Genomic DNA, 72,089 nt, shown 5'->3' on the forward strand with positions numbered 1-72,089 from the left:
AAAAAATGTGGTACTCAGTAAGGGTAATTTTTTTCAGACCAAGCAGAGGGAAAAAAATATGGAATCACTCAATTCTGAGAAAAAAATTATTGAATCACCCTGTAATTTTCATTTCCAAAACTAAAACCTGCATTAAATTAGATCTGCTCGTTAGTATGCATCTAAAAAGTAGTGATCACACCTTGGAGAGCTGTTGCACCAAGTGGACTGACATGAATCATGGCTCCAACACGAGAGATGTCAATTGAAACAAAGGAGAGGATTATCAAACTCTTAAAAGAAGGTAAATCATCACCAATGTTGCAAAAGATATTGGTTGTTCACAGTCAGCTGTGTCTAAAATCTGGACCAAATACAAACAACATGGGAAGGTTGTTAAAGGCAAACATACTGGTAGACCAAGGAAGACATCAAAGCGTCAAGACTGAAAGCTTAAAGCTATATGTCTCCAAAACAGGAAATGCACAACAAAACAAATGAGGAACGAATGGGAAGAAACTGGAGCCACTGTCTGTGACCGAACTGTAAGAAACCGCCTAAAGTAAATGGAATTTACATACAGAAAAGCTAAACAAAAGCCATCATTAACACCTAAACAGATAAAAACAAGGTTACAATGGGCTAAGGAAAAGCAATCGTGGACTGTGGATGACAGGATGAAAGTCATATTCAGTGATGAATCGCGAATCTGCATTGGGCAAGGTGATGATGCTGGAACTTTTGTTTGGTGCCATTCCAATGAGATTTATAAAGATGACTGCATGAAGAGAACATGCAAATTTCCACAGTAATTGATGATATGGGGCTGCATGTCAGGTAAAGGCACTGGGGAGATGGCTGTCATTACATCTTCAATAAATGCCCAAGTTTACATTGATATTTTGGACAGTTTTCTTATCCCATCAATTGAAAGGATGTTTGGGGATGATGACATCATGTTTCAAGATGATAATGCATCCTGCCATAGAGCAAAAATTGTGAAAACATTCCTTGAAAGAAGACACATAAGGTCAATTTCATAGCCTGCAAATAGTCCGGATCTCAGTCCAATTGAAAATCTTTGATGGAAGTTGAAGAAAATGGTCCATGACAAGGCTCCAACCTGCAAAGCTGATCTGTCAACAGCAATCAGAGAACGTTGGAGCCAGATTGATAAAGTGTACTGTTTGTCACTCATTAAGCCCATGTCTCACAGACTGCAAGCTGTTATTAAAGCCAGAGGTGGTGCAACAAAATACTAGTGATGTATTGGAGTGATCTTTTGTGTGTTTGCTTTTCATGATTCCATAATTTTTTCCTCAGAATTGAGTGATTCCATAATTTTTTCCCTCTGCTTGGTCTGAAAAAAATTACCCTTACTGAGTACCACATTTTTTATCTTGATTTCTTTTAGTGTTTCTTAAAGGCATAAAGTTGCCATTTGAAATGACTTTAGTTTTGTGCCATATCTGTGATCTGCTTTTTTCAACAGCATTAAACAACTGAATGAACATCCTCCGAGCCCGGTGATTCCATAATTTTTGCCAGGGGTTGTAGTAGCAATCAACCTTTGGGTTCAGATTTTAGGAATAAAAAAGCGTGTTTTCATTGCTACAATCTGTCCGTAGTTCATGTGATTAACAAGCATACAGCCAAGTCACCCCATAGTAGTTTATTTGTGCCATTTGGTGTTGCGTTTCCTAATTGAATATGTGTGTCATAGTCAGACATTTGCTAGGGGTGTCCATTGATGTGGCTAACGTATTGTCCTGTTTTTAGTTCGTCAGGTTTCAGAGTCTGGTACTATGAGCGGATGAAGTGAGAATCAAATGCCCCAGCTGGCTGTGGAGTGTGGTAATGATGTAGTTCTTGAAAAAAATAAGATATTTAGTGACTGAGGCTACTTGAAAAGGGTTCATTTAATTACAGGGGTGTGGAAATAGATGTGTACGTGGAGGGAACTTGATTCGTTAGGGGGCTGAGTTACAATAAAAGGAAAGGGGTGGGGAGATTACCTCCTCTTCAAATCTTTGGGTGCAGGTATCCCACCGACACACCCTCTTGTATTTATTAAATAAAATATGAGAAGGAGATAAAATGGCAATTATAGATGGGTTTTGGGAGAAGTATGCTTCCCATTTTCAAAAATGAAAAGGGTTTGTTCCAGCTCCTTATAATAAAATCCAAAATGTATTTAGTCCATATTAAAAATGTAAGAAAACTGCTATGAAAAAACTACCATCGAGGAAAGCTCTTAGTCTGAGACAGTCTCAAGACTAAAATCGCGGAATTGCGATCAAGATGAGTCGCCTTTCTTTATTCGATGGTGATTTTTTTCATAGGAGTTTTCTTACTATTTTAATATGGAGTAAATAAATTTTGGATTTTATTATATGGAGCTGGAACAAATCCTCTTTTTTTTCATTGTCGCTTACATCTAATCAGAACAGAGTTCCATGCTACTTTCACATGTGGATATCCATTTGGTGAGCTGGCTTTTTTTCCTTTTTCATCATGCATTTTATTTTGCCATAATTTTCATGGATAAGCCTGAATTATGGGCTCATTAGTTATGATGTCCTTCACATAGAGGGAAGTGTTGGGGAATAACAGCTTTGGTTACATCCCAATATAACAAGTGGATGTAGGCCCTGCAACATTAGAGGTATTAATTGTGTGATATTAATATCTTAGTCCTTAGGCCAGTGCAATGCGGCCAGGGATAATGTGGTGTTTCAACTCTGACCTAGACCTATTAGCCTTTTATATTTACATATATTTTACATTGCTTTTATTTGGTGTATGATTAAAGTTGAAGGTCTTTGAGTTGGAAAATAATTATAACTGCTGTGGCCATTTTACCCAGGTCGCAAACAGTCATGTGTCTTATTTACATACATTTGATATAGTAGGGTGGATGAGAGGTTAAAATAATTTAAGCGACTAGATCCCTCGTTAGCTCGTCATGCTTTAGAGCCTTTATGCACCACTCTGAGATGGCAGGATCACAAGATCCAGCTTCAGTCTACCAGTGTTTCTCCCATTCTACAAAGACCAAGCTACTTCTGTGAGCAGAATGAAAGGACGCTTAGTTTTGACCAGCGGCGCGATTAAGCCACTTGTCCTTACTATCAGTTTTCAGAAGCAAAGTATCCATGGCAGATTCTGAACCTGTGGAATGCATCTTGTTTCCAGTTTGGGCCTACTTAAAGCCACATGGATCTCTCACTTATTGATTGAGTATTGTGTCTAGCAGTTAGCCTAGTTTCAGTCTCCAGCTTCTGAACATTCTTACCCAGACTGTTCTCATTCATCTACGGATTGTTTCCTACTACTCCTTTGCTTTATCCAAGAACTTCTACTACCGCTTGCTGTTCCTGCTTGTGCTCCTTTGGCCGCTGTTTTCCAACAGTACTATGCCAGCAAAGCATCCCTGGTGACCAGGAAGCTGGGAGACAAAGGAGCAGTACGCTCTTGAAAAAACAGCATGAGAACACTTATCCACAGGATTCTGAAAGTAAAAATGAATGACAAAATTGTCTTTTATACTCAACCAATTTTATTTTTATTTTGTCCACCTTTTTCAGTTTTTGGTAGAATTAGCCTTTAACACCTGCCAGCAAAGATTAAAATAAAATTTTGGGTGAGTAAAGAGTCTATCGGCCTTTTGCTTTCTTTTATTTACCTTTCTTTTTATTTTCGGTTGATGCAAAACTATTGTGAAAACTTTGATTTTTCTGCTAACAGCAAGGGGTTTAGAAAAATGAAAGTAAATCAATATAAATTTGCATTCAAGTATCTGAAAGAAAATAAATAAAACAGGAGATAACAATAGGGCTTGTATAAAAGCAAATAACCACACTGCACGTAAGAGGTGGTTTTCAGGAAAAAGGATAAAAAGCAAGAAAATGTGCATGCATAAATATTGATGCAATCCATAGAGCTACGAATAAAGAACATGTTTCTGCATACAATTTAATGATACAACAGAAGAGAAATGAATAGAAAGTTCATCTATAATAAGCTCCTTTCTGCAAAAGTCAAACCTTTGCATTATTGATCCTTTCAAGAAACTTTATACCTTTCATAGATATTGTAAGATAAATGTACAATGTTCAATTTGTAGGCAGAAAAGGACATTTCTAGATTAAAAAGTAGGACTTTTAACACTACATTCACTCATCTTGTTGTTTCCTAGTTGCTTCTGAATATTTTTCATCCATTTTTTTTACTGAAGCAGGTAGACTGCCTGAACTTTTTTATCCATTGACTCTTAACAATACACCGTATTTTGCGGACTATAAGATGCACCCACATTTTTTGGGAGGAAAATAGGAAACTGTTAGAACCCTCCTGTTTGTTTTTTCCATCGTGTGTCTTGCGGTCACGTGACCATCTGCCTTTATATTCCAGCTCTGCCCTTTTGGCTGTGCTGGACTTAAGTCTTTGACTGTTTCTCTAGCCAGGTGCTTCGGTGCCTTTCTCTGTCAGTTCCTTTGGTCCTTCTGGGGCCTTTAGTACCTTTTTGTCAGTTTGTCTTTTTGTGTTCTGCAACAACTTCTCTGTTTAGGAGGTGTCCCATTTTTGTCCCAGTCCTTAGTTCTTTTAGGGACCCCTCCCCTTATGCTATAGGTCTTCGTTCAGACTAGCCGAGGACTAAGGCGGGTCTGTTTGCTAGGAACAGTCAGCCTGCTACATCGTAGCGATTCAGCTTAGTCTTACTGTAGGGACAGCTTTCCCCTATCTTTCCTTAGTACTTGTTGCAGATCATAACAGTAAGTCCAGCACAAAAAACTAAAAGGAAAGAAATTAGGGGATCAGTATGGTTTCCATCCAGGATTTGGCTCAACGCTTGCAGGGATTGTCTCTGGAGGTGGCCGAGCTACAGCAACACGTGAGTAGCTGTTCTGGAGCGCATTTTGTGGAACCCAAGGTAGGACTGCCTGATGTTTTTTATGGTAAACAGCAAGATTTTTTTTCCTTTAAAAATGCTTGTTTGTTATATTTTCGTTTGAGACCAAGGTCCTCTGGGAATGAATCACAGCGCATTGGTTTTATTATGTCACGTTTGCGCAGTGAACCACAGCTGTGGGCCTTTTCTCTCCAACCTAATGATCCGTGTTTAACCCTAGAACGCATGACCATAAAAATCTACTTTTTCACATACCTGGGGCCTTTTAGGCCCGTGTGCAAATAACATGGAATAACTCAAACAAAAATGACAAACAACTATATACCTGAGAAATACCTAGAGTTTCAAAATTCTAACTGAAGTAATCTTTCAGAAAATAGAAAACAATTAACAGGGCGGGCCTGCGAGGCCCCAGGTAGGGTTAAGGTCTGTAGAAGAATTTTTTTCTGCTATGGGGCTATTATATGACGATCCTTATAGAATCTCATCTGCTGAGGCAGAACTCAGGCGTTTGAATCAGGGGTCAGGTAATGTTGAAAATTATAGCACGCACTTCAGGAGATGGGCTTCAGAAGTCAAATGGAATGATCCTGCACTGAAATGTTTATTTCTTGCTGGTCTGAGTGAAAGGGTTAAGGATCTGCTAATTGCATTCCCCGCACCTGAGACTCTTTAGAATTCCATGCAATTAGCTGTTCGTGTGGACAGGAGACTGAGGTCCAGGGTGAATGAGGTAAAGACTCCTGTAATGTCAGGTCCTAGTCCCCAGAAAAACTGCTCTAACGGCGGAGAACCGATGAAGGTTGGGGCGATGTCACTCCGCTCTCAGGAAAGAGACTGGAGGTTCGCCGAGGGATTGTGTCTTTATTGTGGTAAAGCTGACCATTTAATTAAGTATTGTGAGCTTCGTTTAAGTAAAGAAAAAAAAAAGTCAGTTACACGTTACACTCGTATAGCTTGTTTACGCTCAGCAGGAGTATTTCTTTCTGGGAGTACTACTTTGCAGGAAAATTTGATTGAATTTCTGGTATTTGTGGATGGTGGTTCAACACTTAATGTGATTGATAAAGGGTTTTTGGAAAACCATAAATTGAAATCTAAACCTTTGTCATCACCTATTTCTGTGATTGCAATTGATAACACTCCCTTGAAATGTATTACTGACAAGGTTGCTGCATTTCCCCTCGCTATCAATGGAGTTCACCAAGAAATTTTGGACTTGGTTGTATTAGATCATTTACCCTCTCCAGTCGTTTTAAGTTTGCCTTGGCTAAAACTGCACAATCCTTTGCTGGACTGGTCTACTAATGTGATTAAGTCTTGGAGTCCGAAGTGCTATGATAAATGTTGTAATGGTCGCATTGCGGCTGTGGAAAAAGGGGAATTACCTATACCTAATCAAGATTTTTGGAGGGTTTTTTCAGAGGAGGAGTCGCAAGTTTTACCTCCTCATAGGGATTATGATTGCGCCATTGAGTTTGTTCCTGGAGCTACTCTTCCCAAGAGTCTCTTGTTTAATCTGACTACTCCAGAAAGAAAGGCCTTGGAGGAGTACATACAGATTAGCCTGGCTGCTGGTCACATTAGACCTTCTAAGTTGCCTGTGGCAGTTGGATTTTTCTTTGTTAAAAAAAAGGACGGGGGTTTACGTCCATGTCTGGATTTTTGTGAAATTAATAAGATTACTGTACGCAATTCCTACCCATTGCCGTTAATTCCTGATTTGTTTAACCAGTTGGTGGGGGCCAAGTGGTTCTCTAAAATTGATCTCCGGGGGGCGTCAAATTTGTTACGAGTGAAGGAGGGTGATGAATGGAAAACTGCTTTTAACACTCCGGTAGGTCATTTTGAGAATCTGGTGATGCATTTTGGTCTTACCAATGCACCTGCATTTTTTCAGAACCTTATTAATGACATCCTGAGACCTTTGATTAGTAAGAATGTGGTTGTGTATTTGGATGACATTTTGATTTATTCACCAGATTTAGAGTCCCATTGGCAGAGTGTACGTGAAGTTTTGCAGTTAATGAGGGATAATTCACTCTTTGCTAAGCTGGAGAAATGTGAGTTCGCTGTGCAGAAAATTAGTTTTTTGGGTTACATTGTCTTCAGCGAGGGCTTTGAGATGGATCCAGTAAAGGTTCAGGCTGTGCAGGAATGGCCTAGGCCTATTGGTTTGAAATCTATACAGAGATTTTTGGGTTTTGCCAATTATTACAGGAAATTCATTAAACATTTTTCTATAATTGTTAAGCCTCTGACCGATCTCACCAGGAAAGGTGCGAATACGGTCCAGTGGACTACTAAGGCCATTGAAGTGTTTGAGTATCTCAAAGAGAGGTTCAGTTCTGCCCCTATCCTTATGCAGCCTGATGAGACCAAGCCTTTTTTGGTCGAGGTCGATGCTTCATCGGTAGGGGTCGGAGCAGTTTTGTCTCAGGAGAACAAGGATGGAGTACATCCTTGTGCCTTCTTTTCGAAAAAATTTTCGTAAACCGAACTGAATTATGATGTTGGAAATCGGGAGTTGCTGGCTATTAAACTAGCGTTTGAACATTGGCATCATTTTTTGGAAGGCGCTAGATTTCCTATTCAGGTTTTCACAGATCATAAGAATTTGATCTATCTGGATGCTGCCAAGCGCTTGAATGCCCGTCAAGCTAGGTGGGCACTTTTTACTTCTCGATTTCATTTTTATGTTACCTATATCCCTGGTACTAAGAATGTTAAAGCCGATGCTTTATCTCACAGCTTCTCTCCTACGATCGGTGCCGAGGAGGAGGAGAGCATTTTACAGAAAGGAGTTGTGGTGGCGGCATTGGACTCCGTTTTGGAGAATGGGATTCTGAAAGCTCAAGATGATGCTCCATTTAACACTCCCCATGGGAGGTTGTTCGTGCCTAGAACCTTTAGGAGAGATTTGTTTGTGGAGTATCATGAGTCTCGGTTGGCAGGTCATCCAGGAATTTCGGAGACTAAGAGACTTATCAGTTGCAGTTTTTGGTGGCCTGGATGGCAGAAGGAAGTCATCAAGTGGGTGCGTCAGTGTACTGTGTGTGCTAGGTCAAAGGCTTCACATACTCCTGCTGCAGGGTTGCTTTACCCTCTGGAGGTTTCTAGCGCGCCTTGGACGCATCTCACAATGGATTTTATTACTGATCTTCCTGTGTCCGAGGGTTTCACTGTCATCTGGGTGGTTGTGGACTGTTTTAGTAAGATGTGTCATTTGGTTCCATTCATTAAGTTGCCCTGCGCCAAGACACTCGCTAAGGCGTTTGTTAAGGAGATTGTCAAGCTCCATGGCGTTCCCACGGATATTGTTTCTGATAGAGGACCTCAGTTTGTGGCTCGCTTTTGGCGTGCTTTTTGTGACAGGTTGGTAGTCCATTTGTCATTTTGGTCTGGTTATCATCCTGAGTCTAATGGACAGACTGAAAGAAAGAACCAGGACATTGAACAGTTTTTGCATTGTTTTGTGGCGGACAATCAAGAGGTGTGGTCTGAGTTTCTGCCTCTCGCAGAATTTGCTCTTAACAATCATACATACAACTCTGCTGGGTGTTCTCATTTTTTTTGTTGTACTGGGAGACATCCGTCTTTTGGTTCATTCTCCAAATTGGGGTCGGCGGTGCCGGAGGAGGAGGTGAATTTTTCCGGTGATTTGGAGAGCGTTTGAACTAATGTACGTTGCAACCTTCAAGAGGCTAAGAAGAAGTCTAAGAAGTATTTTGACAGAAAATGTAAGGAGGTTTTGTCTACTGTGGGTGACATGGTTTGGTTGTCCTCAAAGAACCCGCGGTTGAGGATTCCCTCTAAAAAACTGGGTCCTAAGTTTGTGGGTCCATTTAAAGTGCTTCAGGTTGTTAACCTGTCTGCTGTTAGGTTGGATGTCCCTACTTCCTGGAAGATTAATCCTGTGTTTCATGTTTCCTTATTGAAAAAGGCTGATGTATCTGATAGGGACGCCACTGTCACAGTTCCTCCTGTGGTGGAAGACGGCTAATATGAAATTTCTCGTATCTTGAATTCTAGATGGCATAGAGGGAGATTACAGTATCTTGTCTCCTGGAAGGGTTTCGGTCCCGAAGACAACTCCTGGGTAAGGACTGATGATGTCTCTGCTCCTAGGCTTGTTAAAGCTTTCCACAAGAGGTTTCCGGATATGCCTGGGCCTGGAGGATCCGGAGGATCCTCATAAAAGAGGGGGTACTGTTAGAACCCTCCTGTTTGTTTTTTCCATCTTGTGTTTTGCGGTCACGTGACCATCTGCCTTTATATTCCAGCTCCGCCCTTTTGACTTTGCTGGTGTAAGGTGCCCCAGCAAGGTAGTCGTGGGCGAGCTGTAGCCCCCTCTCGCTATGGCACCCTACAGACAATACGTGTCCTCCCTCTGAAGTGTGGCTGTGTATGTAGTGCTCTTCACTTACTTCAAGCCATCCGATCGCGGCTGTCTCCAGGCATTTCTCTTCTGGGACCAGGGCAGCAATAAATTCAGAGGACACGAGGTTCTTCACCAGAACTTGGACTTTACTTGGGGAAGAGGAATATGTACAATATTTACAGGCAGATATAATGGATAAGGCCCGACAGGTTATCATCTCTCTCACAGGCACTGGTAACTCCTTCAGCCCTGGTTCCCTCTTTAAGTGAAGCATCTCTGTGACTCTAATCTCTGGCCCAAGAGACTCTTCTGTAGTACTGACAGTGACCTGGATCCGATATCTCTCCCCCACGTCTTAGCCTGGAGTTCTATTTATCTTCCTCTGCTTCCTGCAGACTAGAAGTGCCCCGGGTCCTCACTACCTTTGATGAGTTTCTCCGGCCGGCTGACAGGACTCGTGCTTTTGTCTGGGGAGACTTGCACACTGGTGATCCCACTGTCTGAGGGTATGGAGCTCCCGTCTACCCTAGCAGCCACTATAGTCAGGCTGCCTGAACGATTTGCTGTCCAATGTCTCACTGAAGAATCACTTCCTAATTCTGGAAAATAAACAAAGATTTTCCTAATGTTCCCACCCTCAGTGAGCTGTCATCACACAGCATTAACTCATCTCTGTCTGTAACACTGCTAGCAGACTCAACCTGACATCTGCACCCAGGACAGTGGCATCTTGTGGCTGTTTACAGGTACTGCAGCCCACAATGAATTATGCCAGGAACAAGCTCTATATCACTCAAGGCTTGATCCGGGCACTAAGTTCCCCCTCTACTCTACAGTCTGGACCACTGAAGCTAACCCCTTAGCTTGGCCTACCACAGTTCAGAGAGAATTAACTAAGGGAACATTTTCCTTAACTACTTCAGTGCCTAGGGAAGGCTACATCCTTCCGCACTATTACATTCCCCAACAATTTAATGTTGGTCGTCCCCGACCACACCAAACAATCAACAAAAATCAGCAGCTATGACATCATATCACATTACTATAGTTACTAAAACACTTTAGATTACGACTGGTCCTGAAGTCATCTTCTTAGATGGGAGACCGGCCCTTCTCGATTAAGGGCCCCGGAACAGCAATTCAGGACAGTCCATTATCAACTTTTCAAAACTTCTCAGAGGTACCGGTCCATCTTGGTAAGGACCCTGGAAACACAGTGTCCATGTCCATATTTTTAAGACAGGTCAACACCTCAATAGCCCCCATTCTCCTTCAAGGTCTGCATTCTGAGGCACACAGTCACAGGTAACACCCATGAGTCTCTTTCTTCTTGGCCCTAGCGGGGGTCACCGGTTCTTCCCACTAGGCCGCAAGTCTCTTAGGTTTGGAGGATATCCATCCTCTAGGTGTGCCTCAGCATTTTAAATTCCAGCAGAAAAAGGTGCAACAAGCGCAACAAAAGAAAAATAGAAAGTAAAAACAAAAAGAGCAGCTCTCCTGGGCACACAACATTGGTGCTGCTAAAGGCCTTCCTGGCCTGGGAGGTAGGGGAACAGTCCTCCATTTTTCTCTCCAACCTAATTCAACATGGGGCCCTCCGCCCCCATTGGGAAACAGTCCCAGAATCAGGACCACAGCTGGTGGGTCCTAGTAGAAGAAAAGGTGAAAGGTCAACGGACCTTTTAGCCAGCTCACTTCTTCCGGGCCTCCTTCCGTTCCATCATGAAGGCGGCCCATGCTGCAGAGGAAGGTGGCTTCTTCCACCTCCAAGGCTGATCGGGGTACTTAGTAGGCCCAGGGTCCTCGTCCGAGGATGTAGCACTGCCACAGCCGACCTGGGTAGGGCCGTAGCTGGTCACTGTAAAGCTGTGGGTGACATTACTGGTGCCAGCTTGAATTTCCCCAACATCTCTCTCAGCCCCTCCTGGGTATTGTGGCGCCGACTCCTCCTCTGGCACCTCACTAGGGAAATCAGCTTCCTTGCCACTTGCGAGATCTTCCTCTTCCTCGCTCACAATCTTCCCCCACTGCCGCCTCTTAGGCTCCTCTGCTGGCGGAGCACTGGCCTTAGGTGGGGGCAGAAAGCCTTTAGGGGCTTCCTTAGCCCAGCACTGCTTTGCCTCCCTCTTGGCCCTCCTTTTGAAGACCTCTTCGTCCTTTTCCAGGACATCTTTCCATTCATAAGGTCGGGTGAGCGCAGCCGCGTACCACCCTCCGGAACACTCGCACTTAACGAAGTGCACTATGTCCCCCACACGCAGATTGTGAAGGCGATCAGGCAGATAATCTCGCTTAATTACCTCGCGAGTAACGAACACCTCGTGCCCGGTCCACTCTACCTCCAGGAATAAGTACCCCTCACGGATGTGGAACTCAAGGACTCGTCCCCGAGTCTGGGAGGCCTCCACCGACTCTCTCCGTGCCGCGTTGGACCCTTACAGCCAGCCTCTGAGGAAGGTGTCGGTCGATCGCTGCTGCTCTCGTGGCGTCATCGGGGGGTTGCGGGTAGTCCACTTCAGACTCCCGAGCTCGGCGTAACGCTTCGCCGAAGGGGTGTTGATTAGAGATGAGCGTTGTACGACTCGAACTGTTCGCCAATCTCAAATTCGAGCTGTTTTGGGAAGTGTTCGAGCCGTTCGGCGAACACGAACGATTTGAGAAAAATTCGGCTGTTCGAGGTTATGTTCGATAACTGTTCGTGCACCAAAATCATAACTGGATTTTTTCTCAGTAATGATGAAAATTAATGTTAATGCGCAGTTTGAGTGTACAGCGGGGTGGGGGGAGGGGCAGGGGATGGATCTCTGCAGGAATAATGAAGATCTCCATTTTTTTTTCTCTTTCCCGCATTTACAGTGGGGAGGTGCAATCTGTCAGCCTATCAGCAGCGCACACACGGAGCGAAGTGCTTTTTTTCACACAAGCAAAGGCATGTGTCATTGGCAGTGTATGTCACATGTCCTTGCCCTATAAGACCAAGCCATTTTCCCCATCGCCACCATTTTCTCACTGCTGCAGCTGCGTGTTAGACGGCACCGCTGTTGCTGTGTGCGCTATACCTTGTTAATTTCAAGCCAATTTTCGCACAAATCTACAGATAGCTTGGGAGTAGGGAATAGTTGTGATTGCAGTCCTTTTAAGGACTAGGTTACAGCATTTCCTACGACTTTTATCAGGCAGGTCTGTGCTCTTAAATAGATAGATTGTGGGAGTAAAGACTAATTGTAATTGCAGTCCTTTTCAGGACTAGGTTACATCAGTTCCTATCAGTTTTTGCCAGGCAGGTCTGTGCCAGTGCTGTGCAAGTTTTTTTCACAGCATTTGGCTGAATCTAGCAAAGCTAATCCTTTTTGGCCTATTGCAGAGTGTGTTAGTCAGTGGAGTAGCCTATCTGTGTTGCAAGATATACACCTGTGTATAGAATACCAATTTTTTTACTGCACCTAGTGAAGTAAAATCTTTTGGGCATAGCATCATTCTATTAGTCCATCTATACTGACCTCCATCAGGTTGCAAATTGAATATAATTTTTTGCTGCATCTAGCTCTGAAAAAATATTTGGGCTTCTAGCAGTGTGTGGGACTTGTTCTATTAGTCCATCTATACTGACCTCCATCAGGTTGCAAACTGAATATAATTTTTTTCTGCATCTAGCTCTGAAAAAATATTTGGCCTTCTAGCAGTGTGTGGGACTTGTTCTATTAGTCCATCTATACTGACCTCCATCACGCTGCAAATTCAAAATATTTTTTTGTCTGCATCTAGCTCAGAAAAAATATTTGGCCTTCTAGCAGTGTGTGGGACTTTCTCTATTAGTCCATCTATACTGACCTCCATCAGGTTGCAAATTAAAAATAATTTTTATCTGCATCTACCTCTAAAAAAATATTTGGGCTTCTAGCTGTGTGTGGCACTTGTTCTATTAGTCCATCTATACTGACCTCCATCAGGTTGCAAACTGAATATAATTTTTTTCTGCATCTAGCTCTGAAAAAATATTTGGCCTTCTAGCAGTGTGTGGGACTTTCTCTATTAGTCCATCTATACTGACCTCCATCAGGTTGCAAATTAAAAATAATTTTTATCTGCATCTAGCTCTGAAAAAATATTTGGTCTTCTAGCAGTGTGTGGGACTTTCTCTATTAGTCCATCTATACTGACCTCCATCAGGTTGCAAATTAAAAATAATTTTTTGTCTGCATCTAGCTCTGAAAAAATATTTGGCCTTCTAGCAGTGTGTGGGACATTCTCTATTAGTCCATCTATACTGACCTCCATCAGGTTGCAAATTCAAAATAATTTTTTGTCTGCATCTAGCTCTGAAAAAATATTTGGCCTTCTAGCAGTGTGTGGGACTTTCTCTATTAATGCATCTATACTGACCTCCATCAGGCTGCAAATTAAAAATAATTTTTATCTGCATCTACCTCTGAAAAAATATTTGGCCTTCTAGCAGTGTGTGGGACTTGTTCTATTAGTCCATCTATACTGACCTCCATCAGGTTGCAAACTGAATATAATTTTTTTCTGCATATAGCTCTGAATAAATATTTGGCCATCTAGCAGTGTGTGGGACTTTCTCTATTAGTCCATCTATACTGACCTCCATCAGGTTGCAAATTAAAAATAATTTTTTGTCTGCATCTAGCTCTGAAAAAATATTTGGCCTTCTAGCAGTGTGTGGGACTTTCTCTATTAGTCCATCTATACTGACCTCCATCAGGTTGCAAACTGAATATATTTTTTTTCTGCATCTACCTCTGAAAAAATATTGGGCTTCTAGCTGTGTGTGGGACTTGTTCTATTAATCCATCTATACAGACCTCCATCAGGTTGCAAACTGAATATAATTTTTTTCTTCATCTACCTCTGAAAAAATATTTGGGCTTCTAGCTGTTTGTGGGACTTGTTCTATTAGTCCATCTATACTGACCTCCATCAGGTTGCAAACTGAATATAATTTTTTTCTGCATCTAGCTCTGAAAAAATATTTGGCCTTCTAGCAGTGTGTGGGACTTTCTCAATTAGTCCATCTATACTGACCTCCATCAGGTTGCAAATTAAAAATAATTTATATCTGCATCTAGCTCTGAAAAAATATTTGGCCTTCTAGCAGTGTGTGGGACTTTCTCTATTAGTCCATCTATACTGACCTCCATCAGGTTGCAAATGAAAAATAATTTTTTGTCTGCATCTAGCTCTGAAAAAATATTTGGCATTCTAGCAGTGTGTGGGACTTTCTCTATTAGTCCATCTATACTGACCTCCATCAGGTTGCAAACTGAATATATTTTTTTTCTGCATCTACCTCTGAAAAAATATTGGGCTTCTAGCTGTGTGTGGGACTTGTTCTATTAATCCATCTATACAGACCTCCATCAGGTTGCAAACTGAATATAATTTTTTTCTTCATCTACCTCTGAAAAAATATTTGGGCTTCTAGCTGTTTGTGGGACTTGTTCTGTTAGTCCATCTATACTGACCTCCATCAGGTTGCAAACTGAATATAATTTTTTTCTGCATCTAGCTCTGAAAAAATATTTGGCCTTCTAGCAGTGTGTGGGACTTTCTCTATTAGTCCATCTATACTGACCTCCATCAGGTTGCAAATTAAAAATAATTTATATCTGCATCTAGCTCTGAAAAAATATTTGGCCTTCTAGCAGTGTGTGGGACTTTCTCTATTAGTCCATCTATACTGACCTCCATCAGGTTGCAAATGAAAAATAATTTTTTGTCTGCATCTAGCTCTGAAAAAATATTTGGCATTCTAGCAGTGTGTGGGACTTTCTCTATTAGTCCATCTATACTGACCTCCATCAGGTTGCAAACTGAATATATTTTTTTTCTGCATCTACCTCTGAAAAAATATTGGGCTTCTAGCTGTGTGTGGGACTTGTTCTATTAATCCATCTATACAGACCTCCATCAGGTTGCAAACTGAATATAATTTTTTTTTGCATCTACCGCTGAAAAAATATTTGGGCTTCTAGCTGTGTGTGGAACTTGTTCTATTAGTCCATCTATACTGACCTCCATCAGGTTGCAAACTGAATATAATTTTTTTCTGCATCTAGCTCTGAAAAAATATCTGGCCTTCTAGCAGTGTGTGGGACTTTCTCTATTAGTCCATCTATACTGACCTCCATCAGGTTGCAAATTAAAAATAATTTTTATCTGCATCTTGCTCTGAAAAAATTTTTGGCCTTCTAGCTGTGTGTGGGACTTGTTCTATTAGTCATCTATACTGACCTCCATCAGGTTGCAAACTGAATATAATTTTTTTCTGCATCTAGCTCTGAAAAAATATTTGGCCTTCTAGCAGTGTGTGGGACTTGTTCTATTAGTCCATCTATACTGACCTCCATCAGGTTGCAAATTAAAAATATTTTTTTGTCTGCATCTAGCTCTGAAAAAATATTTGGGCTTCTAGCAGTGTGTGGGACTTTCTCTATTAGTCCATCTATACTGACCTCCATCAGGTTGCAAACTGAATATATTTTTTTTCTGCATCTAGCTCTGAAAAAATATTTGGGCTTCTAGCTGTGTGTAGGATTTGTTCTATTAGTCCATCTATACTGACCTCCATCAGGTTGCATACTGAATACAATTTTTTTCTGCATCTACCTCTGAAAAAATATTTGGGCTTCTAGCTGTGTGTGGGACTTGTTCTATTAGTCCATCTATACTGACCTCCATCAGGTTGCAAATTGAATATAATTTTTTTCTGCATCTAACCCAGCCAATAGTTTTGGCCTAATACCACAGTTTAGCCACTCAGCTCTGCTCGGTTCCCATCCATTGTTTTTTTGTGCAAACAACTCCAGAGTTGTGAATTAGTTAACCACCAAAATGAGTGGAAAAAGGCCTGCTGCTGGTGGAAAGGGGAATAGGCGTGTTGGGAAGGGGAAAAAAGGTTGTGTCCGTGGGGTAGGTGTTAAAGCAACAGTAACATCTGCAGAAGAAAGACCATCTTCCAGCCAAACTAAAATGTCTACTTCTTTTAGCGGACAATGTGATAAGATCCCTTTCTTACGGCCACGCCAATCGCTACAAATTCCAGATGAGGCACAAAAACAGCAGGTGCTTCAACGGATATCAAGTGCTCCTTTAAGTGGGCTCTCCTCCACATCAACTTCAACATCACAAATACTCCAGTCCTCAAAGGTGTCACCCCAATCGCACTTGCTTCCTCACAGCTCCCAAATCTCCAGCTGCCCGTCTGAGTATGAGGTAGAACAGATGGTTGAGTCTGCAGAGCTGTTTACTCATACTATAGCCTGGGAATCAGAGGTCGACTCCAGGGCTTCTGTGAATCCAGACGAGGAAATGATCTGCACTGATGCCCAGAATCTTTATGAGTCGGATCCAGGACCAGACGCAGAAGGTTCTGACCATAATGTAGACCCTCATTCCCAAACTGTAACTCCTCTTGGTGGAGACAATGAGGAAGACGATGATGAGACTCAAATACCTGATTGGAGCGACAACTTTATTTTTTTGTCAGGGCAGGAACAGGTTGGCTCTGAGGACGACGGGTGTGATAACGCACAGGGTGATGATGATGAGGTTGGAGATCCCACTTACTGTCAACCCACAGTCAGATAAGAGATGAGGTCAGCAGAGGAGGTGGAGGAAGATGCTAGTGACGACGAGGTCAGGTTGCGCCTTCCTGGACAGAGACGTAGTACTGGAAGCATGTCAACAACTGCATCCTCAAACACAACTCTGCCTCTCACCACAAGTCGTGGTGGCTCTTCAGGTCGCATGGGTGCTAAGCCTTGAATAGCCTGGGCATTTTTTCAGATCGATAAAGATGACCCAACTCGTGTTATCTGTAACATTTGTCAGCAAAAGCTAAGTAGAGGCCAAAAAATACATAGTTTGAGTACTTCATGCATGAACCGGCACATGGACATGAAGCATAAGTTGCAGTGGGAAGCTCAGTGTGCTACAATGCGGTCTAGCCGGCCGGGCCAACCACCGTCTGCCATGTCTTGTGCATCCGCGGCCTCTTCATCCTCTGTGACTGGGGGGACAGCAGTCACACCTGTTTTGGGACGCAGACCTGCCACCTCTTTACCCGCAACAGCCAGCGTGATTGGCAGGTCATCATTTTCTTTGGAGGTGGTAACACCAGCTGGTGTTGAGCGCTGTCCGACATCGATAGCACCACCTTTGGATCAAGGCAACCTAACATGTCCGCCTGCATCTTCCTCACAGACCGGCAGTTTGCCGGGGACACCCTTATAAACCCCATCTAAGCACAATAGCCAGCCCTCGGTCCCTCAGATGTGGACAAGTAAAAGTAAATGTCACACACGTGCCTTGTATGGCTCACGTGTTGAACCTGGTTGTCCAGCAATTTTTAGCCCACTATCCCAGACTAGATGGCCTTCTGCAGAGGGCATGGTCGCTGTGTGCTCACTTCCGCCGTTCGCATCCCGCAGCTCAACGACTTACATCTCTACAGAAGTCGTTGGGCCTGCCACTTCACCGGCTAAAATGCGATGTGCCTACCCGGTGGAATTCAACTCTGCACATGTTGCAGCGACTGTGGCAGCACCGACAAGCCCTGGTGCAATACGTTCTGATGTATAGCCTGGGCCAACGAGATCCAGAGGTGGGGCAAATCACGCTGGAGGAGTGGTCTCAGATCAGGGACCTATGCACCCTTCTGCACAGTTTTGAAATGGCGACGAAGATGTTTAGTGCTGACGATGCCATTATCAGCATGACTATTCCGGTGATTTACATGCTGGAGCACATGTTAAACAGAATTCGGAGTCAGGTGGTGGCACAAGAGGAGGTGGAGGAAGTAGAGGAGGAGGAGTTGTATGCGGAAGGGCTAACATCTGCAAGGTCCAGACGGTCGGCAGCACCAAGGCGGCAGGCATGTGAGGGTGGGGGAGATGGTTTCACCAGGGCGCATGGTAGCAGCCAAACTAGTGAGGAAGGTGCAGTAGCCCAGGAAGAACTGAAGGACTAACTGATGGAAGACTCATCAGATGAGGGAGACCTTGATCACATTTCTGTTGTGCGAGGTTGGGGGGAGAGGACAGAGGAAGGAAGCATGATTGTTACCTCGCCACTAACACAACAGGGACTTGGTGCTCCTGGATGCGCAACACACATGAGTGCCTTCTTGCTGCACTACCTGCAACATGACCCTCGAATTGTGAGAATTAGAAATAATCCTGACTACTGGGTTGCCACACTGTTAGATCCCCGGTACAAAAGTAAATTTGCAGAAATTATTCCTGCCATAGAAAGGGATGCACGCATGCAGGAGTATCAGCAGAGACTGTTGCAGAATCTTACATGTGCTTTTCCACAAAACACCAGTGGTGCACGTAGTGAATCTCCCAGTTCAAACTTGCCAACCGTGGGACCGTCAAGTGTTCAGCACTCAAACCGTAACAGAACCACAGTATCTGCTGGTAACATCAATCTTCCGGAATCATTTCACCACATTTTTAGCCCATCCTTTGCAAGGCCACAGGAGACAAGAAGTCTGACACATAGTCAACGCCTAGAGACGATGGTACAGGAGTATCTCCAAGTAAACATTGAAGCCATGACTGTGTCACTGGACCCTTGCTCTTTTTGGGCTTCCAATCTGGATAAATGGTCGGAGCTAGCCACTTACGCCTTGGAGATATTGTCATGCCCCGCAGCCAGCGTTCTGTCTGAACGTGTGTTCAGCACTGCTGGTGGTGTGCTGACAGATAAGCGCACGCGGCTCTCCACTGATAATGTAGACAGACTCACGTTCTTAAAGATGAACAAATCATGGATCCGAAACGACTTTTCTACCCCTGTGTCATCCTGGGGAGAGTAAAAGCTTGATGATTGGTTAAAATCACCCTACCAACCGTTTTAAGCTTTCAAATTACTAATCATGTTTATCTGTATCTTGGCTGGAAAATAATTTGGGCTTTGTAGCAGTGTGCAGCACTGATTCTATTAGGCCATCTATAATAAGCTCCACCAGATTTAAAATTACTAATCATGTTTATCTGTATCTTGACTGGAAAATAATTTGGGCTTTGTAGCAGTGTGCAGCACTGATCCTATTAGGCCATCTATACTAAGCTCCACCAGATTTAAAATTAATAATAATTTTTAGCTGCATCTAGCCCGGAAAATAATTTTGGGGCTCCGAGATGCGCAAGACACATAAGTGCCTTCTTGCTGCACTACCTGCAACATGACCCTCATATTGTCAGAATTCGAAGTAATCATGACTACTGGGTTGCCACACTCTTAGATCCCCCAAACTTTTCGATCAACCTTTTCATTTTAATAAAGACCAAAAAAAAATGGTCATTTTTGAAATTATAAGCATTAGCAGGTTATTAGAAACTGAAATCAAACAGTTTTCAACTCAAAACTTTATTCTAGGTGATGTTACATTTTCACATAGGACCCCTTGTTCGAAAGGAGCTTCTGAACTCTCTCGTCCATTGAATTTGTCAGGTTTTGGATGTTTCTGCTTCAATTGTTTTGCATGAGGACAGAATACCCTCCCAGAGCTGTTGATTAGATGTGAACTGCCTCCCGCCATCATAGAGACTCCTTTTGATGATGCTCCAGAGGTTCTGAATGGGGTAGAGGTCAGGGGAGCATGGGCGTCACACCATAAGTTTGTCCCCTTTTATGCCCATATCAGCCATAGATGCAGATGTTTTATGTGCAGCATGAGATGGTGCATTATCATGCAAAAAAATGATCTTGCTGTGAAATACACGGTTCTTCTTCTTGAACCATGGCAGGAAGTGCTGTTTGAGAAAATCCACATACATTATGGAGTTCATCTTTAGCGCCTTCAGGGATCCTAAAGGGGCCGACAATCTCTCTCCCCATGATTCCAGCCCAAAACATTACTCCACCTCCTCCTTGTTGGCGCTGTAGCCGTGTTTGCGTGGGGTGTCCATCAACCAGCCATCCTCCACTCCATCCATCTGGACCATCGAGCGCTGCACGGCACTCATCCGTGAACAAAACAGTTTTGAAATCAGTCTTCATGTAATGTTTGGCCCACTGGAGCCGTTTCTGCTTGTGTGAAGTGGATAGAGGAGGTCGACAGGATAGAGTATGCACAGCTGCAAACCTCTGAAGGACCCTGCATCTTGTTGTTCGGGGGACGTTGGAGGCACCAGCAGCTTCAAAAACTTGTCTGCTGCTATGACAAGGCTTTTTTGCCGCTGCTCTTTTAACCTGACGTAATTGCCTGTAGGAAAGAGTCCTCAATTTGCCCTTATCAGCACGCACACGTGTGTACTGTGAATCAGCTACATACTTCTTGATTGCCAAGACACTTCATCCTGATCATCGCACAATGTTGATTGTAGTCATGCCTTGACCTAAACACTCCACAATTTGTTGCTTCTCAGCAGCCGACACATCCTTTTTCTTTCCCATTTTGGCAGAAAATGTAGGCTGCTTAATAATGTGAGACAGCCTTCTTAAGTAGTCTTGCCTTTCATTGGACACACCTGCCAAACTAATTAGCACAGGTGTCTGCAATTGCTTACAGTGATATAAAGAGCCCTGACACACATCACCATCAATGAGTTTAACTGACAAACAAACAAATTCTTCCCTTATCACTCCTAAACACTTTTTGCATAATAATTTGGAACACAGTGTACATGTGCTTTTCCACAAAACACCAGTGGTTCACGTAGTGATTCTTACAGTTCTAACTTGCCAACCGTGGTCTGTATGGAGTTGTTCAATAAAGGGCCCAAAATTAAGATAACATAGATGGGAGAGGTCTCTATGAATAGGAATTCCTAAGTATTTGATACCCTGTGAGGGCCAGGCAAAGGGAAAGTTGGACTGGATGGAATCCTATATGGATTTGGGGAGGGAGACATCGAGGGCCTCAGACTTCGCTGCATTTATTTTAAAATTTGACCATGTAACAAAGTGATCTATTTCAGCCATAACAGCATGGATGGATATATGTGATTGAGTGATATATACTAGGACATCATCAGCAAATAGAGAGCACTTGTACTCGGTGCCTCCCACCTCAATCCACCTAATATTGGGGTTATGGCGAATTGATGAGAGCAGGTGCTCCGTCACTAGGATGTATAAGAGAGGGGACAGAGGACATCCCTGCCTTATCCCACTGGTGATTGTGAAAGGTGATGAAAATGTTCTGATGCACCCCCTGGGCCTTGGGACACCCGGAGCCGGACCCTTTTTGGTGGATGCTGGTGGTTGTAGTCTTCGTGGCGGCGACCCAGTTCCGTGGCTCAGGGTGGTCAAACCAGTGGCGGAACTATTTATGTGGTTTTGATGTTTAAATGTCCGACTACGCCACCCGTGGATGGCGGTCAGAGTGAACCGCCGCTGCAGGGCAGACCGCTGAGGCTGGTGTTGTGGGTGCAGCAGAGCGTAGCATAACTCCCCACGGGAGGAGTATAGCCTCAGGGCAGTGTATGCGGAGGATGGGGGTGATGGTGCAGGGCAGCAGCAGTAACGACACGGAGTCAGTGATGCAGTCCAGGGCCTTTACTCACAGTTCTTATTATCCAGACCACGTCTGCAGGTAACGTCTGCCCACGTCGTACTGTGCTCACCAGGTGAGGGGCTCAGACAACTCCCAGATAACTTTGGAGCGCTTCACAGGACCCCCTTTGTGTGTCCATTGTCTGGCCTTTCTTACCAACCCTTCTGTCCGGCTGCCTCGGGCCTCCTCTTGGTAAACTTGGTGCCAGTTTCCCTGACCCTATGTGGTGCCTTCCTAGCGGGTGTAGCGAGGGGCTGTGCCACATAAAATGTCACAGCCTCTGGTTTCTAGCTGAGGGTCGTTTCCTGCCTCCACTAGTTTCGGGGACCGGTCTCCCCCGTTGGCCTGACCCCTCCACGCAGGTGGATTCGGGCGTGCGGTGGCGACTCGCCCGTCCGCACCCCTGGGATCCCTTCATTCCTCGTTCCTGGAGCCTTCTCCGCTCCTCTTCCTTCCTTCTCCCTCTTCCAGGCCTGGGCCTCTGTTACTAGGCCCGCCTCCGGAGCAGAGCTCATGCAGAGCCCCTGCTCCCTGCCACTTCTGCTCAGACTTCTCTGCACTGAACTAAGATGGTGCCCACCTTTTATACTCCCTTCTCAATGCACCCAGGAACTGCTTCCTCCCTGCTCCTGCACTACAGGGTTCCCCTTCCTCAGTGTTCCCTCCCCCCACTCCAGCCAGGGACAGGGACTGTCGTGCCCATCTCAGAGGCATATTGGTCGCCCTGCCCCACGGCAATGTGGTGTAATGCATGCAGGTGTCGGGTCCTGATCCACACTCCATCCTTACCTGAGAGTGAGATATCACACCTCTGGGTGAGGTGCAATACCTCTGTAGCAACCGAGCCCTCAGGGTGCTACAGTTCCATTTATCTTCAGCCTAGGTGACATATTGTGATACAGGGCCGTGATTTTGGCTATAAAAGGGTCCCCTAGACCCCTACCCCAAGCTTTTTAAGGGAATCATATATGGCGTGCCAGGAGACTCTATGGAATGCTTTCTCAGCATCCAACGAGAGTATCTAATTACAAATTTTTAACTGCATCTAGCCCAGGAAATACTTTGTGCCTAGTAGCAGTGTCTGCTAGTCAGCGGATTATCCCAGCTGTTAAGCAAGCTACACCACCTGTAGTTTGGACACTTAATTTTTTCAAAGGAAATGCTTCGGGACCACGGGATACTCAGTGAAGAGCATCAGGAGGCACCCCAAGGCATAGGGGCTGGGACTGGCAGTAGGATGCCTTGCGGTGGATAGCCGAGCTCGATCCTTATAAAAGCTTTTTAACTGCAGCAGCTTTAGTGGACGCTACTGGAGCTGGAATTACGCGGCTGCTGGCATGAGACTTGCCCTCCAATAGATCCTTGTAAATGGATTTAAAGTGTATTCATTCAAATTAGAGAGACAATTTAAATTAAAAAGCTTAGAGCTGCCTCCACCACAGGGGGGCTCGCTCGACCCACCAGCGGACAGGCACCAGTATTGGGAGAGGGGGGCTGGCCGTCAGGGTTCACCGCGGCTCTCCCACAAATCCGGTGACACGGAGGTGGCACGGGCAGGAGCGGACTGAACGTGTCGGCTTCTCACTTTTTGGATTTTAGAAGGGCATGACATGCCTATATCTGTGTCTCCCCCTCCTTTTACTCCTCCACCTCTTTTCTTTTCGCCTGACTATATGTACTTGTCACTTTTCCATGTGTTAGTTGTGTCTTCTGAGCAGTTTGTCAGCTTTTTGACACCTTTGAAGGTGTTTTCTATGTGTTTCTATGTGTTTTTGTTTGCCTGCCATTGGTTTTAACGGTGTTCGAATGTGTTCGACGAACAGTTCGGCGAACACACGGGTGTTCGACGAACCGAACCGAACTCGAACACTACGGGGGTGGCTCAACACTAGTGTTGATGGCCTCCACCGCCAGCTGCCTAAACTCTCCTGCGGGGCCTTCTTCCAGGGAGGCCTCGCCTCCACCTCCGCACCACCCCCTTCAGGCCTAGGGGCCCCTGTCGCCGTGGAAGCTGTTGTGGCAGGCGCCGCAGGCGAAACCAGCCGCTGGGGTATAGGCTGCTCACCTCCGTCAGGCTCCGCTGCAGCTGTTGCTCCGGCCCCACCAGAATGTTCTCCACCCTCGGCCAAGGGGGGCGGGTCTTCCGGCATCCGGCTCCAGCACCACATGCGGAACTCATGGATAAGCAGGCCCAGCTCCAGATCGGGCCTAGTAGACCACTGGACAGCCACTGGGGGTAAAGACTCACGGGCGGCATCCGCGAACGAGCGACTCTCGCTTGCAGCCCCTGGGGTACTCGGCTCTAGCATCTCTTCCTCGGCGCACATTCCGGATAGGTCATTCAATCCTCCGGTTGCCATCTTCGCAGAGCATCCACCGCAGCACCTCCTTCCTCTCGTGTGCTGGACAGAAAATGGCGCTGGTCGCTTACCAGTGACGCTCGTCCTGCGCGTCCAACTCCTCCTCTTCCTGGGCCGGCTTTCTGACGCGACCGCCGCGTCACTCGTCACTCTTGACAGCTCCGCCTTCAGCCGCGCCCCTTCTATGTGCGCGCTGATACTCACGGGGCCGGACTTCACTTTATGCTGCGCCCTCTTCCTCACTGGACGTCCCATCCTGGGACGCATCTTCACTGCTGGACTCATCCTTCTTTGGGCCGGAACTCGTAGGGGCTGGACATCTTTTCACGCTCTCCGGCGCCGTCCACTCCCACGATAGGCGGTTCTTCTCCCAGACTTTACCGCCATTGTCACCATCTTGGAATCCATGCTTCGGGCCGCCATCTTGGGCCGCATGCCTTCCAACACTTTCTTCCCAGTGTTCTGCGTCGGCTCTTCCCCGCTTTCTTCATGCGAGGAGCTCGCATCCTGCCGACTACGTCAAATGTAAAGTGTCCCAGCCAGGTAGTCGTGGGCGAGCTGTAGCCCCCTCTCGCTATGGCACCCTACAGACAATACGTGTCCTCCCTCTGAAGTGTGGCTGTGTATGTAGTGCTCTTCACTTACTTCAAGCCATCTGATCGCGGCTGTCTCCAGGCATTTCTCTTCTGGGACCAGGGCAGCAATAAATTCAGAGGACACGAGGTTCTTCACCAGAACTTGGACTTTACTTGGGGAAGAGGAATATGTACAATATTTACAGGCAGATATAATGGATAAGGCCCGACAGGTTATCATCTCTCTCACAGGCGCTGGTAACTCCTTCAGCCCTGGTTCCCTCTTTAAGTGAAGCATTTCTGTGACTCTAATCTCTGCCCCAAGAGACTCTTCTGTAGTACTGACAGTGACCTGGATCCGATATCTCTCCCCCACGTCTTAGCCTGGAGTCCTATTTATCTTCCTCTGCTTCCTGCAGACTAGAAGTGCCCCGGGTCCTCACTACCTTTGATGAGTTTCTCCGGCTGGCTGACAGGACTCGTGCTCTTGTCTGGGGAGACTTGCACACTGGTGATGCCACTGTCTGAGGGTATGGAGCTCCCGTCTACCCTAGCAGCCACTATAGTCAGGCTGCCTGAACGATTTGTTGTCCAATCTCTTACTGAAGAATCACTTCCTGATTCTGGAAACTAAACAGAGATTTTCCTAATGTGCCCACCCTCAGTGAGCTGTCATCACACAGCATTAACTCATCCCTGTCTGTAACACTGCTAGCAGACTCAACCTGACATCTGCACCCAGGACAGTGGCATCTTGTGGCTGTTTACAGGTACTGCAGCCCATAATGAATTATGCCAGGAACAAGCTCTATATCACTCAAGGCTTGATCCGGGCACTAAGTTCCCCCTCTACTCTACTGACTGGACCACTGAAGCTACCCCCTTAGCTTGGCCTACCACAGTTCAGAGAGGATTAACTAAGGGAACATTTTCCTTAACTACTTCAGTGCCTAGGGAAGGCTACATCCTTCCCCACTATTACACTGGACTTCAGTGTTTGACTGTTTCTCTAGCCAGGTGCTTCGGTTCCTTTCTCTGTCAGTTCACTTGGTCCTTCTGGGACCTCTAGTACCTTTTTGTCAGTTTGTCTTTTTGTGTTCTGCAACAACTGCTCTGTTTAGGAGGTGTCCCATTTTTGTCCCAGTCCTTAGTTCTTTTAGGGACCCCTCCCCTTATGCTATAGGTCTTCGTTCAGACTAGCCAAGGACTAAGGCGGGTCTGTTCGCTAGGAACAGTCAGCCTGCTACATCGTAGGGATTCAGCTTAGTCTTACTGTAGGGACAGCTTTCCCCTATCTTTCCTTAGTACTAGTTGCAGATCATAACAGAAACTTTTTTTTAATAAAATGGTTGTGCGTCTTATAGTCCACTTTTATTGTAGCTTACCAGGGGATGGGGCGGCTGCGGTGGAGCTGGCAGCATTAGGAGAGGGATGATGCTGTGGGTGGTGGTAGTAGTGGGACGATTCTGCGAGCCCCGGGCTATGAGGAGGGGATGTTTGGAAGTGCGAGGCTGTGGTGAGACCCGGTCTTTTACAAAATGTTGGGAGTCTCCGCACTTCCCATCCTTGTCATTGTGGTGGACTCTGGGAAAATGGCCACTGGGAGGCAGCGCATGGGCAGATTGAGATCTCGTCTCCCGAGATCTCGTCTCTCAAGATCCCAATCTGCGCATGTGCCACCTCCAGTGGCCATTTTCCCTGAGTCCACTGCAGTAAAAAGAATGGGAATTGCAGGAACTCCCGACATTTTGTAAAAGCCCGCCGCAGTTTCTCACCACTGAGCACCCTCTCCTCCCTGCCCGGGGCCTACAGCATCGCCCCACTCCAGCCACCACCACCAGCTTCCTGCAGCAGCGACCCTGCATCCTTGGACACCGCTCCACTGCAGCTGCCTCTCACCCCCAGTAACCTACATTCGGATTATAAGACACACCCCCATTTGTCCCTTAAATTTGGGGGGGGAAGTGTGTCTTATAATCCGAAAAATACGGTATTAGTTAAAACTTGGATGGAACTCTGAAATATAATGTCTGTCTTCAGTGTGTCATCTGTTTTACACGGATCCCCATAGACTTTATTGGCTGAGTCTGATCTGCAAAACAGATGAGAATAGGACATGGACTTGGTCACACATTCAGTATTTGGTCAGTATTTTACATCAGTATTTGTAAGCCAAAATCAGGAGTGGGTGATAAATGCAGAAGTGGTATAGTGTTTCGATTATACTTTTCCTCTGATTGTTCCACTCTAAATTTTGGCTTACAGATACTGATGTAAAATACTGAACAAGTGAATATGGCCATGGTCTGATTTTCATTGACGGCGCCACGGACCAATTTTTAAAACGGATGTATGTACGGCTCAATGAAACTCTATGGGTCATTGTGCTGCCTGAGAAAAAAAATGGACAGCACTAGGAGGTATCCCACAGATGTCTGATTGTTGCTTAAGTCCATGTTCCCATGTTCAATATTTGGTTAATATTTTACATCAGTATTTGTAAGCCAAAATCAGGAGTGGGTGAAAAATGCAGAAGTGGTGACGTGTTTCTATTATACTTTTCCTCTGTTCCACTCCTGATTTTGGTTTACAAATAGTGATGTATAATACTGACTAAATACTGAACGTGTGAAGGTGGCCTAAGGTCTATCCTAGTATATCAGACACTTTAGTAATATCTTGGGACCTTCATCTAACTTCATACAATGGTTACTGTCCAGCCTGGTGAGGCTGCTGCTATCTGCAGCGTCCAGAATGAATGGAGTGGTGCTCACTCTTGTCTACGGCTCTCACAGTTCACTTTTATGGAAGTCATGGAAAAGCTGGACATACTTGTGTAAGGGGGAAGACCGGGGTGTAAGTACTTTCAAAACAAGGGATCCAGAACTGCCGGGGCCATGCCTCTTGTTGCAGGGGGAAGACAGACTGCGAGACAGGAGTCAGGTGACCGGGAAGCTGGGGGTGTGTCCAGGGAGAGAGCTGAGGAGTCAGGTGACTGGGGAGCTGAGCTCGTGTCTAGGGAGAGGGTGGAAAAGAAGTTTTTGCGCGGGAAAAGTGACAGTGGACAGTGGGAGTCAAGCCCGACTAGAGGGAGAAGAGACGCAGGATCCCTGGAGCCGAGCAAGTGAGGTGCACTGTTATGGACTAGGGGCTCAGCGGGTCAAACCGGAGACTGCCCGCTGCCATCATGAGACAGAGCATTGTTTAGACGGGGAAGCCGGAAGAAAGCAACACCGGCATCGGCCGGCAACTGCCTTGTGAGTCAGCTAAGTGAAAAAACTGCCGATTACAACCGTGTCGACTCTGCTACATCTAGCCCAACTGTGGATTGTCAGTTATAGCATATTACCTGCTACTTCCCTTGTTGTCCCCATATATTCCCTGTTACTCCCTGCGAGAGATTGACCCTGTTACGATAAATCCCCCCTGTTTATTAACCTTGTACTGGCTGCTCTGTGTTTCTGTGTCACTGCATCTAAAATACCTGTGTTACATTTGGTGTAGTCAGTAGGATATAGTCTTTAGACACAGACACTGCAGATCAGTCCATCCTGGGAGCCCCTAGATCTAGCTTGCCGCTGGGGGCCATGCTCAGCAATCTCCCAAAGTTCACCAGGGACAATATGATGCTGTGGGACTGGGTTGAGAAAGTTAGGAGTATGTTATGCATGCATCCGATGACCCCAGCTATGCAAGCCCCTGACGTGATCTTAAGGGACCAATTTGTTGCAGGCCTCAGGGATGTGCAGATGAAGCAGGCCTTGAGGGAGCGCCTGTGCGCTAACCCACGTATGACTTTTCTAGAAGTGTGGGCGGAGCCACGTGTGCGAGAGCAGTAGATGGGGGTGACGGAGTAACGAGATACCCACCCCGCCTGCAGCTGAATCGGAATGGGCTTGAGAGATGCGAAAGGAGATACAGGAGATGCGGGGTGAATGGTCCAGGCTCAAAAAGACCCCTGCACCGACTCCAGAGATACCCGGTTCGATTGCTCCAGTTAGGGAAAGAATTGAATTCAGGCCCCGCCCTGAAGGAGAGTTCCGTAGAAAAGTGAGGCAGCCCTAAACAGACATAGCTGAGGGCGGCCCCTGTCGAGGCAGCCGTTAAACTAGTGGGCTCTGTGTTTGGGGGACACAGCCCGGAGCCTAAGGAAGGGGAAAGAAAAAGAGGAAGTCCCAAGGACCTAGTTTCCACCAGCCCGACTGTCTGGGCCGAAATGAGCGGTCGGGCTGTTCACAGCCTGATTGTGACGGGATCCCAGATGACTACGATGACAGAAGCCTACTTTCAACAGTGATTTCCAGAGATAGCGCGGCCTGTATATGGACCAGTAATTAGACTTATGGCAGCTAATCAATTATCTATCCCGGTCGCAGGGGTTGTGTGGATGAAGATCCGAGTGTGTGGAAAAGATGTGGGAAAAAAAGGGGTCACCTTGGTCACAGGGGGAACCGGAAGTGCACCCCCGGTGACCCTCGGAATGAATGTGCTGAAAGAGATCGGGCAAATCCTGATTAGTGAGCCGAAGGAGATTCCTCTAGACCAGTGGGACCCACGAACACCCCAAAGGAGGGTTTTTCAACAATTAATCCAAGCCGCCCAGGCTCTGGAGACGTTGAGTGAAGGGAAGGTCCTGGGGAAAGTAATAGTACCAGCAGCTATGGCGCTCACCTTACCGCCAGGACAAACTGTACTCACGTTACCCGCACGGACCTGCACACCTCTTGAGGGGGTCGAAGTACAGATAGAACATCGATGGACAAAGTACCCCCCACACTTCTGGTGGCTCGGACACTGGCCACCGTCCAGGGTGGAAATGTTATAGTGCGGTGCGATAATCTGGGCGAAAGTGATTTCACACTCCCTCCCAGGGCAGAAATAGCCCAGATTAAAGGAATGCCAGAGAAGTTGGTGCGACCTGATGCGGTACAGCTGTCCGCTGTACGAGGAGACCCCTGGAGTCTGGCGGTCACCGTGTCACCGGAATCCCACCGTGCTGGTGCGAAGGGTGGACGAAGAATCCTAGAATGAATGTGGGCTGAATTGACAGGACTTTCACCTCGACAGGTGCAGCAGGTTGAGGAGGTACTGGAGTGGTACCAGGAAGTCTTTGCTCGCCATGAGGATGATTTTGGCTGCACCGAAGCCATTACCCATGAGATTCCCACTGGGAGCGCTGCCCCAGTGCGGGAGAGATACCGGCAGATACCTCCCCAGATGTATAAGGAGGTTAAGGAGATGCTAGCCCATATGTTACAAAATTGTGTGATACGGGAAAGTCAGAGTCCGTGGTCAGCTCCGATTGTCCTCGTCTGGAAGAAAGATGGGACCCTACGGTTCTGTGTGGACTATAGACGACTGAATGCCTGTACAGTATGAGACTCTTACCCACTACCCTGAATCGAAGAGTCTCTGTCGGCCTTAGGGAATGCAAGATACTTCTCCTCCTTGGATCTGGCCTAGCGGGTACTGGCAGGTGCCCGTGGCCGAACATGATCGTACGAAGACGGCATTCATATTACCCATGGGACTGTTCAAGTTCAATCGGATGCCCTTCGAGCTGACTAACGCCCCCGGGATGTTCCAGGGTCTGATGGAGAGGTGCCTGGGCGATTTGAACTTCAAGGCGACACTGATTTATCTTGACAACATAATTGTCTATGCTGCCACCTTCGAGGAGCACCTCCAGCGACTGGAGCAAGTACTGAGCTGCCTACAGAGTCATGGTCTAAAGGTGAAGCCCCAGAAGTGCCACCTGTTCCGCAAACAGATCGAATATCTCAGTCATACTGTGTCCGGAGAAGGAGTCAGGCCCACCCGGGAAAAGGTGGCCGCCGTACAGGAGTGACCTACCCCGAAGACAGTGAAGGACGTTCGGGCCTTCCTGGGACTTGCCGGATACTACCGAAGATTTGTGAAGGACTTCACCCGCATAGCCAACCCATTGATGGAGCTACTTAAGGGAGTGCCGGCGGGCTCCAAGAATCAGGCGATTCGGTGGGAAAGCAGCCAGGAAGAGGCCTTTAGTGTCCTAAAAATGGCCCTGACCGAGGCCCTAATACTTGCCTATGCAGATTTCTCCCAACGATTCATACTCCACACTGATGGGAGCCTACATGGTCTTGGAGCCGTGTTATCCCAAGTACAGGAGGAGAAAGACTGCGTGATTGCGTACGCCAGTGGCTCCCTTAACGATTCCGAGAGGAACCCAGATAATTATAGCTCTTTCAAATTAGAGTTGCTGGCTCTGGTTTGGGCAATGACCGAGAAATTTGCAGAGTATTTGTCCAGGTCCGAAGTACAGGTGAGAACAGATAACAACCCGTTGGTTCACCTGGAGAATGCGAAGTTGGGGGCCCTGGAGCAGCAGTGGGTGGCCCGTATGGCCAGGTTCCGGTATAAAATTGCCTACCGGTCTAACGCAGGGAATACTCACGCCGACGCCCTCTCCAGAGTGACATATGAACGGCCTGATCATGATCGCGATGAAGATTTGGAGGCAGATGAAATCCCTAGCTTCCGAAGTTTCGTTGGACCGCTGGTTGTGGCGCAGGGACAGATAGGAGAGACGTCGGAAGAACAAGTGCTAGGGCGGCCAAGAGATGACTGGGTCCGACTTCAACAGACTGACAGAGAAGTTGCTCAATTACATCAATGGGTGGCTTTGAGGTTGGTCCCCAGTCGAGAGGAGAGGAGTACCCTGTCCTCGGGAGTGCTGAAAATGCTGGGACAATGGGAGAGACTGTGTTTGCGAGACAGGCTGCTGTACCAACGGGTACAACTACTGCGAGAGTTCGGGACCACATAGGCAAGTGGTGATCCCAGGGAAGTTGGTCGGAGTAGTGGCTAAGGAGACTCATGAACGAGGGGCTCACTTAGGACCAGAGAAGACATTTCAGTGGTTGCAGAAGCTGGTGTATCACCCCCGACTGCGAGCAACAATAGAAGACACTTGTCGAAGATGCCGGAGCTGTGAGCTCGCTAAGCCCCTGGAGCAGCTGGTCCCCATACAAACCATTGTGACTTCTGCCCCTTTGTAGGTGCTGATGATCGAATATTTGACTGTTGGACCAGCGCATCTCGGGTATGAACATTGCCTGGTAATGACAGACCACTTCACAAAATTTGCAGTGGTGACCCCGACCAGAGATCAGACCGCTGAATCAGCTGCGCAGGCCATCTGCCGAGACTTAATTCGGGTGTATGGCTGCCCAAAGAGGATCCATTCCGATCAAGGCACCTGCTTCCAGGGCCGGGTGATGGAAGAGCTGCACCGGTTGTACAGGATTGAAAAGTCACGAACTACTCCTCATCACCCTCAAGGAAATGGGGCCTGTGAACGCTGTAATCGGACACTGATCCAAATGCTCCGCACATTGGAGGAAGATCGGAAGGTGAAATGGCCTGAGTTTGTAGCCGAGCTGGTGTGGGTCTACAACAACCAATTGAATAGTACGACGGGGTTCACTCCTTATACCTTACTGTTCGGGCGAAAGGGGCGAGAGATTACCGAGTTAGAGCTGGACCCCGAGGAGTACTACCCACAGACGGGGATGTCTTCCTGGGTCCGAGAACACCGACATCGACTGCAGACCCTGCGACGGTTGGTACAACAAGAGTTTCGGGAGCTGCAATACAGCATGCCATCCTTCATAGACACTGCAGAGCGCAGGCATGCTTGCGCTCTGCAGTGTCTCTGAAGGATGAAAAGCTGGATGGCAGCGCTCATCTGCCATCCAGCCTGTCATCTCAATGCCATCCCAGCGTGGGAGAATTCTCCTGCTGAAGCGCTGAGCGCTGAGAATTTTCCCACGCTGTCAGTGACGTGCATGAGGTTAGCTGAGTTCATTGGACATGAGCTCACCTCATGCATGTCACTGACAGCGTGGGAAAATTCTCCTGCACTCACCGCATGCGCAGGAGAATTTTCCCACGCTGTCAGTGACGTGCATGAGGTGAGCTGAGTTCATTGGACATGACCTCGGCTCATCTTTATGCCATCACAGCGAGACACTGAGGAGCGCAAGCATGCCTGCGCTTCTCAGTGACAGGCTGGATGGCAGCTGAGCGCTGCCATCCAGCATGCCATCCTTCATAGACACTGTAGAGCGCAGGCATGCTTGCGCTCTGCAGTGTCTATGAAGGATGAAAAGCTGGATGGCAGCGCTCAGCTGCCATCCAGCCTGTCATCTCAATGCCATCCCAGCGTGGGAGAATTCTCCTGCTGAAGCGCTGAGCGCTGAGAATTTTCTCACGCTGTCAGTGACGTGCATGAGGTGAGCTGAGTTCATTGGACTTGACCTCGGCTCATCTTTATGCCGTCACAGCGAGACACTGAGGAGCGCAAGCATGCCTGCGCTTCTCAGTGTCTGCCGCATGGCAAGCTGAATGACAGCGTTCTGCTGCGGTCCAGCCTGTCATGTGAATGTAGCAGAACTGAAGCTGTCGTGGGAACCATGGAAAGGTAAGGATGATGTTGCTTTATTATTTTACTCTTATTGCAGAAGACATTGGCTTCAGCTGGAATGGGCCCTATTACCCCACTGCCACCGCTACAGGGCAGTGGGAAGAGCGAGGCTAAGTGCCAGAATTGGCGCATCCTATGGATGCGCCATTTCTGGGGCGGCTGACGGCTGGTGTTTCTAGCCTGGGAGGGGGCCAAAATTCATGGCACCCTTCCTGGGCTATTAATATCAGCCCCTAGCTGCCTGCCTAGCCTTTTTCTAGCTATTAAAATAGGGGGGACACCACGTCATTTTTTTTGGGGTCCCCCATTTTAATAGCTAGTAAAGGCTAGGTATTCAGCTGGGGGCTGATATTAGTAGCCTTGGAAGCTCCGTGGGTATTACCCCCTTCCCAGGCTTCAAACATGTGCCCCAGCCATCTGCTTAACCTCCGCTAGAGACTAAAATTATGGGGAACCCCACGCCAATTTTTTTTTTAATAAATCTTTTATTTTAACACTAAATGACAAGTACAGTAATCAACACTATCACTGTACTTCTTATATATGTGACTGACATGTTTCTATCTATCTAATCTATGTGTGATGCTCTATTCTTTCTGTTATAAATTGTCGGGTACCGATGCTGAATTGCCGGCCGGCTTTTTTAACGAGACGGAGCATGAAAACACTATCATTTTTTTTAATAAATCCTTTAACACTAAATGACAAGTACAGTAAGCAACACTGTCACTGTACTTCTTATATATGTGACTGACATGTTTCTATCTATCTAATCTACCTGTGATGCTCTATTCCTTCTTGTCTAAATTGTCGGGTACCGGTGTATGCCGCTGCTGAATTGCCGGCGGCTTTTTTAAAGAGAGTGTCTTCTGAGCAGTTTGTCAGCTTTTGGACACCTTTGAAGGTGTTTTATATGTGTTTCTATGTGTTTTTGTTTGCCTGCCATTGGTTTTAATGGTGTTCGACAGTGTTCTAAGGTGTTCGACGAACAGTTCCACAAACATCCCGTTGTTCGACGAACCGAACCGAACCCGAACACTACGGGGGTGGCTCAACACTAATTGTAAGTACACAGTGTTGTATAATGAAGAGGATAAAATCTTTGATGGGAGTGCTTCTTTAACCCCTTAACAACATTAGACATACTAATACGCGTCTGTGCCCTGGGACTTAATAGCCAGACTCGTATTAGTATGTCATCGCGATCGCGCGCGCACACAGGCTGTGAGGGCGCGATCGCCGCCGGGTGTCAGCTGATTATCACAGCTGCCACCCGGTACTATGTGCAGGGAGCGGTCACACACCGCTCCCAGCACATTAACCCCCGCAATGCTGCGATCGAAGTCGATCGCAGCATTGCGGTGGCAAGGGGAGGTGATCGCAGATACTCACCTCCTCTTCCGGCTTCCAGTGCTGTCTGCCGTGGCTTCCAGGATGTTGCCATGATGACCCGATGTCGTCATGACAACATCCAGGTCACCAGACAACAGGAAGATTGTTTGGACATGCGCAGTGCATCTCCAAACTATCTTCTCCCTGTCCAGCGCTGACAGCCTGCACGGCACAGGGATGGTGCTCCATCCCTATGCTGTGCAGGTGATCAGAATACAAAAAGTGAAAGTCGCAGAGTGGGACAACTAAAAAAGTGTAAAAACTGTCAGAAAGTGAAAAAAAAAAAAAATTGTAAAAATATAAAAAAAAAATATATATATATATATATATATAATCCACCAAAAATAAAAATATAATGTACCCATCAATAAATATTATTATAAAAAATAAAAAAAAAAAACAATAAAAGTACACATATTTGGTATCGCCGTGTCCGGAACAACTTGACCTATAAAACTGTCCCACTAGTTAACCCCTTCAGTGAACACGGTAAAAAAAAAAAAAAAAAACGAAGCAAAAAACAATGCTTTATCATCATACCGCCAAGCATAAAATGGAATAACACACGATCAAAAAGACAAATATAAATAAAAATGATACCGCTGAAAACGTCATCTCGTCCCGCAAAAAACAAGCCGCCATACAGCTTAATCAGCCGAAAATTATAAAAGTTATAGCTCTCAGAATAAAGCAATGCTAAAAGATAATTTTTTCTATAAAATTGCTTTTATTATGTAAAAGTGCAAAGCATAGAAAAACGTTATAAATGTGGTACCGCTGTAAACGTACTGACCCGAAGAATAAAGCTGACTTATCAATTTTACCACACGCGGAACAGAATAAAGAAAACAAAAAAAAACATTTCCTGAATTGTTGTTTTTTGTTTATTCTGCCTCCCAAAAATCGGAATAGAAAGCGATCAAAAAATGTCACGTGCCTGAAAATGGCACCAATAACAACGTCAACTCATCCCGCAAAAAACAAGCCGTCACATGACTGTCTGCCAAAATCTGGAAAAATTATAGCTTTCAAATTATGGCGATGCAAAAACTAGATTTTACAAAAAATGCGTCTTTTAGTGTGTGACAGCTGTCAATCATAAAAACCCCATATGATTCTGGTATCGCTGTAATCGCACCGACCCAAAGAATAAAGTCATCTAATCACTTATACCACACGAGGAACGGCGTAAAAAATAAACTCTCGGGTTAGGGTTGGGCTAGGGTTAGGGTTAGGGCTGGGTTTGGGGTTAGGGTTGTGATGGGGTTGGGATTTTTTTCAAAACTAAGAAAAAAAGATGACGATATGGCGACTAGTGTTGAGCGCAAGTGCTCGCTACTTGAGTTTGCATCGGGTGCTCGGGTATGCATTGAGTATCGTGGGTATTTGAGTGACATGCTCGAGTCTCCGCCCCATATGCTTCGCGGCCCAAAAAACTTTGCGGGGATTGCCTGCCATGCACGAGCGATCCCCGCATGTTTTTTTTGGGGTGTCTAATAACCGTGAAACATGCGGAGCAGGGACTCGAGCATGTCACTCGAGCATACGCAGTACATGGTGCATACCTGAGTACCCGATGCAAACTCAAGTAGCGAGCACTTGCGCTCAAGAGTAATGACAACTTATTCAATATGATGACCTAATGTTATCAAATTCTGTGTCGTACCTCTGGGTTCAAAATGTTCACTATACACCTTAATAAAATCCTTGAGGGGTATAGTTTCCAAAATGGAGTTACTTGTGGGGGAGCTCCACTGTTTAGGCACATCAGGGGCTCTCCAAATGCGACATGGTGTCCGCTAACAAATTGAAAGGAAAATTGGCTCAAATTGTTAGCGGACGCCATGTTGCGTTTGGAGAGCCCCTGCGTGCCTAAACATTGGAGCTCCCCCACAAGTGATCCCATTTTGGAAACTAGACCCCCCAAGGCACCTATCTAGATGCACAGTGAGCAGTTGGAACCCCTAGGTGCTTCACAAATTGATTAGTAAAAATGGAAAAGTATTTTTTTTTCCACTTTTTCATTTTTACGAATCAATTTGTGAAGCACCTGGGGGTTCCAACTGCTCACTATGCATAGAGATAGGTGCCTTGGGGGGTCTAGTTTCCAAAATGGTGGCACTTGTGGGGGAGCTCCAATGTTTGGGCACACAGGGACTCTCCAAATGCAACATGGTGTCCGCTAACAAATTGAATGGAAAATCGGCACAAATTGTTAGCGGACACCATGTTGCGTTTGGAGAGCCCCTGTGCGCCCAAACATTGGAGCTCCCCCACAAGTGACCCAATTTTGGAAACTAGACCCCCCAAGGCACCTATCTAGATGCATAGTGTGCACTTGGAACCCCCAGGTGCTTCACAAATTGATTCGTAAAAATGAAAAAGTGAAAAAAAAAACACTTTTTCATTTTTATGAATCAATTTGTGAAGCACCTGGGAGTTCCAAGTGCTCACTATGCATCTAGATAGGTGCCTTGGGGGGTCTAGTTTCCAAAATGGGGTCACTTGTGGGGGAGCTCCAATGTTTGGGCACACAGGGGCTCTCCAAACGCAACATGGTGTCCGCTAACAATTTGAGCCATTCAATTTGTTAGCGGACACCATGTTGCATTTGAAGAGCCCCTGTGTGCCCAAACATTGGAGCTCCCCCACAAGTGACCCCATTTTGGAAACTAGACCCCCCAAAGCACCTATCTAGATGCATATTGAGCACATAGTCCGCTAATTATTCAAGCAAATTTTACAATCAAAAAGTCAAATGGCGCTCCTTCCCTTCTGAGCCCTGCCGTGCGCCCAAACAGTGTTTTTTCCCCACATATGGGGTATCTGCGTGCCCAGGGGAAATTGCACAACAAATTTTGGGGTCCATTTTTTCTTGTTACCCCTGTGAAAATAAAAAAATTGGTTCTAATGTAACATTTTTGTGAAAAAAGTTAAATGTTCATTTTTTTCTTCCACATTCCAAAAATTCCTGTGAAGCACCTGAAGGGTTAATAAAGTTCTTGTATGTGGTTTTGAGCACCTTGAGGGGTGCAGTTTTTAGAATGGTGTCACTTTTGGGTATTTTCTGTCATAAAGACCTCTCAAAGTGACTTCAAATGTGATGTGGTTCCTAAAAAAATGGTTTTGTAAATTTTGTTGGAAAAATGAGAAATCGCTGGTCAACTTTTAACCCTTTTAGCTCCCTAATAAAAAAAAAATTTTTGGTTCCAAAATTGTGCTGATGTAAAGTAGACATGTGGAAAATGTTATTTATTAACTATTTTGTGTGACATATCTCTCTGATTTAAGGGCATAAAAATTCAAAGTTTTTTTTCGCCAAATTTCCATTTTTTTCACAAATAAACGCAAGTGATATCGAAGAAATTTTACCACAATAATGAAGTACAATATGTCACGAAAAAACAGTCTCAGAATCAGGGGGATCCGTTGAAGCGTTCCAGAGTAATTACCTCATAAAATGACAGTGGTCAGAATTTTAAAAATTGGCCTGGTCATTAACGTGCAAACCACCCTCGGGGGTTAAGGGGTTAATGTTATTGCAATTTATTGGGGCAATACATATACGGTTTAACACAAATCACAACATTCTCTATCAGATGCCATATGATGGACTTTGCCTGTGGTACGGAGCATCACATAGAACTATGCTCAGTGTAATGCTGTTCACAATATGGTACTTTGTTGCACATGCCATTATGGGCTGTTCGTGTTCATAAGCAGGGATGGGATTTGGCCCCATTTTTCGATGTAATTTGTAACATAGCAGCCAGTTCAGCAAACAGGGAACCATCGGATGCTGATCTGGTTTCCCTTGCTGGAATTATTTGAAGATATGAGTTGATCAGCGCTGCCAGGTGCAGTGGAGTGAATTAGCGCAGGTGTGGAGGAGCCCTACTCAAACGCCTGTCTTTTTGTTAGCTATTTACTGTCAGGATTTTTCACCTTTTATCCCTGTTCTTTTTTTACATTAGGTGAAATGGCTAATACTATTGGATAGGCAACCATCCTAATTTGGTGTGATTATATTAGTGAACATGAGGTTTGCTGTACTGGAATTAATAAATCCAATCCATTCCAATCAATGATTTGTGACGGCGTGAGAGGCAGCAGGGACATTACTTTTATTATGGAAGCCATATTTCATACAGGAGGAAATTTAGAAGCAATTTTTTTTTCATATTTCACACGGGCAATGTAAAAACTGGAAGGACAAAAAAGCGCAATAGGGTCTTATCTATTATCTCTCTCTCATTCATTTATCATGTTCTCACACATCACCATTCTATCATCTACGGAAATCTCCATATATCCACATAGCCCATACAATATTCCTTCGTGGTGGCTCACCAGCCTCACACTCCCTCTCCATGATCACAAGATGTTTAAACTCACATGAGTTCAATGCCTTTTCATATATTTTTTTATTCCTCCATGGTATATACATTTTTTTATTTTACACAAATATCAATACTTTTGAGTTATGGTTATTTCTTATGCTTTATTATTTTTGTGAAACTAATGATCAGAGACATGTCTGATTAATAGTGTTGAGCGAGTATGTATCATTAACTCTTTCGGCGAGCACGCTCGGGTGCTCACCGAGTATTTTGGTGTGCTCGACGTTTCATTCACTGTCGCCACGCCTGTAAGTGTCACGGCTGTTAGACAGCCGTGACACATGCAGGGATTGCCTGTTTGTTAGGCAATCCCTGCATGTGTCACAGCTAACAGCCACGACACATGCAGTCGGGGCAGCTCGAGCATAGATGCCGAGCACGCCGAAAATACTCGTGCAGCACGCGAGCGTGCTGGGTGAAAGGGTTAACCAAGCACACTCACGCAACACTAGTGGACAGTATGGGGACAAGCTAACATAAATGGGACAATTTTGGAGGCCATATGTTAATAAAAAGACACCGTGCATGGTCATATTATAACGAGAAAGCAATGTTAAGGGTCATATTTAATAAGGAGGCAAAGCATGTGGTATTTTTAATCAGAAGGAACAGTGTGGATCTACACTATTTGTAGAGACAGGGACATAATGTTCAAGTCCAGAGCATGCCGTTTATTATTAATCATGTGGGCAACATGTGCAGGTATTTTTATACAGAGGAAAGTTTGCAGAAATTAGTTGTGAAAGGGAGAAATCATTTTGGTGGATTAGACCAAATAGATAAGAAACGAAAGAGCTACTTTAATCAGAGTAGCCTTCATCTAAAAGGTAACTGGATTTAATGCTTTAACCATGCTACTGACAGCATCTAATCAGTGCTGCAATGTATTGTCTTCCATCTGATAATGACTGGTAAAATTTGTGTTGCAACTTCCATCATAGACTTACCATTTAAAGGTCTTAATTTGGTACAAAGGAATATGCTAGGGGTTAACGTGGCTGTATATCTGATCACTTTTCTACGCTTGGTTATGTATTTATTGAATGAACTGGTGCTCTATTCATGTACTGATGGTGGTTTGGGTGTTATATTTATGCACTTATGGTAGTTCTGGTGATGTATTCATGCACTAATGCTGGTTATAATGCGGTATTCAGGTTCTGATGTTGGTTCTGGTGTTTTATTATTGTACTTGTAAGTCTATTGTATGCTGTTAGCTCAAAAAGACAGACTTAGTGTTAGCCACCCCATCTAGAAGGTCTGAGGGCAAATCTGGCCTTTCCCCTTTAACCTCTGAACTTACTGTAGGGCCCACTGAGTTGCCTCCATGTAGTAACTGCTAGCTGAAGGAGCAAGTTTGAGGCAGGGATTCTCAAACAAAGTCACGTCAGTATCAGTAGGGAAAACCAGGGATAAAATCAATAGAAAAAATTGTAGTCAAGGAAATAGCTGGGTTAAGATACCAAGTGTTCAACGTTATCAAAGTTCAGCTATCTGGGCTCAGAGTCTGGATAGATTGCAGACCAAACAAACTAAAGGTTCCAAGCTACGTCAGGATCAGAAAAGGAACTACATGAGTAACACCAGAGTAAATGGAGAGAACCAAGCATAAGCAATTCCCAGCAGTATACTGTACTGGCAGTTTAAGTGGGGTGTGTTACTGCTACATAGGACACAAGATTGAGCTGATTACTCCTGTAGAGCAACTGAAAAACACACATATTCTGCTTGATTGGGCGACACCAGAGGTCCCAGCCAAACAGTATCACTTGCCTGGCTGGACAGAGTCTGCACAACTCTGCTATATAGGCCATGATCTCTTCTCTATCGCCAGTAATGTGCACAGGGTGAATACAATGGCACCTGTCAACAGAGGCAGATATTGCTGTAACAAGTCTGGACAGACATGAAATAGTTCTGAGGTTGGCTCTGGTCATGTATTCATGTACTGCTCTTGGTTCTGGTGCTGGATTCATGTTGCATTGATGATTCTGGTGCTGTATTCATGTACTGGTGGTAGTTCTGGTGATGTATTCTAGTACTGATGTTGGTTCTGGTGCTGTATTCTTGTAGTTATGCTGGCTCTAGTGCATCATGATGGTGGCTCTGGTACTGTATTCATGTACTGATGATGGCTCTGGGACTGTATTTATGTACTGATTATGTTTATGGTGTTATATTCCTGTTCTGATGTTGGCACTGATGCAGGATTTATGTACTGATGTTAGTTAACATTGTCAGATGGCATGCAATATGGCTATATTACTCCTTCATGATAAGGGGATTTTCCCTTTTTTGTGCTTTTGTTTATTCGTCCATAATTTTTTTTCAATTTGCCCACTAACTTAATTATATGAAATACTTGTTTTTGGTGGAAAAACTGAAGTCTGATAATATTTTGGGGTACACATGAGATTTAATTCACTATTTATTGCATTTTTGCTGGAAAAAAGTGGTTTCCAAAAAATGCCAATTCTGGCATTTTGATTTTCTTTCTTCTTTTCAGTGTTTAATGTACAGGTAAAAAATATTTTATATTTTGATATATTCGACTTTTACGGACTCAATGGTCTCTATGAAGCACAATTAGTGGTAAGGCCTCTGCTCTCCATGATCTCGCTGTTGGGGAGAGGGCCCATGGGGACCATTGCACCACTCAATTGGGCCATATAAAAGGGCCATATAAATGCAACTGCCATGGCCAGATTGTCCTCATTATAATATTTTTTGAGCCATCATTGGCAAAGAAGCAAAGAGCATTTTTTTAGGTCCATTGCCAGCCACAGACAATAGCAGCACAGCTAAAACAAGTGCCCTTTGCCTATATGACTCTCTGTAACGTCAGCATGTACATACCAGCCACAAGAGGATATGAAGCTGCACAAGATCATATGGAGAGATAAGTATTATTTTTTTATATATATAAAGTGAATGAAAAGGGGGTGAGATAGAGGACATTACATTAAAATGAATTGAAGGTGGGTGTTGGGAGAGAGGACAAGACATAATGAATTATGGGGTATGTAATTATAATTGGAGTGCATGTAATTAAAGTGAATTGGGGGAAGATATGTCATTATAATGAAATGGGGGGACATGCAGTTACAATGAAGTGGTGGAGGACCTATTATAATAAATTGAGAGGGCATGTAATTATGATAAATTGCTGGGCCAGGAAATGTAATTATCATAAATTTTTTGGGGGTGACTTGTAATTATAATGAATTGGGAGATATAATTATAATGAATTGGGGAGAACATTTAATTGAATAAATTGGGGAAGGACATGCAATTATATTTAATTGGGGACATGATATATAACATAAAATATAATTACACATAATTGCAATGAATTGGGAAGTAGAACATGTAATTATAATGAATTGGACACAGTTAGGGGCGGGTAAGGTTTGAGGACACAGGCTAGTGACTAGTAAAGGATTGCGGGAAGGAGCACAGAAGATAATTAATTTATTTATTGGGAGGGGGGAAAGTGACTATAGTTAATGGGGAGCACAGTGGCGGCTTATCAATTTATATTTTGAATATTGGGTTGCACAATGGCTAACTATATATTAATGTAGTGGCACAGTATGAGGGATTTATTATTCAGGAAATAAATGAATATATACAGTACAGACCAAAAGTTTGGACACACCTCCTCATTTAAAGATTTTTCTGTTGGCATTCTCTTGATGAGCTTCAAGAGGTAGTCACCGTAAATGGTTTTCACTTCACAGGTGTGCCCTGTCAGGTTTAATAAGTGGGATTTCTTGCCTTATGAATGGGGTTGGGACCATCAGTTGTGTTGTGCAGAAGTCTGGTGGATACACAGCTGATAGTCCTACTGAATAGACTGTTAGAATTTGTACTATGGCAAGAAAAAAGCAGCTTAATAAAGAAAAACGAGTGGCCATCATTACTTTAAGAAATGAAGGTCAGTCAGTGCGAAAAATTGGGAAAACTTTGAAAGTGTCCCCAAGTGCAGTTGCAAAAACCATCAAGCGCTACAAAGAAACTGGCTCACATGAGGACCGCCCCAGGAAAAGAAGACCAAGAGTCACCTCTGCTTCTGAGGATAAGCTTATCCGAGCCACCAGCCTCAGAAATCGCACATTAACAGCAGCTCAGATTAGAGACCTGGTCAATGCCACACAGAGTTCTAGCAGCAGACACATCTCTTCAGCAACTGTTAAGAGGAGACTTTGTTCAGCAGGCCTTCATGGTAAAATAGCTTCTAGGAAACCACTGCTAAGGACAGGCAACAAGCAGAACAGACTTGTTTGGGCTAAAGAACACAAGGAATGGACATTAGACCAGTGGAAATCTGTGCTTTGGTCTAATGAGTCCAAGTTTGAGATCTTTGGTTCCAACCACCATGTCTTTGTGCGACGCAGAAAAGGTGAACGGATGGACTCTACATGCCTGGTTCCCACCGTGAAGCATGAAGGAGGAGGTGTGATGGTGTGGGGGTGCTTTGCTGGTGACACTGTTGGGGATTTATTCAAAATTGAAGGCATACTGAACCAGAATGGCTACCACAGCATCTTGGACCATCATTTATTTTTCAACAGGACAATGACCCCAAACACACCTCCAGGCTGTGTAAGGGCTATTTAACCAAGAAGGAGAGTGATGGGGTGCTACGCCAGATGACCTGGCCTCCACAGTCACCAGACCCGAACCCAATCGAGATGGTTTGGGGTGAGCTGGACTGCAGAGTGAAGGCAAAAGGGCCAACAAGTGCTAAGCATCTCTGGGAACTCCTTCAAGATTGTTGGAAGACCATTTCCGGTGACTACCTCTTGAAGCTCATCAAGAGAATGCCAAGAGTGTGCAAAGCAGTCATCAAAGCAAAAGGTGGCTACTTTGAAGAACTTAGAATGTAAGACATATTTTCAGTTGTTTCACACTTTTTTGTTAAGTATATAATTCCACATGTGTTAATTCATAGCTTTGATGCCTTCAGTGTGAATGTACAATTTTCATAGTCATGAAAATACAGAAAAATCTTTAAATGAGAAGGTGTGTCCAAACTTTTGGTCTGTACTGTATGTCACGCTTTTATTTTCAGGGGCATGGTGATCAATGTGGCAAACACTGTAGTAACCGAGTCATGGCGTTAAAACGTCAACAAGAAGGTTTGACAAATTGGAGAAGAAAAAAACAAAATGTCTCTAATCAGATTAGATAATGTAAGTTACTGGATATAAATCCTGATAAAATAAATAAATAAAAATGCACCCCCCAAAAAAATATATATACACTGCTCAAAAAAATAAAGGGAACACTCAAATAACACATCCTACTTCTGAATGAATAAAATATTCTCATTGAATACTTTGTTCTGTACAAAGTTGAATGTGCTGACAACAAAATCACACAAAAATCATCAATGGAAATCAAATTTATTAACCAATGGAGGCCTGGATTTGGAGTCACCCCCAAAATTAAAGTGGAAAAACACACTACAGGCTGATCCAACTTTGATGTAATGTCCTTAAAACAAGTCAAAATGAGGCTCAGTATTGTGTGTGGCCTCCACGTGCCTGTATGACCTCCCTACAATGCCTGGGCATGCTCCTGATGAGGTTGCGGATGGTCTCCTGTGGGATCTCCTCCCAGACCTGGACTAAAGCATCCTGGACAGTTTGTGGTGCAAAGTGATGTTGGTGGATGGAGCGAGACATGATGTCCCAGATGTGCTCAATCGGATTCAGGTCGGGGGAACGGGCGGGTCAGTCCATAGCTTCAATGCCTTCATCTTGCAGGAACTGCTGACACACTCCAGCCACATGAGGTCTGGGATTGTCTTGCATTAGGAGGAACCCAGGGCCAACCGCACCAGCATATGGTCTCAAAAGGGGTCTGAGGATCTCATCTCGGTACCTAATGGCAGTCAGGCTACCTCTGGCGAGCACATGGAGGGCTGTGCGGCCCTCCAAAGAAATGCCACCCCACACCATTACTGACCCACTGCCAAACCGGTCATGCTGAAGGATGTTGCAGGCAGCAGATCGCTCTCCACGGTGTCTCCAGACTCTGTCATGTCTGTCACATGTGTTCATTGTGAACTTGCTTTCATCTGTGAAGAGCACAGGGCGCCAGTGGTGACTTTGCCAATCCTGGTGTTCTGTGGCAAATGCCAAGCGTCCTGCACGGTGTTGGGCTATGAGCACAACCCCCATCTGTGGACGTCGGCCCTTATACCACCCTCATGGGTTTCTAACCGTTTGTGCAGACACATGCACATTTGTGGCCTGCTGGAGGTCATTTTGCAGGGCTCTGGCAGTGCTCCTCCTGTTCCTCCTTGCACAAAGGCGGGGGTAGCGGTCCTGCTGCTGGGTTGTTGCCCTCCTACGGCCCTCTCCACGTCTCCTGGTGTACTGGCCTGTTTCCTGGTAGCGCCTCCAGCCTCTGGACACTATGCTGACAGACGCAGAAAACCTTTTTGCCACAGCTCGCATTGATGTGCCATCCTGGATGAGCTGCACTAAATGAGCAATTTCTGTGGGTTGTAGAGTCCGTCTCATGCTACCATGAGTGTGAAAACACAACCAACATTCAAAAGTGACCAAAACATCAATAATTTCCATCTATTGTCTATTCCATTTGCACAACAGCAGGTGAAATTGATTGTCAATCAGTGTTGCTTCCTAAGTGGACAGTTTGATTTCAGTTTGGAGTTATATTCTGTTGTTTAAGTGTTCCCTTTATTTTTTTGAACAGTGTATATAAAAAATTAAAAAACATTATTTTTCATAAAAACAAATGTTATTGGATACACATTTAAAAAAATTACATATTAGATATCCACATAACTTAAATATCCTGAAGAATTAATTATTAACAATTAGTGATGAGCGAGTGTGCTCGTCACTGCTTGGTACTCGCCCGAGCATCACCCTGCTCGACATGCTCTGCGATTATTTCCAGGTTGCTCGGGCAGGAGCAACTTTAGAAAGCCAATGAACATGCAGGGATTGCTTGCCACGCACTGTAATGCCATAGCCATGTTGGTTGTGGCATTACAGTGATTGGCTGGCCGCATACCATCATCGGGTCTATATATGACCTGGCGCCGCTAGGCTCGTCACAGGCTATCCCGGAAACAGGCAGAGTAGGGAGAGGTGCTGCTGTGTGAGGTGTGTAATAGTTAGATAGCTAAAGAATATGGCTTTTGGTGAAATACAACTCTCACCAAGAAGCAGTGTCAGACTGAAGAACATTGGGCCCACCAGACGATTTGATTCTGAGGGCCCACCTTTCTTCCCCGCTCAAGAGCTCCATAACAGCTGCAAAGTTTGTGCTATGATGAACTCTCCTGATGGAGAAGCCAGGGCCCGTCCAACCCTGCCGAGAAGCAGTCCTGGCTAAGAAAAGTCTGTGTGAAGGTTTCTGGACACTCTATGGCTGCTTTTTTCTAAGAGGGAAACCCACGCAAACACGAGGAGAATATTGCAGATGTTGTCCTTGGTGGGATTTGAACCCAGGACCCCTGTGCTGCATGGCTTCAGTGCTAACCACTGAACCACTGTGCTTGCCTTCTCAGTTCTCCCTCTGATATCTAACATGCTGGAGAAACTTGCACCTACAGCCACTCAGTACCTTCGGCTCCTTTGTGAGAAACTAATGTATTTGGGCAGCCACTCAGCCTACCAAATAAAATTCCTGAGAAGGAAATTGTGGAAGGCTTCGCTACTGGTACTGGGGGCACTGCTAATACCATGGTGTCATGCCATAGTTCACTGGAAATATTCCAGGCTGGTTGGAGCCAAGCTGATTCCCACAGAAAAGTACCAGCAGCAAGCTGAAGAGATGGTGGCCTCTATCATCATCACAACCTGCAAGGTTTGCACTATGAACTCTCCTGGAGGAGAAGCCATGGCCCACCGGAAGAGTTTCTTGTTCTCTGGTGGGTCCGTCCAACACTGCCGAGAAGCAGCCTTGGCTAAGAAAAGTCTGTGGAAAGGTTTCCGGACACTCTATGGTTGCTTTTTACTGTGGATTGGCTGAAGCAGTCTATAAGATTGCAAACTATAAGATTCCTTCACTGGCTCCCCATTGCCCAGAGACTCCAGTTCAAAACCCTAACCTTGGCATGCAAAGCCATCCACAACCTGTCTCATCCATACATCTGTGACCTAGTCTCCCGGTACTTACCTGCACACAACCTCCGATCCTCACAAGATCTCCTTCTCTACTCCCCACTTATCTCCTCTTCCCACAATCGCATACAAGATTTCACCCATGCATCCTCCCTTCTCTGGAACTCTCTACTCCAACATTTCTGACTCTCGCCTACTGTTGAAAACTTCAAAAAGCACCTGAAGACCCACCTCTTCCGACAAGCTTACAACCTGCAGTAACCCTCGCTCCACCATACCGCTGCAAAACCAGCTCTATCCTCACCTGCTGTATCCTCACCCATTCTTTGTAGACTGTGAGCTGTCGCAGACAGGGTCCTCCCCTGTACCAGTCACTGTCACATTTTTGTTCAAGATTATTGTAATTGATTTTGCGATGTATTCCCCTTTTTCACATGTAAAGCGCCATGGAATAAATGGCGCTAAAGTAATAATAATAATGTGGTCCAGACTCACAGCTACTGAGACTGGACCATATGGAACACAGAGTGGTGGTGGTGGCAAACTGACTGGAAGCTTTATCTACTATCCAACCAACAACCTTTTCACACTGCTCTGGCTTCAATAGTGGTGTTCCGCGACCCCCTACAAATTGGGACAGGAAGGTAGTTTGACATGATGTGGGTGTTTCTTATGCTCCCTCAGCAGGCACAGTTTCATCTTGCCCACGTCCTCAGCCTCTGCATGCACCATCACCATAACGTCCACTTCCCCGTCCCTTGCCACATACCTTGCCCATTTTAAATGGAGTTTAATATTTGTCACATTGCCAAAAATGTCTGTATTGTTACCGCAATAATACAAGATCACGTCTGATGACCACAGTTTTTAGGCAGTGACCTGGGAGTCAGAGATGCTTCCAGGGGTCTTCCCCATGCAGTTCTCATGTCTTTTCAGCACTGTATGGATGTGTCCGATCATGTCTCACACACCACATGGCCAGAGAAGGTAGTAAAATGTTAAAATGACATTTCCCAGTAAATGTCTTTTTCACCTTTGAAAGCAGTGCAAAAACGCATCAAAAACGCTACGTGTGAACATAGCCCAAGGTGTAGAGGGGCATTTTTGTTTTTGGTTATTTATTTTACCTTATATATAAGTCATTACCCTGGGAAGGATGTTCCTTAACATTTTTCCCAAGAAAATCCAATTCGGTTTCGTTTTTGTATGTTTTATTGTGAGTCCGTAAAAGTTGTGTAATCCTCTGACAACATTGTTCACAGCAGTAACCTGGGAGTCAGAAATGCTTCCAGGGGTCTTCCCCATGCTGTTCCCATGTCATTTCAGCACTGTTCCCATCGATTTTGGCAATTTCTAGCCCCCTGCTGACCTCCAGGGGACTGCTGGAAAAATGCTTGAGTTTCCCATAGACTTACATTGGGCTCGTTGCTCAGGCCGAGCACCCGAGTATTCCAATTTGCTCCACTCAAGCAACGATGACCTGAGAATTTTAGTGCTCGCTCATCACTAATAACAATGTAAAATAACCAAAAATAATTTTACAAATAACTATTCTATCGTTGCGCCACAAAAAATGAATATAAATTACACAGTTATTCTGAGATGCAAAGAGGCAAAAAGGAAAAAACTAGCTGCTCATTGCGTTATTATGGGGTTAAAGTAGGAACCCGTTAAAATTTTTAATCCCATAGGGCATGGACAACACATGAGAAAATATAAAAAAGCAGATTCTCATGAAAGCCATGTACGGTAATTTGTTATTTGCTCCCAGAAGGATCTTTATAAAATGAATAGAAAGCTATGTAATTAATCCATAACCTAAACCTTTTCAGAGGAAGAATATTTGAATATTTATATGATATAGTTATAGTCATGCTTATGCACATTGCATTATAATGTGTTAGTTTACATTGTAATAAATTCCTGGAGATTTTAATAAAATGAATTTAATTATAATAAATTGGAAACGTGGAGATAACTATTGGAGTTAAAATCATCCCTTGTTGCCAGCTAATGTAACATAATCTCTGCCATTCACAGATTGTTAGGGTGATTAAAAGAATTGAAATGTTATGAAACCTCAGGGTGTTCTATTAATTAAACAAAGAAGCAAAATTCTTAAAAGCTTTCCTCTTCATTCACTCAAATTTCGGTAAAAGGCAGCAATTCTACAATATGTTCTAATATTCTGTTTTTATGTATCTTCTACACAGACCACCATACAAAGGAAAATAAATATTTGACTTATGGCAACTCATTGCAATGTGATGATTGGTGGGAACATTCTTATGTCTGGGCAGCACGGTAGCTTAGTGGTTAGCAATGATGCTTTGCAGTGCTGGGACCCTGAGCTCAAATCCCACCAAGGACAACATCTGCAAGGAGTTTGTATGTTCTCCCTGTGTTTAAGTGGGTTTCCTCTGGGTTCTCTGGTCTCCTCCCACATTTCAAAGACATACTGATAGGGAATCTAGATTGTGAGCTCCATTGAGGACAATAATGTATGTTAAGTGCTGCAGAATGTGATGGTGCTATATAAGAAAAGCATAATAAATAAAATGTCTATAGAAGGAATTTGCAGGTAGAATTTTGTATCAGAAAATGGAAATGTGACCATTATGAAGATATATCATGAAGGTAATAAATGGGTTTGGACTTGTCACCCCTTCTGACATGTCTTTTTAGAATATACTTGTATTTCTATCCGTCATAGAGTGCCTCAATTTGCTGTTTCTCTACTATTCCAGGGAGTGGGAGAGAGCTCTGAAAATCACATACAAATCAAACACATGCGCACCCTACATGAAAGCTAAAAACAAACAGCATAGCCAGAACAATAAACAAAATTTTTTTAAAAAAATTACAAAGTCAAATTAGAAAATAGCAAAAGGCAATGGTACTCACCAGCCAAGATTTCATGAAAAATGCAAGAAAAATGAACACCAGGACGCAGCCTGCCCCCCAAAATATTAACTAATACCTCATATAATATTTTTGCACTTTTTTCTGCACATTCTGCACCTGTGTTACCTCCTTCTAACAAAAGGGGGCCGGCTGCGTCCTGGTGTGCATTTTTCTTGAAATCTTGGCTGGGGAGTACCATTGCCTTTTGCTATTTTCTACATGAAACCTATTATAAGTCACTTACTATCTCACACCTCTAAAATTAAATAAGAGCTCTTCATCCCAATCTTCCCTTTGTTGGAGAGAATGTGGACACAGAGGTCATTTAAAACACTTGTTCTGGGATTGTAGTAATGTACTTTGGAAAAACGTTGAATCTCTTATTAATGAAGTCATAGATAACCAAATCTCAGTCAACCCTTCCCTAGCAATTCTTTCCTTGGGCATTGATAAACTATTAAAAGGGCACCAATATATTGTTTCCCATGTCCTAATTACTACCAATCATTTAATAGCTACATTCTGGAGATGTAAGACACTCCTTCTATCGAAGATATTGTATGAGTAGCAAAAATAGCCTATATGAGTATAATCATGCCCTTAAGAATTGCAATAATGCTTGGTCTCTTTGAAACAAGAAATTTGCAACTTCTTTGTCTTAACTCCTTTATATTAAGCATCTACCTGTCGGTCCCTTCTCTCAAGCAGCGGGTATCTCAATTTATTAGATGTTAAGCACACTGTCACGGGTGTGTCAGATGTAGCAGACAGTCGTTCTGCAGCTAGTTGCATAAGGTCACTTCGTTTGGCACTGCAGACGTCTTCTTAAACCTGTCTTACTTTAGAAGCCAGCGGCTACCTCCCTCCTGCTCTGATTGACACCCTGGCCTGGGTGTTTAAATACTTTCAGTTTGCTGCAGGGAGGTGCCGGTGATATTCACATGTTATCTTGTGAAGCCTTGGAGCTATTGCAGTCTGCTTACTTCCTCCCTGGTGCTTGGAGGATGGTGTAATCTCTCTGAAGTTGGCTCAAGCTAAGTTTCTTCCCCCTGTGTTTGTCTTCCTTGTTGTCCTTAGTTTGTAGTGGGGACTGACCAGTGCTCACCTCCCCATCCCTATCCAGGGCAAAGCTATAGGGATTTACAGGGCTTAGGTTTCCTGTTTGGTGATTGGTGAAGAACCAAAATAGGGATAGTAGGGGAGACAGGGTGATATTAGATCAGCCTAGGAGGTCTCCACTACCCCTTTCCCTAGTGTCTGGGCTCCCTTCCCCTCATCCCTTCGTGTTGCACTTTGTCTTTCCTACACTGTGCATGACACACACCCATTTTTGAATTCAGTTGAAACTAAGTTTAAGGTGAATACATTGACTAACTCTTGACCACATACTTTGTAGTCATAGACTCCTTTGTTTTGCTCTGTTTTTTTTCTCCCCTATTTCCCTTTTGTCCTATTTATCGCTTCCCCCATTACACTCCAACTTTAACAACATTTTGGTTTTAGTTAAGATTTTTTTCCCTAATTCCTCCCCCTTTCACCCTGTAAACTACTAATTGATATGTTATTATTTGCTTTCCCCGGTAAAATTTTAATTTAATAAAAATTATTTGGAAAAAAAAAGGACAAAACATAACCTAGTAAGAAATAAGTGCACAGTGGAGCACCGGGACACTACAAGACTCAATATTATCTCATAATAAACCAATATCCTCCAGCAAGATAGGGACAGAGCTTAGCACAGGTGAAGAAAAAATAAAAGATAAATAACCTACAAATGGATTGGTACCACGTTAGACTTTTTGTGAAATTTAATATTTCCACCTAGTCAGTTTTAAGATGTATACACAAATCTACAGATTCCAGGCTGTATGCTTATGTAAACCTTTCAACCTTGTTCACCAGCAAAAGCAAATTAATTATTCTGCTTATGCAGCTCAAATGTCTTAATTTACAGAAGGTAAACGGTAAGAAATTTTATATAATAAAATAACTCAAGGACATAATGGCTAACATCTATCTTATAATTATGGCCAACTTAAACGGGTTCTCTGGGAATAGACACATAGAAATATCCAAAGGAATTGTGTGTAGGCAGCTGAGTTGTTTGTGGGTATGCATCAAAACTGTTTGTGTTTTCTGTTCATGCAGCAGAGTTGTGCACAGGGTTGCCAACCTTCCAGAAATTCCGAGACAGTCCGTAAAAATAGGGCACTTTTTTGCCCTATCTGTAAAAAAAAATGTAAGGTGTCCATAATTTTTTTGAACCTGAACAAACTTATCCAAAATATGTTTCTTGTCATCATTTTCCAGTTTACAGTGAATTCTGCTGAGGTCTTCATATCAGAATTATAGACTGTAGACCTGTATCACCTATAATCATAATCATTTATTATTTTCCAATGTGTCCGTAAAAAATATCTTGTCAAATGTCTGTCCGTGATTTTTTGACAAGCGGTCCAGAAAAAATAAAAATCCAAGTTGCAGCGCTGATTGTGCCTGCTGTAGAATTGAGTGTATGTACTTCTTATGCAGTCCCAGTGTCCACTGTACATGTAGTATTTTTGTGTGTTGTGTACATTGCAGAGTTGTGTGCATAATATGAATGCTGCAGAGAAACACTAACAGGAACTGACTGTTTTTAGATATTACCTCTCTATTGAGCTCCCTTGAGCACTTTATTGACCCTTTGTGATATTTACCTTTCTGCTTATTGATAGTGACCCTCTCTGCCTATTTACACCATCAAAAAAATTTTGATTAAAAGGAAAATCCTATTTTCTAATGTCTAAAACTGGGTTGTGTGTTGTAGTAAAGTGTCGTATAGTCCAAAATATTGGGTATCATCATAACAGTATCAACCCATAGAATAATTAACACATTTTAATTATTCTGCACTAGAGTGGAGCAAATATATTCAAGTGAAATTGAATTTTACTTGAATTCTATAAAAATCCGCATTCACCAAAATGCAGATTTTCTGTAATTTGCTTCAGAACAGATTCACAAAATAGTGGACACGGGCCTGTACCATAGATTTAAAGTGTAACTGTTGTTTCAGGTAAACTTGCAGCAGAATGTCTGTGTCTGCCTCCAGCTCCTCCCTCTTCAGTAATGTGAACATATGTTGTCACTGAATACTGATCTTACATCTTTTACTCATGAATTGAGAATGATTGATCAGTCCAGGCGGAGAAAGATGCAGATTTCTCTGATAAATTACAGATTTGCTTATGTTCATATGTACTATTCATTTGCAAAATAAAAGTTAAAACAAAGGTTACTCTTTAGTAAAGAAAAATTGGGTTGTGTCTTCATTTGCTGAGAGTGAGCCTGGTAACTTTATTTTTTCGTCAGTGAATCCATTTGAGGGCTTGTTTTTTATGTGCCGAGCTAACATTTTTTATTGATACCATATGGGAGTACATACAATGTTTTGATCGATTTTTATTGTATTTTTAGGGAAAGGGACAGCTATGGTTAGAGGCAGGTGCCGGCTTTATCTCACAATCAGCACCCATTGTATATGGCTCAGCTCCTTCTCCATACTTCCGCACCAGACGTGTTACATCACAAGTCTGGAAAAGTTTAAAAATTGATTCATTTTTGTCCATAAATAGTAAGCTTAAAAAAAGTACACATTTGGTTTTGTCATTATCAGATTCACCATATAATGTACTGAAAAACAAGGGAAAAAATCCAAGTGGGTTGAAATGGTGAAAATAACGCACTGCATTGTTACTGTTTTGCTCCTGGTGGTGGAAAAATCTTTTTCTTCCTGTATACTACAAATTACAACCTGTTCTCACATTTCCTAAAAGCTCAGTGTGTTATCAGGTTGATTTCCAAGCGAAAGGTCACTGGTTTAAATCGAGGCTCATCCATGAAGATTTCCCAAGAAAAGAGAAACAGCAGCATCCAGCTCATCGATAGCAGTCTCTCGGCCAAGAAAATTGCCAAACTGCATCATGTGAATGCCATGACAATTGGAAGAATACTAAATTAAGTCTGTTCATCCATTCAAAAGCCAAGAGGTGGACGTCCAGCCAAAATATCGGAGTCAACAAGTTGGTTCATCACAAGGTATATCAGTTCTGGTGCGACAAACACAGCAGAGGAGGTAGCTCGTATGCTTCAAAATAGTGAGATCACAGACATCTATGCAAGCACCGTGTGATGCATGTTACACAAGTCTGGAATGTTGGCCCAAAAAAGGTCAAGACTCAAGAAGCATCGACTTCAATATCGTCGTAAGAAGTGTCGGCTCGAGTTTTCAAAAAAGTACGAAAAGTGGACAGTAGAAAATTGGGAACTGGGGATTTGGAGCGATGAGGCAAAAGTCAATAGACAAGGCTCTGATGGGTGCAAATGGGTCAGAAAGAAGCAAGGGAAAAAGGAGCTAACGGATCGAGAAATTGAAGTAACTGTCAAGTTTGGTGGAGGAAGCCTGATGATATGGGGTTGTTTCGCTGCTAAAGGCATTGAATACTTGACCAGGATCAATGGAGGTCTCAATGCTAAGCTATATGTGAGTATCCTACAAGATGAGTTACTTCATACACTTGAGTACTATGGATATGAAAAAGACGACATAGTGTTCCAGCAGGACAACGACCGAAGCATATGTCAAGATTGGTTAAAAAGTGGCTCAATGACAATGAAGTAGCGGTGCTGAATTGGCCTCCACAGTCCCCAGACCTCAACCCAATCAAACACTTGGGTATATACACCTTTTTCTTCAAACCTAGCCACAAGTGAGTTGACCAATATGCACCAACTTTAGGAACGTGTAGAAGAGACCTAGGATCAGATTTCAGTCGAGTCATGCTGGAGTCTGAGAGCATGCCCAGAAGGATTCAGGCAGTGTGTCACAGGTGTGTCAGAGGTGACAGATAGTCGCCCTGCAGTGGTGTGCATGAGATCTCCACGTTTGGCAATGCAGACAGATGCCTAGATAGGAGGCTGTGTTTAGGACCCAGCGACTACTTCCCTTTAGTCTGGGTGTATATATACCTGGTGTCTAGGTGGGCGTCGTCGGTTATACTCATTTCTACTTGGAACTTGGCTGAAGCAGCGTCACGTCCTCTCTGGAGTCTTGAGGCCGTGTGCCCTGCTGGAGCTCTTCTAAAGCTGAGTTGTTGTTCCCCTGTGTTGTGTTCCCCCTTTGTCTTTAGAGTGATAGTGGAGATTGACTAGTGCTCATCTCCTTCTACCCACAGCCATAGCCTTACGCCAGGGATAGTAGGGCGAGGCACATGATCGGCGACAGCTGCGGAGGCTGTATAGGGACATATGGGGGAGTCAGGGTGATGCTAGTCCAGATTAGGAGGTCACCTCTTCCCCCTTTCCCTAGTGTCTGGGCTCCCTTTCAATTTCCCCTCTGTGTTGCACTCACACCTGGCATTACTCAGTGTGTTGCACTCACACCTGGCGTGACACAGTGTTGAAAGCCAAAGGTGGATTTAAAAAATACTAACAAAGTAATAAAAATTAAAATTTAGGTTTTTAGGAGCAAAACAGTAACAATGAAGTGACAAGACAAGAATCTGCATAACCAATCATATGCTAAACAGTTTCAAGTCAAATTTATGTATCAGATAGTCAAGATGATTGTCTATAAAATGATGATAGTCTCATGTTGGAAGCAGTAGTGGATGGTGAGATATGGAGCCTGAAAGTCAAAAGTTCAAAACATTGTTACCCTTTTGCTCATCACTGTATATCTTATCTTAAATTTTCTCCTCCTGGATTGATCTTTCACTCTCAATTCATTAGTAAACTCTGTAAAATCTATATGAAATTACCATACCAAATCTATCTATTAAAAAAAAGATCCAGAATTGCCGTATTTTTTTGTTCATCCCACCTCCCAAAAAGTCTACAAAATGATATTAATGAAAACTGCAGCTTGCCTTGAAAAAAATAAGTTCTTCCACAGTTGGATTGACAGAAAAATGTAACACATATGGTTCTTAGAAATTGACAATGCAAAAACAAATAATTTTTTTCAAACAATATATTTATTGTACAAAAGTAATAAAACAGAAATTAAACTATGAAAAAATTGTATTTGAACTTAGCCACAGAACAGAGTTACTATGTTAATAGTGCAGCACATGAATGAGTAAAATTTGCTGTTTTTCTTTTTACTTCTCCTCATAAGGATTTAATCAAAGTTAATTAAAGGGGTTGTCCGGAATCCTATTTCATTTTCATTGTAAATCCCTATCTATTTATTGGCATATTATACTGTATATAAAACACCTACATTAGTATAAGGAGCAATATATAAGGGGCCAAAATGCACCAATAGATTCAAGAATATTTATATAGAACTGTGCAAGGCTTAAAATCAATAAAAAATCTATTCTTTATTGGATAACAAAATAATAAAAAAACTTAAAAATAAACACTGTAGGGTTTGGTACTCACTCGGCTGCGGTTGAGGTAGGCACAGGAAGCAAAACAAAAAAACAACTTTTTCTGGCACAAAGTGGAAACACAAAAGAAAATATCCATACAACGTTGCGGGTTTACCCACTCAGATTAGTATCCAGTCCTCAGGTCCTTAGCACAGACCAACACCCTAGAGATCCACACATCTTCAGACACAGACTTTGAATGAGACATTTGCTCTCCATTTTATTTACAAAACCAAGCCCCTGGGGTGGGGATATGTGAGCAGCCATTCCCTCCCATCTTTTATGACTGCTCGTAAAACCCGGCTCTAGTATGCTCTATTAACTCTCTCAGCACTATACGTGCTGGAGCATGCTTTCGCGGGTTTACATCACCGAAACTACCAACCTCAATGATACATATCTCCCCTCAAGAACCTGTCCGATGGCCATCTTACAACATACAAAAGTCAGACATATAAAATAATAAAAGTCGGTAAGTGATGATAACAAAACTCCTTTTGTGGGAATAGTACAAATAAATTCAGAGTGATATTGTGTGCAATCACAGTATTGACCACAAATACTCAAAAAGGTACAAGCCAGAATAGCCAGTGCTGTATACATTGAGGACTTTTACAGTACGTACAGATAAACAGGGAGAGAGTGATATCACATAAAAGTATACATAATGATAGCAATTCACAGTGACATGGAGTACACTTTACCTATCAAAGAACACCTGACTAGAGATGAGCGTTGTTCTACTCGAACTGTTCGCCAATCTCAAATTCGAGCTGTTTTGGGCGGTGTTCGAGCCGGTCGGCGAACACGAACAATTTGAGAAAAATTCGGCTGTTCGAGGTTATGTTCGATAACTGTTCGTGCACCAAAATCATAACTGGATTTTTTCTCAGTAATGATGAAAATTAATGTTAATACGCAGTTTGAGTGTACAGCGGGGAGGGGGGAGGGGCAGGGGATGGATCTCTGCAGGAACAATGAAGATCTCCATTTTTTTTTCTCTTTCCCGCATTTGCAGTGGGGAGGTGCAATCTGTCAGCCTATCAGCAGCGCACACACGGAGCGAAGTGCTTTTTTTCACACAAGCAAGGGCATGTGTGATTGGCAGTGTATGTCACATGTCCTTGCCCTATAAGACCAAGCCATTTTCCCCGTCGCCACCATTTTCTCACTGCTGCAGCTGCGTGTTAGACGGCACCGCTGTTGCTGTGTGCGCTATACCTTGTTAATTTCAAGCCAATTTTCGCACAAATATACAGATAGCTTGGGAGTAGGGAATAGTTGTGATTGCAGTCCTTTTAAGGACTAGGTTACAGCATTTCCTATGACTTTTATCAGGCAGGTCTGTGCTCTTAAATAGATAGATTGTGGGAGTAAAGACTAATTGTAATTGGAGTCCTTTTCAGGACTAGGTTACATCAGTTCCTATCAGTTTTTGCCAGGCAGGTCTGTGCCAGTGCTGTGCAAGTTTTTTTCACAGCATTTGGCTGAATCTAGCAAAGCTAATCCTTTTTGGCCTATTGCAGAGTGTGTTAGTCAGTGGAGTAGCCTATCTGTGTTGCAAGATATACCACCTGTGTATAGAATACCAATTTTTTTACTGCACCTAGTGAAGTAAAATCTTTTGGGCATAGCATCATTCTATTAGTCCATCTATACTGACCTCCATCAGGTTGCAAACTGAATATAATTTTTTTCTGCATCTAGCTCTGAAAAAATATTTGGGCTTCTAACGGTGTGTGGGACTTGGTCTATTAGTCCATCTATACTGACCTCCATCAGGTTGCAAATTAAAAATAATTTTTTTCTGCATCTAGCTCTGAAAAAATATTTGGGCTTCTAGCAGTGTGTGGGACTTGGTCTATTAGTCCATCTATACTGACCTCCATCAGGTTGCAAATTAAAAATAATTTTTTTCTGCATCTAGCTCTGAAAAAATATTTGGGCTTCTAGCAGTGTGTGGGACTTGGTCTATTAGTCCATCTATACTGACCTCCATCAGGTTGCAAATTAAAAATAATTTTTTTCTTCATTTATCTCTGAAAAAATATTTGGGCTTCTAGCAGCGTGTGGGACTTGTTCTATTAGTCCATCTATACTGACCTCCATCAGGTTGCAAATTAAAAATAATTTTTTTCTGCATGTAGCTCTGAAAAAATATTTGGGCTTCTAGCAGTGTGTGGGACTTGGTCTATTAGTCCATCTATACTGACCTCCATCAGGTTGCAAATTAAAAATAATTTTTTTCTGCATCTAGCTCTGAAAAAATATTTGGGCTTCTAGCAGTGTGTGGGACTTGGTCTATTAGTCCATCTATACTGACCTCCATCAGGTTGCAAATTGAATAAAAAAAATTTCTGCATCTAGCTCTGAAAAAATATTTGGGCTTCTAGCAGTGTGTGGGACTTGGTCTATTAGTCCATCTATACTGACCTCCATCAGGTTGCAAATTGAATAAAAAAAATTTCTGCATCTAGCTCTGAAAAAATATTTGGGCTTCTAGCGGTGTGTGGGACTTGGTCTATTAGTCCATCTATACTGACCTCCATCAGGTTGCAAATTAAAAATAATTTTTTTCTGCATCTAGCTCTGAAAAAATATTTGGGCTTCTAGCAGTGTGTGGGACTTGGTCTATTAGTCCATCTATACTGACCTCCATCAGGTTGCAAATTAAAAATAATTTTTTTCTGCATCTAGCTCTGAAAAAATATTTGGGCTTCTAGCAGTGTGTGGGACTTGGTCTATTAGTCCATCTATACTGACCTCCATCAGGTTGCAAATTAAAAATAATTTTTTTCTTCATTTATCTCTGAAAAAATATTTGGGCTTCTAGCAGCGTGTGGGACTTGTTCTATTTGTCCATCTATACTGACCTCCATCAGGTTGCAAATTAAAAATAATTTTTTTCTGCATCTAGCTCTGAAAAAATATTTGGGCTTCTAGCAGTGTGTGGGACTTGGTCTATTAGTCCATCTATACTGACCTCCATCAGGTTGCAAATTAAAAATAATTTTTTTCTGCATCTAGCTCTGAAAAAATATTTGGGCTTCTAGCAGTGTGTGGGACTTGGTCTATTAGTCCATCTATACTGACCTCCATCAGGTTGCAAATTAAAAATATTTTTTTTCTTCATTTATCTCTGAAAAAATATTTGGGCTTCTAGCAGCGTGTGGGACTTGTTCTATTAGTCCATCTATACTGACCTCCATCAGGTTGCAAATTAAAAATAATTTTTTTCTGCATCTAGCCCAGCCAATCGTTTTGGCCTAATACCACAGTTTGGCCACTCAGCTCTGCTCGGTTACCATCCATTGTTTTTTGTGCAAACAACTCCAGAGTTGTGAATTAGTTAACCACCAAAATGAGTGGAAAAAGGCCTGCTGCTGGTGGAAAGGGGAATAGGCGTGTTGGGAAGGGGAAAAAAGGTTGTGTCCGTGGGGTAGGTGCAGAAGAAAGACCATCTTCCAGCCAAACTAAAATGTCTACTTCTTTTAGCGGACAATGTGATAAGATCCCTTTCTTACGGCCACGCCAATCGCTACAAATTCCAGATGAGGCACAAAAACAGCAGGTGCTTCAACGGATATCAAGTGCTCCTTTAAGTGGGCTCTCCTCCACATCAACTTCAACATCACAAATACTCTAGTCCTCAAAGGTGTCACCCAAATCGCACTTGCTTCCTCACAGCTCCCAAATCTCCAGCTGCCCGTCTGAGTATGAGGTAGAACAGATGGTTGAGTCTGCAGAGCTGTTTACTCATACTATAGCCTGGGAATCAGAGGTCGACTCCAGCGCTTCTGTGAATCCAGACGAGGAAATGATCTGCACTGATGCCCAGAATCTTTATGAGTCGGATCCAGGACCAGACGCAGAAGGTTCTGACCATAATGTAGACCCTCATTCCCAAACTGTAACTCCTGTTGGTGGAGACAATGAGGAAGACGATGATAAGACTCAAATACCTGATTGGAGCGACAACTTTAGTTTTTTGTCAGGGCAGGAACAGGTTGGCTCTGAGGACGACGGGTGTGATAACGCACAGGGTGATGATGATGAGGTCGGAGATCCCACTTACTGTCAACCCACAGTCAGCCAAGAGATGAGGTCAGCAGAGGAGGTGGAGGAAGATGCTAGTGACGACGAGGTCAGGTTGCGCCTTCCTGGACAGAGACGTAGTACTGGAAGCACGTCAACAACTGCATCCTCAAACACAACTCTGCCTCTCACCACAAGTCGTGGTGGCTCTTCAGGTCGCATGGGTGCTAAGCCTTGCATAGCCTGGGCATTTTTTCAGATCGATAAAGATGACCCAACTCGTGTTATCTGTAACATTTGTCAGCAAAAGCTAAGTAGAGGCCAAAAAATACATGGTTTGAGTACTTTATGCATGAACCGGCACATGGACATGAAGCATAAGTTGCAGTGGGAAGCTCAGTGTGCTACAATGCGGCCTAGCCGGCCGGGCCAATCACCGTCTGCCATATCTTGTGCATCCGCGGCCTCTTCATCCTCTGTGACTGGGGGGACAGCAGTCACACCTGTTTTGGGGCGCAGACCTGCCACCTCTTTACCCGCAACAGCCAGCGTGATTGGCAGGTCATCATTTTCTTTGGAGGTGGTAACACCAGCTGGTGTTGAGCGCTGTCCGACATCGATAGCACCACCTTTGGATCAAGGCAACCTAACATGTCCGCCTGCATCTTCCTCACAGACCGGCAGTTTGCCGGGGACACCCTTATCAACCCCGTCTAAGCACAATAGCCAGCCCTCGGTCCCTCAGATGTGGACAAGTAAAAGACCATTTCCTCCTAGCCATGAGAAAGCTAAGAGGTTGAATTTCACCATCTGCAAGCTCTTGGCTACAGAAATGCTGCCTTTCCGCCTGGTGGACACAGAGGATTTTCGAGACCTTATGTCCGTCGCAGTAGACAGGGGCGTTACATGTCGCTGACTGGGCACTGGGTAACTATGGTGACAGCAGGACAAGGGGCTGCTGTCCAAGTCTTGCCGTCCCCACGAGTTGTGCGTCAATCCTCTTTATGTCAAAGTTCCTCCACTGCTTCTGCCTCCTCAACCTCCTCTCGGTCTACCACCTGCACCCAAAGCCTGTCTGGTCATGCCACAAGCTTTCTAACTGCGCAGAAGGGATCCTGCACACCTCCTTACTATGCTGGCAGTAGGGCTCAACGTCATCAGGCGGTTTTTACATTGAAATGTCTGGGAAATGTGAGTCACACAGCTGAGGAGTTGTGGTCAGCTCTGGAGAACCAATTTCATGAATGGTTGTCTCCACTGGACCTGAAACCAGGGAAGGCCGTGTGCGACAATGCTGCAAACCTGGGTGCGGCCCTTCGCCGGGGCAATGTCACACACGTGCCTTGTATGGCTCACGTGTTGAACCTGGTTGTCCAGCAATTTTTAGCCCACTATCCCAGACTAGATGGCCTTCTGCAGAGGGCACGGTCGCTGTGTGCTCACTTCCGCCGTTCGCATCCCGCAGCTCAGCGACTTACATCTCTACAGAAGTCGTTGGGCCTGCCACTTCACCGGCTAAAATGCGATGTGCCTACCCGGTGGAATTCAACTCTGCACATGTTGCAGCGACTGTGGCAGCACCGACAAGCCCTGGTGCAATACGTTCTGACGTATAGCCTGGGCCAACGAGATTCAGAGGTGGGGCAAATCACGCTGGAGGAGTGGTCTCAGATCAGGGACCTATGCACCCTTCTGCACAGTTTTGAAATGGCGACGAAGATGTTTAGTGCTGACGATGCCATTATCAGCATGACTATTCCGGTGATTTACATGCTGGAGCACATGTTAAACAGAATTCGGAGTCAGGTGGTGGCACAAGAGGAGGTGGAGGAAGTAGAGGAGGAGGAGTTGTATGCGGAAGGGCTAACATCTGCAAGGTCCAGACGGTCGGCAGCACCAAGGCGGCAGGCATGTGAGGGTGGGGGAGATGGTTTTACCAGGGCGCATGGTAGCAGCCAAACTAGTGAGGAAGGTGCAGGAGCCCAGGAAGAAGTGGAGGACGAACTGATGGAAGACTCATCAGATGAGGGAGACCTTGATCACATTTCTGTTGTGCGAGGTTGGGGGGAGAGGACAGAGGAAGGAAGCATGATTGTTACCTCGCCACCAACACAACAGGGACTTGGTGCTCCTGGATGCGCAACACACATGAGTGCCTTCTTGCTGCACTACCTGCAACATGACCCTCGAATTGTGAGAATTAGAAATAATCCTGACTACTGGGTTGCCACACTGTTAGATCCCCGGTACAAAAGTAAATTTGCAGAAATTATTCCTGCCATAGAAAGGGATGCACGCATGCAGCAGTATCAGCAGAGACTGTTGCAGAATCTTACATGTGCTTTTCCACAAAATACCAGTGGTGCACGTAGTGAATCTCACAGTTCCAACTTGCCAACCGTGGGACCGTCAAGTGTTCAGCACTCAAACCGTAACAGAACCACAGTATCTGCTGGTAACATCAATTTTGCGGAATCATTTCACCACTTTTTTAGCCCATCCTTTGCAAGGCCACAGGAGACAAGAAGTCTGACACATAGTCAACGCCTAGAGACGATGGTACAGGAGTATCTCCAAGTAAACATTGAAGCCACGACTGTGTCACTGGACCCTTGCTCTTTTTGGGCTTCCAATCTGGATAAATGGCCGGAGCTAGCCACTTACGCCTTGGAGATCTTGTCATGCCCCGCAGCCAGCGTTCTGTCTGAACGTGTGTTCAGCGCTGCTGGTGGTGTGCTGACAGATAAGCGCACGCGGCTCTCCACTGATAATGTAGACAGACTCACGTTCATAAAGATGAACAAATCATGGATCCGAAACGACTTTTCTACCCCTGTGTCATCCTGGGGAGAGTAAAAGCTTGATGATTGGTTAAAATCCCCCTACCAACCGTTTTAAGCTTTCAAATTACTAATCATGTTTATCTGTATCTTGACTGGAAAATAATTTGGGCTTTGTAGCAGTGTGCAGCACTGATCCTATTAGGCCATCTATAATAAGCTTCACCAGATTTAAAATTAAAAATAATTTTTATCTGCATCTAGCCCGGAAAATAATTTTGGGGCTCCGAGATGCGCAAGACACATAAGTGCCTTCTTGCTGCACTACCTGCAGCATGACCCTCATATTGTCAGAATTCGAAGTAATCATGACTACTGGGTTGCCACACTCTTAGATCCCCCAAACTTTTCGATCAACCTTTTCATTTTAATAAAGACCAAAAAAATGGTCATTTTTGAAATTATAAGCATTAGCAGGTTGTTAGAAACTGAAATCAAACAGTTTTCAACTCAAAACTTTATTCTAGGTGATGTTACATTTTCACATAGGACCCCTTGTTCGAAAGGAGCTTCTGAACTCTCTCGTCCATTGAATTTGTCAGGTTTTGGATGGTTTAAGGTTCAATTGTTTTGCATGAGGACAGAATACCCTCCCAGAGCTGTTGCTTAGATGTGAACTGCCTCCCGCCATCATAGACACTCCTTTTAATGATGCTCCAAAGGTTCTGAATGGGGTAGAGGTCAGGGGAGCATGGGGGTCACACCATAAGTTTGTCCCCTTTTATGCCCATATCAGCCAGAGATGCAGATGTTTTATGTGCAGCATGAGATGGTGCATTATCATGCAGAAAAATGATCTTGCTGTGAAATACACGGTTCTTCTTCTTGAACCATGGCAGGAAGTGCTGTTTGAGAAAATCCACATACATTATGGAGTTCATCTTTAGCGCCTTCAGGGATCCTAAAGGGGCCGACAATCTCTCTCCCCATGATTCCAGACCAAAACATTACTCCACCTCCTCCTTGTTGGCGCTGTAGCCGTGTTTGCGTGGGGTGTCCATCAACCAGCCATCCTCCACTCCATTCATCTGGACCATCGAGCGCTGCACGGCACTCATCCGTGAACAAAACAGTTTTGAAATCAGTCTTCATGTAATGTTTGGCCCACTGGAGCCGTTTCTGCTTGTGTGAAGTGGATAGAGGAGGTCGACAGGATGGCATATGCACAGCTGCAAACCTCTGAAGGACCCTGCATCTTGTTGTTCGGGGGATGTTGGAGGCACAAGCAGCTTCAAAAACTTGTCTGCTGCTATGACAAGGCTTTTTTGCCGCTGCTGTTTCAACCTGACGTAATTGCCTGTAGGAAAGAGTCCTCAATTTGCCCTTATCAGCACGCACACGTGTGTACTGTGAATCAGCTACATACTTCTTGATTGCCAAGACACTTCATCCTGATCATCGCACAATGTTGATTGTAGTCATGCCTTGACCTAAACACTCCACAATTTGTTGCTTCTCAGCAGCCGACACATCCTTTTTCTTTCCCATTTTGGCAGAAAATGTAGGCTGCTTAATAATGTGAGAGAGCCTTCTTAAGTAGTCTTGCCTTTCATTGGACACACCTGCCAAACTAATTAGCACAGGTGTCTGCAATTGCTCACAGTGATATAAAGAGCCCTGACACACATCACCATCAATGAGTTTAACTGACAAACAAACAAATTCTTCCCTTATCACTCCTAAACACTTTTTGCATAATAATTTGGAACGCGGTGTACATGTGCTTTTCCACAAAACACCAGTGGTTCACGTAGTGAATCTTACAGTTCTAACTTGCCAACCGTGGTCTGTATGGAATTGTTCAATAAAGGGCCCAAAATTAAGATAACATAGATGGGAGTGGTCTCTATGAATAGGAATTCCTAAGTATTTGATACCCTGTGAGGGCCAGGCAAAGGGAAAGTTGGACTGGATGGAATCCTATATGGATTTAGGGAGGGAGACATCGAGGGCCTCAGACTTCGCTGCATTGATTTTAAAATTTTACCATGTAACAAAGTGATCTATTTCAGCCATAACAGCAGGGATGGATATATGTGATTGAGTGATATATACTAGGACATCATCAGCAAATAGAGAGCACTTGTACTCGGTGCCTCCCACCTCAATCCACCTAATATTGGGGTTATGGCGAATTGATGAGAGCAGGTGCTCCGTCACTAGGATGTATAAGAGAGGGGACAGAGGACATCCCTGCCTTGTCCCATTGGTGATTGTGAAAGGTGATGAAAATGTTCTGACGCACCCCCTGGGCCTTGGGACACCCGGAGCCGGACACTTTTTGGTGGATGCTGGTGGTTGTAGTCTTCGTGGCGGCGATCCGGTTCCGTGGCTCAGGGCGGTCAAACCAGTGGCGGAACTATTTATGTGGTTTTGATGTTTAAATGTCCGACTACGCCACCCGTGGATTGCGGTCAGAGTGAACCGCCGCTACAGGGCAGACCGCTAAGGCTGGTGTTGTGGGTGCAGCAGAGCGTAGCATAACTCCCCACGGGAGGAGTATAGCCTCAGGGCAGTGTATGCGGAGGATGGGGGTGATGGTGCAGGGCAGCAGCAGTAACGACACGGAGTCAGTGATGCAGTTCAGGGCCTTTACTCACAGTTCTTATTATCCAGACCACGTCTGCAGGTAACGGCTGCCCACGTCGTACTGTGCTCACCAGGTGAGGGGCTCAGACAACTCCCAGATAACTTTGGAGCGCTTCACAGGACCCCCTTTGTGTGTCCTTTGTCTGTCCTTTCTTACCAACACTTCTGTCCGGCTGCCTCGGGCCTCCTCTTGGTAAACTTGGCGCCAGTTTCCCTGACCCTATGTGGTGCCTTCCTAGCGGGTGGAGCAAGGGGCTGCGCCACATAAAATGTCAGAGCCTCCGGTTTCTAGCTGAGGGTCGTTTCCTGCCTCCACTAGTTCGGGGACCGGTCTCCCCCTTTGGCCTGACCCCTCCACGCAGGTGGATTCGGGCGTGCGGTGGCGACTCGCCCGTCCGCACCCCTGGGATCCCTTCATTCCTCGTTCCTGGAGCCTTCTCCGCTCCTCTTCCTTCCTTCTCCCTCTTCCAGGCCTGGGCCTCTGTTACTAGGCCCGCCTCCGGAGCAGAGCTCATGCAGAGCCCCTGCTCCCTGCCACTTCTGCTCAGACTTCTCTGCACTGAACTAAGATGGTGCCCACCTTTTATACTCCCTTCTCAATGCACCCAGGAACTGCTTCCTCCCTGCTCCTGCACTGCAGGGTTCCCCTTCCTCAGTGTTCCCTCCCCCCACTCCAGCCAGGGACAGGGACTGTCGTGCCCATCTCAGGGGCATATTGGTCGCCCTGCCCCACGGCAATGTGGTGTAATGCATGCAGGTGTCGGGTCCTGATCCACACTCCATCCTTATCTGAGAGTGAGATATCACACCTCTGGGTGAGGTGCAATACGTCTGTAGCAACCGAGCCCTCGGTGCTACAGTTCCATTTATCTTCAGCCTAGGTGACGTATTGTGATACAGGGCCGTGATTTTGGCTATAAAAGGGTCCCCTAGACCCCTACCCCAAGCTTTTTAAGAGAATCATATATGGCGTGCCAGGAGACTCTATGGAATGCTTTCTCAGCATCCAACGAGAGTATCTACTTACAAATTTTTAACTGCATCTAGCCCAGGAAATACTTTGTGCCTAGTAGCAGTGTCTGCTAGTCAGCGGATTATCCCGGCTGTTAAGCAAGCTACACCACCTGTAGTTTGGACACTTAATTTTTTCAAAGGAAATGCTTCGGGACCACGGGATACTTAGTGAAGAGCATCAGGAGGCACCCCAAGGCATAGGGGCTGGGACTGGCACTAGGATGCCTTGCGGTGGACAGCCGAGCTCGATCCTTATAAAAGCTTTTTAACTGCAGCAGCTTTAGTGGACGCTACTGGAGCTGGAATTACGCGGCTGCTGGCATGAGACTTCCCCTCCAATAGATCCTTGTAAATGGATTTAAAGTGTATTCATTCAAATTAGAGGGACAATTTAAATTAAAAAGCTTAGAGCTGCCTCCACCACAGGGGGGCTCTCTCGACCCACCAGCGGACAGGCACCAGTATTGGGAGAGGGGGGCTGGCCGTCAGGGTTCACCGCGGCTCTGGCACAAACCCGGCGACACGGAGGTGGCACGGGCAGGAGCGGACTGGCCGTCTCGGCTTCTCACTTTTTGGATTTTAGAAGGGCATGACATGCCTATATCTGTGTCTCCCCCTCCTTTTACTCCTCCACCTCTTTTCTTTTCGCATGACTATATGTACTTGTCACTTTTCCATGTGTTAGTTGTGTCTTCTGAGCAGTTTGTCAGCTTTTGGACACCTTTGAAGGTGTTTTCTATGTGTTTCTATGTGTTTTTGTTTGCCTGCCATTGGTTTTAACGGTGTTCGAAGGTGTTCGACGAACAGTTCGACGAACAGTTCGGCGAACACACGGGTGTTCGACGAACCGAACCGAACTCGAACACTACGGGGGTGGCTCAACACTACACCTGACACACGTTTCGCATCAAGCTTGAACTGAATGCTATATAAGTATTCTTTTATATTTTAATATACTTGAATTAAAAATTCCCTATCTTTCCCTAAATACACTAGCTAACTGCTTTTCTATATATTTTTTTACAGCTTCCTCTTTGATGATGTTTCATTTGAGAATCCCACTGCATGCTGGGATACTCAAACAAAGCGTCATCAGTGACGCTTGATTCATGGGGTGGGTTAGTCCCTGCACTGTCACTGTGCGATGTGCACAATGACAGTGTGCCCTACTGTCGGCTCATTACTACAGATATGAAGCAGTGAAAGAATGTGCAGTCATTGTGTACATCGCACAGTGACAGTGCAGGGACTATCCCAACCCCTTAAACAAGTATTACTGATGACTAGTTTTGAGCGATACCTTCCGATATCAGGAAATATCGTATCGGATTGGATCGGACCGATACCCAAAAAGTATCGGATATCGCCGATTCCGATACCGGAAACCAATGCAAGTCAATGGGACACAAATATCGGAATGAAAATAAACCCTTTCTTTCCTTGTAGGTTAATTCTACATGAAGTAAAACAACTAAGAATAATGTAGAATGTATTACGCGAAAAGCCGGCAATTCATCAGCGGCATACACCGGTACCTGACAATTTACAACAGAAAGAATACAGCTTCACACATAGATTAGATAGATAGAAACATGTCAGTCACATATATATGAAGTACAGTGACAGTGTTGCTTACTGTACTTGTCATTTAGTGTAAAGGATTTATTTAAAAATATAATAGTGTTTTCATGCACCGTCTCTTTAAAAAAGCCGGCCAGCAATTCAGCAGCGGTACCCGACAATTTATAACAGAAAGATAGAGCATCACACATAGATTAGATAGATAGAAACATGTCAGTCACATATATATGAAGTACAGTGACAGTGTTGATTACTGTACTTGTCATTTAGTGTTAAAATAAAGGATTTATTTAAAAAAAAATTGGCGTGGGGTTCCCCTTAATTTTAGTCTCTAGCGGAGGTTAAGCAGACGGCTGGGGCAGATGTTTGAAGCCTGGGAAGGGGGTAATACCCACGGAGCTTCCCAGGCTACTAATATGAGCCCCCAGCTGAATACCTAGCCTTTACTAGCTATTAAAATGGGGGACCCCCTCAAAAAAATGACGTGGGGTCCCCCCTAATTTAATAGCTAGCAAAGGCTAGGCAGACAGCTGGGGGCTGATATTAATAGCCCAGGAAGGGTGCCATGAATATTGGCCCCCTCCCAGGCTAGAAACACCAGCCGTCAGCCGCCCCAGAAATGGCGCATCCATAGGATGCGCTAATTCTGGCACTTAGCCTCGCTCTTCCCACTGTCCTGTAGCGGTGGCAGTGGGGTAATAGGGTTGGGGTTGATGTCAGCTTATAATGCCAGCTGACATCAAGCCCAGGTTAGTAATGGAGAGGCGTCTATAAGACACCCCCATTACTAACCCCATAGTCAAAGTAAAAAAAAAAACACAAACAGCCAGAATAAAGTCCTTTAATTGAAATAAACACACAATTCTTTATTGTTCTAAATTAAACTCTACTTACCATCACGCCCATTCCAGCTGAAGCCAACGATCTCCTGCAATAAAAGAAAAATAATAAAGCAACCTCATCCTTACCTTTCCATGGTTCCCAGGACAGCTTCAGCTCTGCTACATCGAGATGACAGGCTGGACCGCAGCAGAACGCTGCCATCCAGCCTGTCATCCCGCAGACACTGAGAAGCGCAGGCATGCTTGCGCTCCTCAGTGTCTCTCTGTGACGGCATCCAGATGAGCCGAGTTCATGTCCAATGAACTCAGCTCACCTCATGCACGTCACTGACAGCGTGGGAGAATTCTCCTGCACTCAGCGCTTCAGCGTGAGAATTTTCCCACGCTGTCAGTGACGTGCATGAGGTGAGCCGAGTTCATTGGACATGACCTCGGCTCATCTGGATGCCGTCACAGAGAGACACTGAGGAGCGCAAGCATGCCTGCGCTTCTCAGTGTCTGCGGGATGACAGGCTGGATGGCAGCTTTCTGCTGCGGTCCAGCCTGTCATCTCGATGTAGCAGAGCTGAAGCTGTCCTGGGAACCATGGAAAGGTAAGGATGAGGTTGCTTTATTATTTTTCTTTTATTGCAGGAGATCGTTGGCTTCAGCTGGAATGGGCATGATGGTAAGTATAGTTTAATTTAGAACAATAAAGAATTGTGTGTTTATTTCAATTAAAGGACTTTTTTCTGGGTGTTGTGTTTTTTTTAAATACTTTACTAGAAATTCATGGTGGTCATGTCTAATATTGGCGTGACCCCATGAATTTCGGGCTTAGGGCCAGCTGATAATGCCAAGCTGGCCTTAACCCCTTTATTACCCCGTGAGCCACCGCACCAGGGCCCTGGATGAGTTGGGTACAGCACCAGAAGATGGCGCTTCTATGAACGAGCCATTTTCTGGGGTGGCTGCGGACTGCAATTTGCAGCGGGTGGGGCCCAGAAAGCTTGGGCCTCCCTGCGCTGCGGATTCCAGCCCCCAGCTGCCTAGTTGTACCTGGCTGGACACAAAAATAGGGCGAAGCCCCACGTATTTTTTTTTTAAATTATTTCATGAAATTCATGAAATAATTTAAAAAAAAAGGGCTTCCCTATATTGTTGTGTCCAACTAGGTACAAATAGGCAGCTGGTGGTTGGGGGCAGCCCGTTCCTGCTTGCTGTACCTGGCTGGACACAAATATAGTGCGAAGCCCCACGTCAATTTTTTTAAAATTATTTCATGAAATAATTTTTTTAAAAAAGGGCTTCCCTATATTGTTGTGTCCGGCCAGGTACAAGTAGGCAGCTGGTGGTTGGGCGCAGCCCGTTCCTGCCTGCTGCACCTGGCTGGACACAAATATAGTGCGAAGCCCCTCGTCATTTTTTTTTTAATTATTTCATTAAATAATTTTTTAAAAAAAGGGCTTCCCTATATTGTTGTGTCCGGCCAGGTACAAATAGGCAGCTGGTGGTTGGGCGCAGCCCGTTCCTGCCTGCTGTACCTGGCTGGACACAAATATAGGGCGAAGCCCCACATCAATTTTTTTTTAATTATTTCATGAATTTCCTGAAATAATTTAAAAAAAATTGACGTGGGGCTTCGCACTATATTTGTGTCCAGCCAGGTACAGCAGGCAGGAACGGGCTGCGCCCAACCACCAGCTGCCTATTTGTACCTGGCCGGACACAACAATATAGGGAAGCCCTTTTTTTCTTTATTATTTCATGAATTTCATGAAATAATTTAAAAAAAAAATACGTGGGGCTTCTCCCTATTTGTGTGTCCAGCCAGGTATAACTAGGCAGCTGGGGGATGGAATCTGCAGCGCAGGGAGGCCCAAGCTTTCTGCCCCCCCCCGGTGCAAATTGCAGTCCGCAGCCACCCCGGAAAATGGCGCGTTCATAGAAGCTGGATGCTGTACCTGGCTGGCATACAAAAATATGGCAAAGCCCACGTCAAAATTTTTGGGGAAAATTAATTAAAAAATAAATAATAATTTAGGGACTGCATCTTTATTAACTCCTCAAATGTCATTTAGTGTTAAAATAAAGGATTTATTTAAAAAAAAATTGGCGTGGGATCCCCCATAATTTTAGGCTCTAGCGGAGGTTAAGCAGACGGCTGGGGCAGATGTTTGAAGCCTGGGAAGTGGGTAATACCCACGGAGCTTCCCAGACTACTAATATCAGCCCCCAGCTGAATACCTAGCCTTTACTAGCTATTAAAATGGGGGACCCCCCCAAAAAAAATGATGTGGGGTACCCCCTATTTAATAGCTAGCAAAGGCTAGGCAGACAGCTGGGGGCTGATATTAATAGCCCAGGAAGGGTGCCATGAATATTGGCCCCCTCCCAGGCTAGAAACACCAGCCGTCAGCCGCCCCAGAAATGGCGCATCCATAGGATGCGCCAACTCTGGCACTTAGCCTCGCTCTTCCACGCTGCCCTGGTGCGATGGCAGGGGGTAATAAGGTTGGGGTTCATGTCAGCGCCAGCTGCCATGAAGCCCAGGTTAGTAATGATGGGCATCTATAAGACACCCCCATTACTAACCTACAAAGTGTTAAAAAGAAAAAACACACTACACCCAGAAAAAAAAAATTTATTTGAAATAAAACACACAATTTTATTTAATTCTTAGTTTACTAAAAAAAAATAGTTACCTGTCCACGTTCCTGCTCTGATCTCCCATGCACAGCTGTCACATCTGGAGATGGCGACAGCTGTGCATGGCTGCTGTAAGC

The sequence above is a fragment of the Phyllobates terribilis genome, unplaced genomic scaffold (genome assembly GCF_046119375.1).
Source record: "Phyllobates terribilis strain yellow unplaced genomic scaffold, ASM4611937v1 Scaffold_3__8_contigs__length_932513732, whole genome shotgun sequence".
Taxonomy (NCBI): domain Eukaryota; kingdom Metazoa; phylum Chordata; class Amphibia; order Anura; family Dendrobatidae; genus Phyllobates; species Phyllobates terribilis.